This window comes from Sturnus vulgaris, chromosome 2 (assembly GCF_052056855.1).
Source record: "Sturnus vulgaris isolate bStuVul1 chromosome 2, bStuVul1.hap1, whole genome shotgun sequence".
NCBI lineage: Eukaryota > Metazoa > Chordata > Aves > Passeriformes > Sturnidae > Sturnus > Sturnus vulgaris.
The window spans coordinates 1,576,575-1,648,663 of NC_142244.1; the positions used below are offsets into that span (position 1 = coordinate 1,576,575).

At 37.9% G+C, this 72,089-nt stretch overlaps 1 long non-coding RNA gene across 1 annotated transcript; it reads left to right on the top strand.

Annotated features, from left to right (window-relative positions):
* The first annotated feature begins 7,817 nt into the window (after positions 1-7,817).
* Positions 7,818-58,577, top strand: LOC148224598 (uncharacterized). Its single transcript, XR_015799454.1, has 3 exons — positions 7,818-7,831; positions 56,713-56,817; positions 58,443-58,577. It is a non-coding gene; the product is annotated as an uncharacterized LOC148224598 (long non-coding RNA).
* The last annotated feature ends 13,512 nt before the right edge of the window (positions 58,578-72,089 follow it).

Here is a 72,089-nt window from a genome sequence, read left to right on the forward strand (position 1 = left end):
AACATCCCTGGTTCTCTGCTCAAGAAAATATTTTTGGTAGAGGTTTCTTTTTCTATTCACAAGTCAGAAATTATTTAATTTTTGATTTAAGATAATTTGAACTCATTAGGAATAATGACTCATTATTAAGCAGGTGTAAGTTTTCTTCAGCAAAGGCAAATTGAAGTACTTTATTTTCCTGAAATGGACCCCAAAGCTCTATTGGTGCCCCTCTCAGAATCCAGTTAAATTCAGATCAACTTTCTCATCATATACTGTGATGTCACCTGGGTCTGCATATCAGCCTTTCTAACTAGCACATGCCTAAAAATGTGAGTTTTCCTTTACCAGCCAAACACATGATATAGAATTTCTAATGTTTGTATTCTCTATATTCATCAAACTCATGATGAAAGTTTGATTATTTTGTGAGATTCTGTGTGCCTCAGCAGGCTTATGAGTCTTTCTTAAAATATTACCTACACTACTGTCAAGAAACATTAAGACTATTGTTTTTGGGTGTACTGTGTCCTGGCCCAGCTGACCCAGCCTGCTGTGGTTGTTGTTTGTTTGCCCTGGACAAGTCATCTCTCTGTCCTTTTTTGTCTGCCACTGGAATTTGGAAAAAATGCCTTTTTGTTAACTGTAGAGCTGTGATGAAAGTCTCACAAACTCCCACAGGCTTTCTCTTTTACTTCCACTTGTGTTCCCGACCATTGATTTTTATAGAGCTGCTGAGAATGCTGTGGCCATTTCTGGGACCCCAAACCCAACTGGGATTTTTTTCCAAGATATTTTCTGTTTCTTGTCTTTAGGGACTGTGATGTGAACATCTAACACAATCCATTTTGGGGAAGAGAGTATTGCAGAGGCCAAACTGCACTTTATTATAGCTCTGCAATTGTGTGACCCAAATATATGGTAGAAGTTGCCTTTTGCAGGCTTTTTGGAAAACTCTAATACAGATTGGAACTCTTTTCTGTCAATACTTCTGATGTGCAATAGCAGCTAGTTGTGGTGACATGTCTAAATCTTTCTTCTGTATAAATTAATGTCCATGTAACCATGTGCTGTGGTCAGATGTGGAGATAAGTTGTAGCAATAACAGTGTAAGGGAATTTCAGATACACAATTATTTCTATATCTGTAGCATCTACTTCTTTGCAGAGAGGGACAATATTACTCCAGGGAATTACTTGGGTTGCTCATTGAGCATTTTTATTCTTTTTTGTCTGTTATTTAGTTTTGCTGGTTTTTTTTCTCTGAGAATGGAGGAGTTGGGAGAAACAGGGGTGGGTGGATGTTGGTTTTTTTTTATCAGTCAACACAACAGCAAATCTACACACACTTTTTTTTTGTTCGGTTGGGGTTTTTTTGTTTGTTTTTGGGGTTTTTGGTTGTTGTTTTGTTTTTTTTGTTTGTTTGCTTTGGTATTTTTAATTTTTTTTTTTTGTTTGGGGTTTTTTTTCAGTTTATTTCATTATTTTATTTCCTGGTGGTGCCCATGTTGATAACCTTTTGCATAAGACAAAATACTTGTAAATTAATTTCACATCTTTCTAAACTTAAACTTGTCTTCTTCAGTATATTCTTCAAAAAAATTAGCTGAATCTCAAAATAATCCAATCTAGTAGGTAAAAAGCACTAATATTGTTGATGAAGTCCAAGATGGAAACTGTCAAATGGTTGAAATTTTAATTATTTTTCCCCTATTTGTGACCTTGAATACAAATGAATTCTCTTAGCAGCTTATAAAACTGGACATTTCAATCTCTGTCCTTTTCTGCAGAGGGCTTCTCACTTATGGGAAATAAGGCTTTAAAATTCTCATGTATTCTGTATAGCCTGCCTGGCAATACTTAACTTCCCTGCTGAGATGGAAGACATGGTCCTATTTGGCCAAGTATTGGTTACATTAACTTCTGTTTTTGTCTAGGGAAGTGGGAAGGTGTTTTTATGTCCTTCTGCTTTGTTCACCTACTGATTCATGGAGGTCAGATCATCTTCCTCTTTTATATGGTCATTGCTTCCTACCTGCAGCTTTTACAAATACTTTCATTTCATGAATTACATTGGAAACCTTTTGTGACCTGAAATTAACAGGCACCTCATTGGTTATTCATCTTCTATTTACCAATTTCTTTCCTTCTTTGAGCTTTATTGATATTGCAGTTTTATGGTGCAGGTTTTTTATTTGTTTTTGTTTTTTGAGTTTTTTTATCCTAAAAGTGTAGTATTGCTTTCGCTCCTGCTTTTTGTCACTGCTCACCATTTGTAGACTTATAGAAATTTTCACTCAGTGTAATTACTATTACTACAAACCTGATTTCACTTGGCTGTGCCAAAATATGTTTCTGGGGCTTCCAACACAGGGGTTTTATTTTAAATCCATCCCAAAAGAAGCTGAGTCTCTTACAAAGAACTCCGTTAAAACCTGTAAAATTGTAAGACAGGTTTCTATACTTAGAGTATTTTTCATTTAGAAACTGTCTCTCACCTCTCCTTTTACATGGAATGCAGTTCGAATTTCTGTAATACAGTTTCAATACACCTTCTTCTGCAAGTTAACTGAAAGCTACTAAAATCATCAAGATCTTCAGAGTCAACTATTGTCAGAAATAACACCACTTCTTTTTCCGTTCTGTTTTTACCCACTGCTTGAAGACAAGGAGAGAAGCAATATTTAAGCCTTTTTCACTTGCCTTCCACACTTCTGGAGAGTTTCAGTTCTACTGTTAAGCTTTTAACTGCTTTTTTTTTGTGGAGTTACCTGTAGTTACTCCATCTGAGCAGCGTTTCTGTTCAGAAATTAGTTGCAGTGAAGAGAAATATAGTAAGGCTTCTTCTGCTATCCTTGTCTGCTTTCTGACTGGCCTTAACATTGCTTAACACCTAAGCCTTCCTATTAAAAGAATGTACTCAAGTCACTTAAGCCAGGACCTAAATTTGTTATAAAATCCACCAAAGTTTTCATTAACTATCTCAAGGTGAATAATAGCAAGGCTCAGTCTAAACAATGGTATCTTGCAGATTATTCCTTAGCCATGCCATACTTCTCTTCTTTTGTTAGGCATAAACTACTCCCAAATATCATAGGACACTAATCCAAACTTCCTCCTTTCTTTGGAGAGCAATTTGTTTTCTTTTTGAAGTTTCAAAAAAACTTGGGATCCTTTTTCTGAGGAAGCTTCACTTCAGAGTGCTATTGTGATGTTATTTCTGGAGGGACTGTATATGTGGACAGAAAACCAACTTTTTCATTCAGTCCTCCAGCTTGCTTTGTCCCTACAGATTCACAGAAGTAGTCTAAAACTGGCAACCAGCAAAATCTTATCACGTTACACAGCCCAAAATAGTACAGGCAAAATGTAGAATTAAATCAAAAACATTGTAAATTTTACCTAGCTTTTCAGACTGTTCTGTAAAGTGAAAAACAGGAGAGGTGTCATTTGTCTTCAGAGAACCTATCATAACTTGGATAATAAAATTCAGAAGTAGGAAAATGGCTATTATATATGAATTATTGCAGTGAGAATTTCCCATTTTGCATATTTGATGCCATATCAAAATGTATTGCAATGTAAGCCACAGGATCAAATATAAAGAGAGTGTTTTTAATTAGAAAAGAGCTTTTATTCCACTTGTGATAATGCCTATCAAAAATATATTTTTTTAAAATCTGCACTTTATTCAATTAGAAAAGCTCAATTAATCAACAAGAGCCAAATGAGTTCTGTTCAAACTAATGAAACATAGCACCGTTTACTCTTTATATCCATTCATTTTTTTTTTTTAGAGGTCAATTTTGTGACTGTGCTGCTGTAAGGCTATTTAAGTACTGAGAGTTTTTTGGAGGGATTTTTTTTTTTTTAAATGCTTTCCAGTCCCAGCATTTAGAATGAAGCTGCAGAAGGATTAGTCCATCTTGCAATTAGTTCATGTACAGCCACCAGAGAGCCTGGTAATAACAGCTTCCGACAAGAATGGATGGTTATTGAAATAGAATTCTATCTCCTGTAGAAATAGTGGGCAATCGATAAATTATTATTCTATAAATTATTAAATCTATAGACATAAGATGACCATAAGTTCAGTTCCTTCCCATCAATTAATTAAATGAGGACATACACCCATTGTTACCATCTGTCTATTAATTTAATAATTTATTGAATAATGGATGCTGCTAATACAAGGTTGAACATGGCAATATCCATCTTCAGTGCTAGTCCAACATTAATGAGCTTGACACTACATTAGTCTCCTTCACCTTTTTGGCAAATGTCTTTATTTAATACGGTCCAGAAGAATGTGTTGTCCGGATTTGTAACCTGACAAGTCCTTAATTTCTGACAAATTTCTGTTCCTCCAAAAATTTGGCTTCACAAAAGGCACAAAAGATTTTTGAGCAGTGAGGGAGTGTGAAGCTCTAAAATGGTGCCATGAAAATAGAGAAGAGGAAAGGAACAAGACTGATGTGTTTAAATAGGTCAGATAAGTAACTCCTTGTAAAATTGCAGCCCTAATGGGAAGAACTGACTAGCTCTTGCAAGAATCACTTAGTAGATAACATACCCTTAACGTTGATAGCAAATTTCAGATTTTTTTATTAACTCTTCATGCAAGATTCAATGAGTTCGCATAAGCCCTCTTAATACCATCATGCTCTGTTCTAAGAGAGCAGACAAGAAATTATTTCCATTTTTTTCCAAACTGTTGCAGTTTGAACACAGCTCGACAGTAATACAGTTACAGCTGAATCTAACAGAAGGCATTGATGTTATTTTCAGTGCTCTGAAAACAACATTTTCTGGAGAAGCTGGTTTCAAGATAAGTGTGCTGATGTACTGATGTACATCATTAAAAGCTAATCTAAATCACACAAACACTTGCATATCCCTGTGACCTCCTCAATTTTGTTGAACAGAGATTCAACTGGCTCTTGCAGGCTATATTGATTATATATTATCACATACACCAAATGATCTTTGAAAATCACATTAACCAGATAAATGGCCTAAATACATTTAATTGACTGCACATGCTTCACTTCAATAAAATGAAGGAGTGTCAGAAAACAACTTACATTTGAATTTGTTTCTCTTCTCTGCAATGATTAATCAAAAAATTGTTTTTACCACTAGATAATCACAGTTATATGGTCCTGGCGATACCAAATAGAAGATGATGTTTAGGAAAATTAACTGAGTTCTAATTGGCTTGAACCTAAATGAATAAAATGGATAGAAAACATCAAGCATGAACTGTGTAATTAGTTCAGATATGACAGGCTGTATTTTTAGATATTTGAATTTTCTTTAGTGAATGGAGACTTTTAATGGCTGCAAAAGAAAAAGAAAGTAATTTAATCATACAGTCCTTGTTATTAAGACTTTATACTGTTACTTGTACAAGGTGTTTGCAGTATTAAAAATATGTTACATTTCTTTAGTTAGATGATCTTTGACTCCAGGTCTATGACCAATAAAATATTAAGCATGCATATTTTATCCAACTAGGCAAAATTGAATATTTTATTATAAGATTAGGCTTTCAGAATTTTGACAGATTCTTAATTATTTTGATATGAATAAATTTAAAAAAACAAATAGTCAAATGGTCATCTTACCCCCCGCCCCCCTTCCCCCCCGAAAAATAAAGAAATGCATTAAAATTGCTGAATATTTACCATGAGCAATACCTTCAGACCTTTTTTGACTTCTCTTGTACAGTGGTGCAATACTGAGTCTCGGATGATGCCTGCAGATGTGACTAATGACATATTCATAACTTTGACTGAGCAGCAGCAGTGGCAACACCTGCATAAGACTGGCCTTGCTGGCTGCTTGCAAGGCTAACTCTTATTGAATACATTTGATAGAAGATTTCCCTATAATGCAATAAAATATTGTACCCTAATTCGGACTAAACAGCTGCTGGAACCTAGGAAAAGACTTGTAAGAATTTCTGTGGGAAGAAGCTCCTGATGTGCAGCAACATGTAAGGATGCCCCTCTTTACTAAAAAAAATCCTATCCCCTCTATAAATTCAATCTAGACAACTGATATATTAAACTTGTAACATTGTATGTCACCAAAGAAGTGGACAAAACTGTTTTGTAACATCAACAGTAACTTCTATACAGACAGTATTTTTCTAGATGTGGCAACAGATGGCTCCACTTACTAAAATAATGCAATCTTATTCATATTTACATTCTCTTAGTCTTTCCTTCAAACCAAATTCACTTGCAACTCAGCCCACCTGGGAAATTAAAGCACAGCCTGAGACAGCAAGGCTGGGGATTACAAGAAAAGCATACCTGCATTCATAAGAGGTCCTTGTCAGTTCTACCCCGTGCAGAAAACTGCTGTAATACCTCTGCTGCTGGGTAGTCCTCAAAAAAGAATATTGAAGTAGTAATGAAGTGACACATATGCTTTCTGCTGTTGTTTCAAAGAAGGATGAGTTTTATCTCCCTAGCAAATTGTTCTAAATATGTAACAGAAGCGCTACCTGTAAATCAAAGATAAAATATTTCACTGAAAAGGGATTATATTTACTACAGCATATGCATTTTAGAACTCTAGAATGTATAGGATGTGCCATATGAAATATCCATTAATCACACATATATATATTCACACAGAGCCATATTTATTTATTTATTTACTTATTTATTTATTTATATGTAAAATAAAAAGTTAAGGAGAGGAAGATGCACCAGGATTGCAGGAGTAACACCCAGCTATGTGTTACCCATGAAAGGGTGAGTAGGTAGTAACATCATGATTTATTGTAATAATCGCATAGAAATTGACTTCCTCTGTCATAAAGTCCTGGGCAAGTTCTTTTTCTCTTATGTTAATCATAAGTCACCATTTTGCTTTTATGCTTGAAGAGAAACAGCTCAGAGTTCCTCAGGCAGTAACCAGAGAAAGAATGGTTTTCATCCAAAGGTCAAGTCTCAATCTTATAGGAATTTCCATTTTTATGCCATCTGGATGCAGGTAATACAGCACAGTATTTAGATTCAGATCTCTGTTAATAGCTCTGGTGACAGAAACTCCCCTAAGGGTGAGAGTCTTTAACAAGGAAATGTCAATGCCCCACTCAGAGAGAAATAATCTTCTGTGAGATCTAACAGTGATTTAAGTGACCACCATTGGGATGTCATGGTACAAGTGTGTGAAGTATCATCAATACTGCAAACACAAGTAAAATCTGTCAAGAAGAATGAGGAACGGGATAGAAAATACTGAGTTTCTCTAACACCATTGACTAAAATGCTCTTGGTTAAAAGCCAGGAAATCTCACATAGTGCTCTGAAACAGAGTCTTGGCTGCTGTTAGCCCCGTGGTTGTATTTGGTCTGGATCTTGGACTCCTATCTGTCCCTATATCACTGATGGAGAAGATCAAGCAGAAAATCTAGCTGATCTGAAAATGCTGTCCAAATGGCCAGTGATACAGCTACAAGACACTGGATTTTGGATTGAAGTTGGTCCTACGCTTATTCCATGAGACGGTATGGAAAATACCTGACATTGGCTTGGGTTGTTGCTCTGCTGTCTTATGTTTTTTAATGACATTACTGACTGTCTTTGGCTTCTGAAATGAGGATGAAGTCCTACACAAAAACACCTCTTCAACCTGCTCTCATCAGAGACTGTGTGGGGTGCCCTGAGCCCTTCTGTCAGACTTTTCTCAGAATCATGCTCCAGTTCAGTTTTAGATTTTTTTCACCTTTTTTTTTTTTCTTTTCTTTTTTTTTTTTTTTTTTTTTTTTCTTCCTTCAGGGTCTTTGAAACACCACTAAATTCAGGAGAGCTCTGGGGCACTTCTGGACACTGCAGGTATGAGACATATTTTTTTGTGGTAACAATTTTAATTTATCAGGAACTCAAATGGGCAGAAAAGATGAGATAGAGCCCACATAAAGACCACTGACTTTTATTTGGGAATCAGTCTTATTGATTAATCTTTCTGCTTCCACAGGTCATTTGCTTTTAGTAATGACACTTTTTTTTATATTTCTGTGAATTTCTGCTTATTACTAATAAGCTACTGGGTTAGCTGGATCCACCTGGATCAATCCTAGCTAGTTCTATTCACAGTGGCTCCAAATGCCTACTTTTCTTGTAAATTATTTGTACCTTCTCATAGACTGAGAACAATTTTTCGTCCTATATACCACTGTTACAACTTCTCTCAGAGGACCTTGACTCAAGGTCACCTGTCTGCCCATTTTACATTACTTATTAAACTCACATACAGCCAAAAACTTTTTTGAAAAAGAAAAAAGTTTTGTGAAAAGGTTTTTTTTTACCATATAGAGAAATCATGGAATCCTGGAACAGTAAAGCTGCAAATTGGTTTGTATGTTATTCATTTTTACTGACGCAGTGTGATAGAAGTAAGTCTAATTTTAGGATGCCTTTGCTTTTCTGTTTTGGACCTGTGGATATTTCATAGTTATGTAGGTAATTTCTTTTAAGAAATTCAGGAAATTCTTTTAAGAATTCAGGAAACCACCTAGAAATTTCTTTCAGTTGTGAAATGTGACTTCTACTTCAGATGTCATCTGTGAACTCTGTGAAGAAAACTTATATTAATGTAGCCCGAACTTCAGGCAGTGGAGCAGGATGCAGTCTGTACCTGTAGCTGCCCTCCTGTGTCTGATGCCACTGCTCTGCTCCTTAGCAGGAGGGATCCCAGCAGGTGTGACTCACTGCTCTACTGCTATATCAGGCTCCCTACAAACATGACTCATGATACAGTTCCCATTGCCAGTATTCCCTTTGGAAAAGGGAAGTTCTTCTTAATAATAATAAAAACTAGTTAATTTGGGGTTGGTGTGTCCTATGCCTAGCTCAGCTTTGCAGGAGGGATGGAGGAGTCAACTTTCTTCCTTGAATCTCCACAGCCAGATAGCATGAAAAATTCTGCTCAGTGGGAGGGAACCATAGAGGTGCTTATGAGCAAATATCCAGAGACTTAAAGGAGGAATAAGCACATCCTTTTCCCTTGTCTACCCCAGTCCAAACCAATTGGTTTTCATTTTTGGTGCCCCAGGCAGCTTCCCTGCTTCCAGCAGTCTTTTGCAGGGGCAACGTGAGAGTTTTCTGAGTGGTGGTGCCTCTGAGGGCTGCATCTGGAGTAACAACAGTTTATGCTTTCCCCTTTATTCAATGCAATGTCTAAGGGCACCATCCAGTTGAGAAACAGTAAGAAGAGTAATTTAAAAGGATAAAACAATGTGATGTTGCTGCTAACTATCATCTAAAATGATAACAGTCTGTATTATACTCTATCCAATTAATTATACTAATAATCACTAATTAATGCATATTTTAAGAGATTGGAAAAATGTGCTTTTAAAGTGCTACACCATCAACTGTCTGGCTGTATCTGTGATTTGACACTTAAAATGCTCACCAGAAAAAAAAACACCTCTTGTCTGTAGCACAGCAAATTTCCTAGGGGCCGTGCAGAAGTCAAAAGACATTACTTTCCTGCAGTGACTAGGCAAATCTTGAGATCACTTGAAACAGTATTGAGGAAAGATTGGAATTTCCCTTTCGGCCATGAAGATGCTTTGGATAATATACTCATCCTATTCACCGCTTTGCAAATTTGCTCAGAAATGTTTCCAAACAATGACTAAAGTGTCTCTGGAATAATAAGACTACCATTTTGTCTTGAAACACCAGAAATATTTGTCTAAGCTGGAGCAGACTTTTGATTTTTAAAATACATATTTATTCATAGGAAAACTTTGCAGTAGGAATATTTTCTTCCTTACACAGGAGAGCTTCCTTCCTGCTTGAGAATGTGTGCTTATTGCTGAAGTGCATTGTAAATTCTGTGCTTTTTCTGCATAGATTGAGTCTCTTCTAAGTTTGCAAAAGCCACAATTTCTCCTCATAGAGTTGCAACAGTCTTATGAGCGGTATAGAAACTATGCCAAAATATCCCTCAGAGCCTTGAGTGGGGGTGGTTGTCCTAAACCAGTCATGAGTCCATGGTGATTGTTTCTTCTCATATGCAGGAGTCAGCCAGGAACTGTGTGTTTTAATCTCAGTTATGCCATTGCAGGAGGTGTGAAATCACATTCTATCACTGCAGGATGCAGGGGTTACTGTGTGAAGGAGCTTCAGGCTGCAGTTCAGTGCTTTGCTGGCTGGCATTGAGGAGCACTCTGTTGGGCTATGGCTTAGCAATTTGTTTAGGACTTGTCCAGGTGCTGCAGAGGGCACTGGCAGCCTCTGATTTCTGTTTCTGAAGTGGTGATTGTCATGGACCACACTCAAGAGAGAGCAGCTTTGCCAAAGAAATAGCAGAAAGAGGGGCAGCAAGAGTTATTTCATTAGATGTCCAAACTACTGTCTTTGTCATCCTGTTCCCAGGCTGGGAGGGAAGTAATGCATGATGAGGAATGAATGATGCCTGGGAAAAAGCATTATGGTTGTTTCTGATCTATATAAATTATAGGTAAGCTGAAGGTTGTCATCAAAAAAGGATGCTGGAATTGACAGTTTTATTGTGGATAGGCTTAGTGGAAACTTAGTTTCAAAGAACACTTGCTCTGTACATAAAATTGAGGCTTAAACTTCTTTTAACTACCTGTTGTGTTTATTACAAGTCTAGGCTGAATTTATGTTGAGTAGGGGGTTGATTTCTATTTTCTGATTTCTAATGTCTCTGAAAAGTTAGGTGTTTATACAGTGTGGAAAGTACTCTCAATAAAAGGAAAAGATTCACAGTGAGCCAGTCTCTCCCCTCCCTCTTTTTTCTCACCTAATCAGTCAGCCAGTCGTAGTTGATTGCATCTTATCTATACTTGAAGACACTCTATTTAGTCAAGATTAAACTTGTTTTTGCAAGTTGTAAAAATCTGTCAGTGGTAAAATTAAGAACAACGTAATTTTTAGTTGGGCACTGTATTTACCAAAAGCTACAGAAAATGAATAGAACTGTTTGACGTCAAAATATATTTGTGAAAGATAAGCTCTTTTCTTTCCCAAGGGCTTTCAGCTCAAAGAACAAGGTATAGGTTAGATGGATAGGAAGTGGGAAAACCAGAGAATTTTATATATATGAATCATTAAAGAAGAAGAAGTTTTTTCAATATACAGTTGGAAAGGTAAGTAGATGCTCAGTTGGACTACGGCTATAGATAAAGTTCCAAAGGAAAAAGAATATCATGAGTCTGAATCCTATTTTATTAGTCATGGACCCTATATTTTCGCCTATGATTAAAAAATTGCATAGGGTCAAATCTATAACGTCAGTAACAAAAAATAATTCTTCCTAGAGCACTTGTAATAATTCAGTATAGGAGCCCTGAGAAACAATTTCTGGATTTCTGTCATCATCTAGATTCCTGGGGATGGGTAAACTGGGTTAATTAGGGAACCAATCTCCCTTGGGAGAACTGGAGAATCTTCTCTCCAAGCTCTGAGTCTAGTAGGGTACTGCCTTGCAAGCTCAGTCACACCTGAACTCAGGACAGGAAGTTCTGGTCTCCAGTGCTCCCACATTTTTCTTACTCACACGTATTTGCAGGTATTGGTATTTTCCTTAGGAAGTTGGGGAGCTGAAATACTGCAACACATAATCCCCTTGTAATTTTCTACTTAGCTAAATTTATCACAAGGCCAGAGGAAGATGTTTGCTTGGTTTTTTTTTTTCCATGGAAGATTTGGAAACTTTTTTGTGAGCTCCTCTTTACTCTTAGCATGATAAAATTTTGTGCACTTTTGGGAAATATTCAGGAGCACCACTGTGCCACAGTTTCTCCCCATATGGCTGGGTACCCACATAGAAAATCTTTACAGCAGCTCTGGCTTGGGGGAGAAAGGCTGTCCTGGTCAGGATGGGCCAGGCTGGCTCTTCCCTTCCTGCTGCTTTAAATCCCAGGGTAGCTGCCTGTGGTGCTGCTTTAAATCCCAGGGTAGCTGCCTGTGGTGCTGCTTTAGGCTGTCTGTGGCAGGCATCAGCACAGTGCTCTGGGTACAAGAGGAGATGGTTTTGTTCATGAGAAGTGGAGAATCAGAGAAAGGGCATAAGCACTTTCTTTTTTACTGTGTATTTAACCATGTTGGGAAGAATGGCCAAGTGGCTCTGGATTTTGTACTTTTTTGGTGTTTTAACCTATGAACATCTGAAGCAGCTTTGAATTTTGTCTGGTGCTTGAATGGCTTGGGCAGAAACTGCTGAGGCTCTGTTTATCACAGCTCAGATATGGAACAGCTGTTAAGTTTCTGGATTTTTGTAACATTGTTAATATAATTAGGTTGCATGCAATTCACTGTTCCTATCTAATTTTTCAGTGATGCTGCTTTTGACATTCTGTAGTGAACATTATCGTCCTTCTGTACAGTTGAAATTTAAACATCTTTTTCTACCACTGAATGATTTTTGTGCCTTTTCTTTTAGAGAAACATAGCTTTTTAAAAATTTCATCTTGCAAGAAAGAACATCCCCAAAACATTCCTACTGCATACACATTCAAAGAGTTCTCTGTTCAAAAGGAGAAGCCTAATTGTTAGTGAGTCACTTTCAATGTCTGATTCTGTTAAATATACTGCAAATGAGATCTGGGCAAAGATAAAAGGAATTTTAATCCTGAATTGAGGAGAGCAGCTTTACAGTAATAGCTCGACCACACAAGGGAGGAGAGCTTTTTGTGATTTGCACATGAAGTTATTGTTTTAAAATCTCCTTTGAAAAGAACAGATTTCACTGTTTTGTGTAATCCTTACTCCAGTTGGGTTTAATTCAGGATAAATATTTTGGCTTTTTCTCTGCAGGTGCAATTCGATATTGACACATGTACAGTGATTCTAGTGCTGTTATCTGGATTTTCTTTGTGTCCTTTTATCACCTGCTGATCCAGTATTTCCTCCATTTTTTTCTCCTTGTGTAAATACTCAGTGACCTCATCTCATCTCCATGCACACTGCAGGGCAGCTGGCAGCCTTACACGTGATGCTCTTCTCTCCTCCTCTCCCCGCCCCCAGACACTGGGGTCTGAATAGTTCTTAATGAAATTTACATATTCATGAATATAAATACTTAAGCACAGGAAACCAACACGCAGATTTGCATTAATATTGTAAGGTCTACAGTTCAGGGGTTTTATGTGCAAACTGTTGCCATAGCTGTGTCTGTATTAGTCCAAGACCAGTCTTACAGCAATGGCCATGTGCTTTTATGTGCAGCACAATATGACACCTTGTGTGTATGTTTTGCCGTTTCTGTTGGTCTCACACTAGTTGGGAATGTGTGTAAGTTTGATAACCTTCTCCCATCTATTGTGTGAATGAGGTATTTCACAGATATGGACAGATGAACTAACTTCCTCATGAGCAAACAGAAGTTGTGTTTCAGAGCCAAAAATGCTTCTTCTGGCTACTAACCCAGTCCTTAGCAATGTGACTAAGACAGGATTTTGCTGTATGCAATGTCTTCTTTGGAAATTTGTACAGAAGCTTTGCAGTTGTTCAAAGACATTAACAGCAGCAGTCCCCTGATTTTCAGATTTGTCCAGCTTGTATATGTGAATTGCGTGACTAGTATTGAGTGCAAACCTTGGGATTGCTGCTCTGCACACATCTCTTGATTCTGTATCAATATTTCTAAGAAGGAAATATTCGCTTGATTTTTTTTGGTCTCGTCTCTTTAGAAATCTCCTAAAGCGCCAGAACCTCCATATTCCCATTGTCCTCATTTATCAAAAACTCATTTGCTAGAAATTAAGTCTGCTATTGCTTGTCCTAACCCAGTAAACATGGAAAATAGTGTGTTACCCTTCTTCTGTGACCTTTTGTCTCATTTTCATATTTGCACACACTTGCAAAGCCACCCTACCAGCCTTTCTATAAAATAATGCCAGTCCTTCAATTGTTCCTTGGCAGTAGATTTCCAGATGCCCACTCTTTCCTATTGCTTTCCTTTGGAGTTTCTCTCTTTTCCAGTTCATGAAGGTGGCTTCCCTCTTCATCAGTATCCCCAACAATTGCTTTGTAATGGCTTCTTCACATACTTTGTGACACAACTGTCAGTCAACATATGAACTCTAGAGCATTCACCGTGGATCAAGACAACAAATTCCACTTGCTGAACATTGGTTTCTGAATTTCATTGGCACCCACTTTACCACTATGTTGTGCTTGTGGATTGTTATATCCTCCTTATGCCTCCATCCATCAACCCCCATATCTGTAGAGTTCACCTATTTTGATCATCCCTTTTTTTGATTATTATTAGTAGTAGTACTTCTCCTGTTTTTGTGTTTTTAGTGAAACTTTATATATACCTCTGTGTTAGTTTTCCCAAATTTCCAAATTTCCTTATTTTTATGATTACCCTGTCCTCTTTGATTTCTCTTAATTCAGCTTTACTACTTTACATCTGAGAATGTCTAAACATAACTTAAAAGCAAGTGAGAAGCACATCTCTAATGAGAATGCCACCAGCTGGACAGTAACATTTTCATGTGCTGCTCTCCAGGCTGTGTAACTGGCATGTTACAGTAGGAACATAAGTAGAAAATCTTCTCAGAACTAACTCTGAGGATCCTCCTTGTACCTTTCCACTGAGTCTGCTGCCATCATAAAAAAAAAGTTATGCAAACTTAGTGTTCTTCAGTTTCTATTTTGCAGAGGTTCAGGTTGTGTATACAGGGAAGAGCTTTACTTTAACTAATGTGGGTGACATTAAACTAGAGGCATAAATCTAAGCTTTTGGTACAAGAATTCAAGGAATCTGTCCTTAACTGCCTACTTTCTTTGTGTTTTAATAGTAAGAATAAAGTTAACACGAGAGTGTTGCACTGTTTTGCAATCACAGCTCCATTTTGGTGTACAGGCATAGTGTACAGCATTATAAGAGAAGAATTTCTCTCTACAGTGTTGTCAATTTTCCCCATAGTTTTGTTAATCATAAATTTTAGAAAGGGGGTATGTCATCTGAATCTCTAGAAAGACTACTCTAAAATTTTAAAATTTATCTCTACATAAAGCCTTCATGAATTTAACTTTTTCTCTGCAAGCCTTCAAATATCCTGTCTTTAGCACATGACCAGGTCATGTTCTGTAACCAGTCTATTTGTCCTTTCTCCATCCATCTGTTTTCTCTTTGATCATGTTCTTGCAAAAGAATGAATATAAAGCTGATGGGCTTTCTTTCACATAATCTGTGATTGTGATTTTATTTAATAATTTGTCTAACAGCTTTGTTTTCAATTCAGGCTTTAAAAAAATTTAGGTAAGTCAAATTGAACTCATGACTGCCATGTGAATGAGCATTGGCATCTACCTTCATTCTGCTGAGAGAAGATTGATTTTTAAGTCGGGTCATTTAGTCATTGCTTAATATAGAGAAAATCGGTTGAAATATTTATTGTCTTATATAGTAAAAAAACTACATGAAACTTCAGCCCTGGTAATAACATCAGTGGTTACTAAAGGCAGAGGGTTTTGGGTTACCATTAATACAGTTGCCATCAAGTCAACTGAAAGTCTCATGTTGCCTCCAGAAGTACTTGTATCAGACTTTTAGGTTAGAGTATACAACATATGTATATCTCCTTTACTCTCAGTAAATACATAACTTCTCTTTCTCATGCTATATCCTTGAAAGAGGTCAAATACTGAAGATTTCTCTTTAACACAAGAGTTGTAAAGGAAATTGGTAACCTGGAATACTGGGATGATATTTTTTAATATAAAAATGTGTTTTGTAAGCCTACCTTCATAATTTTGTTTACTTCTTAGACCAATACATTGCAGGACTGCTGATCTGAATACCAGCAGGTTAAAGGTATATGTGCAGAAAGTTTGCCATTATTAGTTCAGCTCAAAAGGATATGCATTATAGGTATATTTCTACTAAAGATATTTGACTGAAGATAAAATATTGTCTCAGATAAATAAAGGGAAGCATACTTGTAAAAAATGCCAAGTTTTTTAGGTTTTAATATGGTCAAAGGCTTTTTTTACTCATAGAGAAATCATAAAATAAAAACAATGTTATTGAAGGGGGAAATGTAGTGAAAATAAACTAATAGATCATTAATAATTGATTCAATTCTTCGAGTCCTAGAGGTAAAAAATTAAAAGTGTAGGGAAAAATAATGCATTTGTAAGAAAGAATATTGCATCTCAATCATGGAACTCTAAGAGTTAATATCAGATTATGCAAGTAGTTTGAACTAGCCTGTGATTGTGTGTGGCTTGTTAGATATCAGGAGAGGGAGCAGATTGTCTTGTTTTTAAAAATGTGATATAGTGTCATGTGTGAAAGTCAAGCTCCCTCTCCTCCCTCTTGGAAGCTGTGCTTGTTTCTTTTATTAGTGGAAATTTAAATAAAACTCACAATGATACTGTGATACACAGTAAAATGTGCTCTAACTTCTAGAGACCATGCCTACTGCTGATAACTAGGGAGTGTTAATGATAGAGGTTAACCGTTCCTGACCCTCTTTTTGTAGTGTTTTCCTCTCTTCTGACAAAAGCCAGGACTTTCAGACTTATTCTGACAGGAATTTGGGGGGTTTTAAGCCCTTTGGTAGCATATGCAGAATGAGCAGAAATGCCAGCTTCGTTGTGTCAGTCTCAAAAGAATTTTTTCCCTGGAGCAGCTGTCAAGGGAACTAATGAAACACTGAGCATTTGTTAACTAACAAGATTGGTGAATAGTGAGTAACTAATTTACATGGCAGGCAGCAGCTTTCTACCAAAACCTCAATTTTTTGGTCATTGTGGGTATAATAATGATTGTTATCACTGCTGTCATTGGGGGCAGACAGTTCTCTTTACCTCTTCAGCCTCTTGAAGTGGGCAGAGGGAAACATGGGAACAGTACAGCAGAGCAGTAGTTGGCATAGACATTAAAATTTTGCTGCATCTCTTGCCATTATTTTGCAACAGATAGAGGCACGGGCAGATGAAGCGTTGACAATTTATGTGGTTGGGTGGGTAACAGCTGCTTTTCTGCTGTCACAACCGAGGGCAGCAGATGTTTATATCAACAGGGGAATGTCTGAAAAACAAACCACAACTGATCCTAAGCACCTGATGGAGACTTGGTCCTGGGACCTGTGCAGTGGGGGGACAGGTGTGAGAATGTCACCTCAGGGAGGAAAAGCAGGAGCTCCCTGCTGACTGGGTGAGGGACAGCCACAGAGCAGCATCAGGGGCTGTGTGTGAGCCCTGCTCAGCCTTGTGCACTGCCTGCTGTGCACTGTGCGGCAGCTCCTCAGCAAAGCCAGCAGTCTGTGGCTCCCAAAAGCACAGGCTTTGAGTGGCACATAGAGGGGATATGGCCATGCTGGGCATTGCAGTGCCCAGTGCTGAACAAAGCAGAGCTGTGTGAGGCACTGCAAGGCTTCCCATAGCACAGGGCTCTTCCTTTGTGTCGGGAGAGGTACGTGTCTCACCGGGGAACACGGGCACTGCCAAGCTGAATTCAGCACCTTCAGCCAGGGAGCCACTTGGGCTGGACTGATGGCAAGTTATAAGTCAGGGCTGGGGTTTGAATTGTGCAGAGCCAAATGCAATCTCCATTAAGAGTGACAAAATCAAACCCCTTCTGTAAAGTAGATGCTCACATCCTTTTCTTGGCGCCTACAGCAGGGAATCTCCCTTTTTAATTTTAAAAACTGGGAACAGATGGTGCTGCCCACACCTCTTTCCAATCCCTTTTATTCCATAGCCTTTTTGTGAGCAAACTTGAAGTGGATCTGGAGGATTAAACTTGCTTCTCTTCCTCTTGATCTTGATGAAATTTAAAGCCCTCATCTTGTCTTCAGAGAGTCTGCACCCCACAAAGTGTTATCAAACTCTGGATAAAGAGTAAATCCACCTGTGACTGGTATGAAAGCTGCCACCAAGCAGAACAGAATGGTGAATGACTGCAGGATCAATGTGCAGAACTTCCTTCTTCTTAGAGTGGTTGTCTTCTACTAGTTGACTACAACAAAGGATATCCTCTTTAAAGGCAAGTAACCATATTCAGCCCCATAAATTATAAAAATGTTTTTCTTTGCATAGGTAAACCATTGCAACAAGAAGCAAAAAAAGCATTTCTACTCAACAGCAGGTATTATCAAGATTTTCATGCCAACTGGTGTTTTGTAATGTGTTTGCACAGAAGGGGAGGAATAGTTGTACCACACATCCTTCTGAAATGCTGGGTCATGGCACACAGTAGGATATAAAAATGGCTCTGTCACATCTGCCTTTCATCAGGTGCCAGTCCAAGAAATGTTCTGTGAAGCTTGGGAGATATTAGCCAAAAAAATGTCTTAATTTTTATCTTTGTCGGTACTGTGTGTGCAGCACGCCAAAAGGCAAATCGGGGTATGCCCAGAAACAGCCTTTGGCAACATACAATGTAACATAATACAATGTAACATAAATTGGATGCTTTCAAATTTTAGATGCGTTTCATGTTCAGTAATGTTTTGGTAAGACAAATTTCATAATCTGTCCATATGCAGACTATGGACACGAAGGTCTTGCACATTTATGATGTTATTTTCTAAATTTGCATGTATTTTCAATTTTAGAGAAAATCTGACTTCAACCATAGGCAATGCCAGTGATATGAAAATCACCTGTCTGAGAGGCCCTGTCCCTGTCATTGCCTCTCAATAACATCCTGAGTCAATGTCCAGCTATTGAGAGGTGCAATCCTGAGCGTCCTTAAAAGACCAAAAATAAAGTAACATTCATAAGAGTGTGGTAGTGACCAAGATGTCTTCATTACACAGTTCAATGACTTCGTGTGCACTCCATGTCTTCTGCCAACTCTATTAGCTACTTGCTCTGAGAAGTTATAAATTTAATTAAAAAAAAAAAAGGAAAAATAACATTCTGTGTTCGAACATCCTACAAATATCCATTTAAATATATTTTTACACAAATTCTATAGGTTGACAAGCTTGTATTTGAGCAAAATAGCATTTCCTAATCCTATATTTGATTTTCTCTGTTATGGACTAAATCCAATTGGCTAGAGTGGAATAAACCTTTGTAAAATATGATATTTGTCTTTGTTAATCATGCAAAACACCCACTGCTCAAAAAAATACCGAGGTGGAATAATGAGGCCTCAATATGCATCCTAGCAAATAAATTCTGTAAGGAATGGGCCCCGTGCTAATAGCCAATCTGATAATTTCCTCCTGCTAGAAAACCTCCTGCTAGAAAACTTTAGATGTGGATTGTTGCTTTTTTGGGTTTTTTCCCCCTTCCCTCAGTAGCTCTTTTGCGAGGTTTTTCAAACATATTTTCACCTTCAGGAGGTGTAGGAATGCTTTATTCTCCCACAGGTGCAGTTATTTGCCCCGTTCACCAGTGGCTCCCCAGTTTCCTTGTGAAGGTGACCCAAATTCACACCCTTGGTGTCTGTGTCTCATGCTACTGATAGAACCACAGTGCTGGGGCTGCCCTGGTGTGAATTGTGTCCTATACTTGTGCCCCTGCCAGCAAACAACCTGCTCAATCAGAATTTTGAGGAACAATTTTAATGAGTACACTTGCTAGCTAGTACACCTTATCCTTCTCTTCCCTGACTTTGCAAAGATCATCTTTGGCATCACTCTTGGCTGGTGTGACTCTTTAGCCTCGTGAGTTTCCTGATCTTATTACCCTAAGAATATCCAGAATCTTACAGGAGTCACATTTTCACAAAGGTGAAGATAACAGAGGAAAAACAGAACCCTTCTGTTCTACTTACTTGCCTATAGACCATGAATATTAATTTGCCCCATCTAATCCACCCCCAGCCTCACTCAGTGTAGGGGAGATGATGCCATGTGTGGAAGGCTTTGGTGGCTTTGTTGGGATCTAAGCTCTGGAGTACAACGGTGCAGCTCAATGTGTTCCCTGTCCTGGGTCTGGGAGCCTACTGCAGGCCAAATATTAGAAGGACTGACTCCTACCACTCATTATCATGTTTTATAAAAGGAGATTATAGTTGACAATTCTGCTTTTCCTCTTAGACAGTAAGTAAGCAAATTAACAATATTGGCTCACACCACATATAATGAATCCGTAACTTCCCCTTTGTCTCCTATTCTAATACTTTCCTTCTTTTTTAGTTGAAAATTAGTTTGATTTCAACTTTTTTTTTTTTTCCTGTCCATGTTTCTCAATCCTTTTTGTCTGGAATCCCTCTGGTCTTGAGTTATTCCTTGCTGATGAGTAAGCCACAGTCATTTCAGCAGACTCATATACCAAAAATTACATATTCTCATTGTAGTCAGTTTTATATCATAAATTTGCATTTGAGTCCGTTGGTGTTTGCCTGTTGCTAAAAAATTTGATAGTGCTTTATCAATTTATTTGCCATTTTCGAAATCCATTTGCCTTTGTTTAGTAGATGTCTTTAAATACAAAAGACATACTAAGGATCATGACAGCCTTCAGGCTTGTTTTAGGTAGAACAAAAAATTTTCAAGGTGGAAAAATGCCCACAGCACACAAACCGTCCAGTGACCTGCAGGACTTCGGCTGCAGTAAGCTTTTCTCTGAGAAACATTTTGATGCTTTGTGGAACTGGGTTATCAATTAGATTAATGAATATTTTAATCCAAAGTGATAATTCTCAGCTCCTAGTTAAACAAATACTGTCTAAGAAGCCTAGTCAAACAAACTTCCTTTCATTATTGCATGGAAGTTATTTGTTTGTATTGCAGATGATATGTAGTGACCACTGAGACAAAGATAGACAGCAGTGGGCAAGAATCAGCTCTTAGTTTGACATCTCTAACTAGTCTTTGGTCATCACTGGCACTGTGGGATTGTTCAGTAGTTAGCACAATACTTCCTCATTGGAAGAATTAAAATAGGAAAGGCTGAATGTTGAATAAAAATGCACATTTCATAAAGTTTTTCAAGATAATTACTGGTGCTAAAATTCTGAAGTTTTTTAGGATTCATGGAAGTTCTTGCAAATAGATTGCTGATGAACTGAATGTACATGAAGGACTAATTTTGACCTCCTTGAATAATGATAGTGCTAACTTGGTACTTTCTTTTTGTGTCTGTGTTAATGAGTGACTTTTTGTACTACTTGACTAGATCTAATTTGTGGCATTCTTTCATGTTCCAGGCAGCCAAGTCATATTTTCCTTCCTAAGCATGTCACTAAGATTACCTATCCCTTATAATCACCTATCAAAAGGATTTTGTGATAGCATGGGGAAAAGTGGTGTATTGAGATGTATTTCAAGGACCTGTGTGTAGCACTCTTAGCATTTTTCCTTTTAAGCTCAGTGCTAGAGGGTTTTTTTAAGATCTGAATGCTCAGCAGGGGTGCCATTTTGACTTTGAAGAGAATATCTGCCTTTTCTGATAGAATTAATGGGATCCAAATAATAAATGTTCAGCTTTCACAAACTGCTCAAACAATGCATCTCAATTGTGACAGGGAGAACTACATCTTTGTCAAAATTAACATCCCACAGTTACTGTAAGCCTAATGTAGAATCCAATTATATCAACTGGAATTCTTTCAATAATTCCTGGAAATTGTTAGGATGGGTCATGTTTTAATTGTGATTTCATCCAACACAATCCTTTGTAAAATTCACATGTTTTGGTATGTGTGCTTTAAGATTAGGGTTGGGTTTGGTTATTTTTTTTGCTGTTACATCATTCTATTTCTAATATTTAAGTTGTGCTTTCTCGGAAACAGTCTATTTTTTCTTTGCACTTCCCTCATTTTCTGGGAAAATAAACTGATTTGTGCATTTGTAACAAAAACCAAAGAATCTTAAATTTCAAGCTAGTTTTGGTATCTTACAACACTTCTATCATCCATGTTCTGGGAGCTGGACCAAGACAAAAAATATTCACATAGGCTAGTAAGTCATTGGAATGAAATTCTGACAGCTGATATGAACACATTTTATTAATTTCAGTGTGACAACTTCTTCTATGACTGGCCTAGTTTTGACTGGGGTAGGGTATTTTTCCTCACAGTAGCTAGTACAAGACCGTGTTTTGGATTTGTGTGCTGGAAACAGTATCATTAAAACTGAGATGTTGTACTGCTGAGCAGGGCTTGCACAATGTCAAGACCTTGTGTGCTCCTTACCCCACCAGTGAGTAAGCTGAGGGTGCTCAGGGAGTTCTGAGGGGACACAGATGGGACAGCTGACCACAACTGACCAGTGGGATATCCCACACTGTCTGGCATCATGCTCGGCACATAAAGTGTAGGGAAGAAGAAGGGAAGACATTTAGGGTGATGACAGTCCCTTTCCCACGTCCCTCTTACTCGTGATGGAGCCCCACTCTTCTGAGAATAGCCAAACACCTGCCTGCTCATGGGAAGTGATGAAGGGATTCTTCATTTTGCTTTGCTTTTGCACCACTTTTGCTTTACCTGTTAAAATGTCTTTATCTCAATCCACAAGTTTTCTTTCACTCTTCCAACATTTTTCCCCATCCCACTGGAGGGGCAAGTGAGCAGCTGGTGGTATTGGTTGCTGGCTGGGGTTAAGTCATGATGGTGGTAAGCAGGCAACTGATGGAAAAATCTATTCAGCCAGATGTCCCTTTAGATAGGAACTTGAAATTGTCTTAGAAGGTCTCTGCTATCTCTTTGGCCTCTGCTGATCACATCTCCATATAATTGATTTACCAGCACCTTCATAGATAAGGGGATGCCTTGGACACATTTGGGTGAAGGTATTTTTCCATGAATATTCGTTGAGTCCTGTTCCAGCTACTTCTCTCTCTACATTTTAGAATTACCAGGATAAAAAAAATCAAAAATGAAAAGAAACAATCCAGGAACAGAACTATAAAACTTACAGACTAAACCATTCCACTGTTCAGGATGGTCTTTGAGAAAGTTCACAGGCTTTGCAGCTGCCCTGTCTTCCTGCAGGGGTTTCTTCCATGAATTGGCTTACCAGCTGGTTAGTTATGAAATGTTAGATTCAATGAAGGACAGATATTATGAAGATGTAAAGTGGATGTTTTGAGTAGTGTTTTGGCAAAAGAGCAGTGCAGGGAGCAGTCCAAATATTTGCAAATACACAGATTTCCCTGAATTCATAGACAGCAATCCAGGCAGTTTTTTTCATTTGGAGATCTGTAGTCATCCCTCTTCAACACTTTCTGAGAAGCTGTGCTTCATGTCTCAGGATGGGTTGCTCATGACTATTCTGTTCTTAAGCCTATACTGTGCAAATTCCAATCTTTAGCACCTACTTCTCCAGGAAAATCTCTGTAAATATATCTAGATTTTTACTGGTTTTTGATTATATGGTATGTGGCATTGAACAATAGTTACCGTGATATCGTGGTGCAAGTGTAGGCATAGGATTTCTTTCCATGTTTTGAAAGACTTGCATTTATTACATGAATTATTTCTATCCAGGCATGTGCTCATCTCTGGATGGAATAATATTCTGACAGCAGCTGCAATCAACTTTCAGCATGAAATTTTCTATTTTTTTTTCAAGTAGTATATAGAAGTTTATTTTAAATCACACAGAATGGATGGCAAAACTTGTGAAAATACTGCTGCACTTTGTAATACTTGACTATGATGAAATTCACAGCACAGACAACAAGTTAGGAACAGCAAATAATTTGCAAACATTTGATAGGCCCATACAATGCATAAAACATGCATTTCTAAATGATTAAATGATGATTCATGTACTGTAAATAATGATTTATGGACAGTTCAAAGCAGAGAAATTTGCTGGTATTAATTGATTGCTGTAGATAATTCTCTCGGTTCAGTCACTCATGGTTTGAACAGGATTTAAATTAATAATTGGCACTATAAGAATTTGAAATCCACTGAAAATGCCCTCAGAGCATCTAGCTCCTCTTCTCTGCGAGTTCTCAGTTTATTTTGCTTTTTTCATGATTAGTTTATGTGTTTATTACTAGTATTTTCTGAATTTTCTTGATGGTATTTATGTTTATTTTTTTAGAAAATTACTGCCTTAGCCCTTAAAGGCAGCAGACCATTATTTATTTTTATGTCATATAATTTTTATGGTTAAGCTTAATCTTTATTAGTATTTATAACTTTCTGGCAAACAATTCTCAGCACACAATTAGATTGTGTTGACTGCTGCTTCTTGTGCCAGATGATGATTAGAAATTGTACTGATTTCAAAACATTTCCAGCTCAAGGAAAACGCTTCATTCATAGACTAATATACCGTTGGATCTTAACTTTTTAATGTTTCCAATAGGTGCCCCTGGGCAAACAAGAAGTATTAGAAAATAGGACAGATAAAGAAAACTATCAAAACCCAGCTGAAATAGCTACAGAAAAACAATTAAAAACATTTTCCAGTGCTCTGGAGAATCAAACATTCATTACGAAGTCACTGTGTAGTGTAACTGGGAAGCAATGCCATCACTTACACGCACAAATGATGCTTCCTAAGCCTTTGTTTATCATCTGAACATTTACATAAAAGCCAAATATTCCCCGAAGAGATTAAACTCACGCAGGTCCAAGTCTCTGGTATGACTTCAGAAAATAAAATATTCTCATTCACAAGTGTTACAAGTTGCAGAAAATGAGCCATGGCCTGGCCTAGCTAAAAGCACTAAGAAAAAATTGCAGTACTCATGTTCATTTGCAGAATGGTTTGTCTAGCCTGAAGGTGTAGTGTTTTTTTAATATAAATCAAAAATTATCAAGTATGAGGCTGAGAACCCTGGCATTTTAGTCTGGTTTCAATCCTGCTTGTCAGATTTGAAGCCTCCATGTTCCCAAGAGTGAACTTAAGACTGACAGTCCCAGAGTGTGTGAGAAAGAGGAGGAAAGGAAACGCCTGTGCTCACTATGAAAAGGGGCTAGGAGAGAGCATGAGGCTCCCAGTGGCCTCTGGATGCTAAGGCAGCCTGCAGCTGAACAGAGGAAGCACCTTTTCTAGCCAAGAATTATCAGAGAAGCTTGCAAGAAGAAGCAAAATGGAACTGTGGACCACCAGTCACGGTGGGCTTTGGTGCCAGATGGGCTAAGAGAGGTACCAGGCGTGGAGGGCAGATTAGAATTCCCTATTACCAACATGAAAGATGATGAGTGGAAAGACATCACATGAATCAAAAAGTACCTGGGTGAGATGCCAGAAGCAGAGCTGAGGAAGGTGTTAGGACTTCTGCCACTAATAGCTTGCCTTGGAGGGACAGCACGGCAGGATAAGTAGTTAGGAGATACAGCTTTTGTTAGTGGGTGAGGGATTGGCCACTTCTAGGTAAGAAAAAGCCTTGCCAACAGGTACCAGTGGACACCAGAGCATTTCAGGCTGGTGAGGTTCTGGATTAAAAGGTGCCTGAATGTGCTATGTTTGCTCCAAAGCTTTTGGACTACTGTCCATCTTGTATCTGGTCCTGGTTCTGTACACTGACAGGCTACATGGAGGGAGATTGACAGTGAATTTGTGCTGATGCCTTCAAAACCTTAAACACAGTTCATCGCATCCTGGTGGTGTTGCAGTTTTTCTCTTGCCTAATTGCATGTGTGTAAATGATACTTCCCACTTAGCTGTCCCAGCATTTCTGGCAGAGAAGTTGTGAGCTTCCTCTTGTGATCTACACGTCCCTTTTCCTCCATCTCTTAACATCATCAGAAAGTTATATTTGGAATGATTTCACACGACACAAGAGTATATGATTATGTACCTCTGTATGTGGCATTTTACTGTTGATCTTTCTCAATTTTGCTATTAGGCCATGCCATTTGGTTGTATCAATTTGTATTTTAAGATAACTATTTATAACATTTAAAAATAGCATGTGAAACTGTTACATATGTGTTCTGTAGTGCTTGGGCAGCTTAGTATATGAAGAAGAAAGTAGGCTTTTGCCTGTTTAATAAAACAGCCATAAGTAAGTTTTCCACAAAACTAAGTAGTTGGTTTTTTTCCCACATTTGCTCACAAAATCTTGTTAGTGTTATTTATGTGCTCTCCTAATGCACATTAACAGCAGGCTGGGCAGTATTGGTGGGCGGCAGCAGTTTAATATTTCACAATACTAAAAATATTCAAAAAGATGTCTTGTAACACCACCAAGGATAGAGACTGTGTAAACCTGGGAGGTCAGTGGGATTTCATGGGACCATTGTCCACCTTGGACTGTTGGTACCTTGGAAACCTGGAGCAAGTGCTATGCCCTGGAGCAGCTAAAGTCTAAAGAGAAGCAAATTAGGGAAGAGGATGGTGCTTGACTTGCAGAGTGACATGCAAAGACTTCATAGGGAGGGATGACAAGGCAAAGGAAGGAGAGGAAGGATCCAGGGAGCAGCTGAAGTAGCTGCTCACCAAGAGTGGCTCATTTATAAGAAACAGGAAGAGAAGTAGATGAACAGGAGAGCAAAGCTCTGGCTGGGGCAAAAGAGGTGGGCTGCTGAGGAGATTGCAGCAAACAGGTGATCATAGTGGCAGGTGCTCAGGGACAGTGTCAAAAGAGTCTTAGAATGGCACTGCAGCTCCAGCAGCTACATCTGCCAGCTTTGGGATCTGACTGCCTCTTCCCAAGCTCCTCACCTCTTCTTTGCCACCTGCTTACTGATGGCTGCTAATTGCCTTTGAACACCTACACATGTAAAGGGTCTCCTGAGGTAGAGAGAGATGCAAGGCCATATCCATTATTTCCCCTCCTATTTTGACATTCTTATATGACCCTGCAGGTGTTTCTACTGTTGCAGTCTCTGGCTACTGTCCTAGAGCAATCTGGGCATCCTCACAGCTCTACCTTTCCAGGAACAAAGCCTTCTTGCATAACTATGGTGTGCTCTCATTCTGTTAGGTCTCCTGCTGCCTTGGAGCTCTGCCTGATTGGAATGGGGTCCTTCAGGGACACAGTCATTCCTGTCAGAGCTTTCACCCAGCAGTGATGTGAGACCTATGTGAGAATAATCTTTCTCATTTTCTGGAATTCCAAATCTGAAACAAGTTCTTAACAAAAATGAGTACAGCAGGGCACCTAAGGAGGCTCTGATAGAAGCTAAAGCTAGAGAAAATGAAAATAGTTGTGTAGGATTATTGCAGTGCTATTGTTTTCTGGGTTCCATATAATTTGGTTTTATTGTATGTCCTGAACATTTGTAGGTTTGACTTAAGCTCGCTGTAACTCAGGCTATAGCACAAATATAGATTTAGGATGGTGAGGATGTCTGTTATTCATTCATTTCCTTGGTAAAATCTGCCCAGTCAGATATGCTCCTGTCAAATTAGAATATGAGACTTATGTTGTCCCCTGTGCTTATCTCATACAAGGATAGGCCACAAGGAAATTCATCCATTTTGTGTGCTTCTGTCATTAACATTTTTTTGGAGAGAATCCTAGTGTACCAAAGTCTGATTGTTCCCACTGCCCAATGCATTTTTATATCATAGAAGTAAACAAAATTGAATTTCTGTAGTCTTTTTGAGTGCAACCCCCTCCAACTCTGTTGCTGAGATACATGTCTTTTTTTCCTTACTTCACTAGATCTGTATTCTTTAACAAAAATCTGAACCAGTAGCTCCAGAAGACTAGTTGTATGCTGAGATAAGAACAGTTTAATTAAAAGTGTTTGATTTAACTTTTAAAAAGCCTACTTTTCTTAAAGATAAATCTGTTTAAAACGTGATAATCAACTTTTCTGATTGTTATGAAGTGTGAATCTAGAGTAATAAAATATTGAGATACCTGGTTGGTGTAACAAAAAGGAATGGGAGCAACAGCAAAATTTATAACAGCCCAGGTGCAGGGCTAGAGTCAGGTTCCTTGATTGTCTTTTCTCAGCACACTGGCTTTGTCATGTAACTTGGGGCAGCTAGATCTGAGTGATTGCAGAGCTACAACTCATTGCCTTGGTCCTGAGCACAGACCTTGTCCTGTCTCAGAGCCATGTGTTGATGGGGATGTCATATCAATGGCATGGAGGAGGTTGAACAAGCTCTACTCTGAGCTATTTCAGAATTTCAGCATCCCTCTCAAGACTGGAAAGCTCTGTAGTGTGTTTATCAATTTTCCCTCTTAGACCTTCAGGTTATCACTTGGGCTGATATATCTTGGACTCTTTCACAGAAAAGTATGTTATATCTGCCCTGAGGGTTGGAGTACACTGACATTTTGGCATCATGTCACTTGATTTGTCTCAAACATCTGACTTCCAGTGAAGTTACATAAAATGGAACTGAAGTAGAATGTTAAATCTCAAATCTGAAATTCCTTCTATTTAGGGGAAAACCCAGAATAAAATTTGTTTCAACATTTTCCCACTTTTTATTCTGTGAGTTATAACCGTGTGAGTTCCATCAGATTGTTTCCATTTGGTTTTACACAACAGAACTAAAGAAACAGTATCTTTACCAGCCACTTAAAAAAAAGAAAATTAAAAAAAAAGTTTATAATATTAGTATTAATATTGATCAATTTCTGTACTTTCAGTCATGAGCTTGCAACTATTTTCCCAGAAAGATTTGCCCCATTTGATTTTCAGCTTTTTTTTTTCTGAAAAGGAACACTCGGAACTTTCTTTTTTTTCTGACTAAGCTACCTGCAAACCACATTAAAGACAAATAGTACTAATGCTGAACTGATGTCTTTCAAAATAATGCTTTTTATTTTATTTTATTTTATTTTATTTTATTTTATTTTATTTTATTTTATTTTATTTTATTTTATTTTATTTATATGTGGTAAGCATATCAAAGCCAATTCTAGAGGATACTTAATTTATAGTATCTGTGGCATCTATTCTGGCCTGTTGACAGGCCTGTGTGAAAACCCACTGTGAAAATGTGAGAAGACAGAAAATAAAAACTGTGTCTTGCTACAGGCAGGTTAATTTTTATCATATTTGGAGTCTTGGAAATTTACAGCAACATTTTTGGGTGAGGAAAAGGGAGATATACTCACTCTTCTATAACAACAGCAACAAAAAATAATCCCAGAAGAATGTAGACAAAACAAAGCACAGGGGTAGGACAGAGACTCCAAAGTAAATAGGGAATTTTCATGAGGAATTTTTGAAAGGGCTCAACCTGGCTGCAGTAGTATGTCGACTTGCAGAGATCTAATTCTTATTTGTTCTGCCTGAGGAATATCTCATCTTATTTATCTGAAGATAAGAGAATGCAAGATAGAGAACCAAGCTGAGAAGGGAAGAAAATTAACCTGGCATCTCTGCAGCTGGTGTAAATCAGAGGTTGCAGTCATTTTATAAAACCACAGGCTCATCTCATTGACACACATATGAAATTTTAAGATTATTCTGCTGTTTCATGACTTCTAGGTGATCAGGCTAAAATGGTCAATGCTGAAGTTCTGATAGCATACATTTAATTTCTACAGATGTGAGAAAGTTTCCAGAAGTGCACTGAGAATGAGAAACCAATGGAAGAACTCTTCTAGTAAACTATTATCAATACTTAAATCCAATAGATTCTTTAAACACATTTCAGCCAAGTGGAGTCATGTAAATGAACCTGATAAAACAAGCAAAAGTGGTGAAACAGCAACAGCCTCATCTGGCTTTGAGCATGGGTTAGACTGCAGAGATGTGTTGGATCAAGCCTATGATTTCTGAATATCTTTCATTAAAAGAAGGACTTTGTTTGCCATTCAGCAATTGTGATTTAAAATTGCACAATTTGGAATGATCCAGTGGTCCCTGTCCTAAGGAAACTTGAGCATAGAAATTTCTTTAACAAACTTCCCATCTGTTTTAAGTGTTAAACACTTAAATCCTATCTATGCAATAAATTCATTTACTTCCCTTTTTTTGCAACATCTACATTCAGAAAACTCTAAGAGTAGTCAGTCACCTTTCTTCTTCTGCTCTAGGACTATAGTCAAACACAAGCAAAAAAAATGTTACTTTGAGATTGATTTCAGCAGTTTATGAATTGATTCCCTCTTGTGATGGCCCAGTGGGATAGAACAATACTGGATGACAAAAGATTCCCTGGGGGGTGTAAGGCATGAAGTGTGCATCCAGTCTCCTCCTGGGCTAAGAGACAAGGAGGAAACGTGTTTTGGTGCTAAGGCTGCCTGCCTTAGCCAGCGATGTGTGGTGTGACCCATGGAAATGAACACCTACCAAGAGTGCTGCACTATTCTGCTCAGACTGTGTGGAGTCACAGAGCCAGAGGCTGAGTAGCTATAACCACCCAAGAAGTTCAGTAATAATCCCTAAAGACCATTACAGCTGAAATGCCTTATTGATGTTGTGAAACAAAATCATAACAGTAAAATGCTGGAGTCAGAGTATGCATTTGGCTGAGTGTACGGAGTGCAGCTGCCTCTTGGCAGTTTCATTTGTACCTGAATAACTGTAGCCAATTCCTGCATCAGGAAATAAGCCAGAAATTAAAAAATCTGAATGAAGGACTTATGTGTTTAAAGATTTCTGATAACCTTGCGGGGACTTTAAAGCCTGTAAGGAAATAGACGTCTGCATAATGAAATGTATCTTTCAAGTTACATAGCAAAGTTAGTATATTTCTACTTTTTCACCCCAAAAAGACTACTTGCATCACTTCATGTGGAAGAGGTGGGTTGAGTCAATTTGTAAAACAGAAAGATGGTCAAGATCCATGCCCTGAAATAACTTGAATTCAGTAAAATGTTTTTATCGTGCTATACTACTTAGCATAATTTGTGTTCTATTCAGCCTACCATGTTTGTTAGAAATATCTATAAATATATGTTTTCTGATTTAAAGTTAGCAAGAAAAAAGTTATAGCTTATTATGGCATGCTTATTGCTTAGGAGTAGGAAGGTGATTTTCGACCTAATTTTTAATCTGGTTTAACAGTGCTTTAGTTCTGACTTTTATGGAATGATACATTGAACTGTTTGGATCATTGTTCTTCTCATATGATAAGATCCTCATCATATCAACATTTGATGGCTTGGTCTGTTAATTCCTGAGTTAAAAAATACTAGGTAAGATAGATTTGATTTTTAAAAGCTTATTTGGAGGTAGTGGAAACCACTTGCTTGGATAATAATTCTGTAAGTAACTAAGCACGCATTCATTATTGATGGCTGTGCCAAACATGTCATGTAATTAGAGCTGTAAAATGATTTCCATTTAAACCCTAATTCTGTCTTCATATGTGGCATCTCATTCCTGGAAAGTATAGTCCAAATTCAACATGTCACTAAATGGTGATGCATGGAAAGTATTGGCATGAGTGGCAACCCACAAGCAGACTAAAGTAGCAGGAAAGAGAGAGCACACAGTGGTTTCCTTGACCATTGGCACTTTGCTGGCACATCTGGGTTAGGAGACTGTTTTCCTCTTATTTTCAATTTGATAATTGGCAAGAGCTTGGCTTATGCAAAGAGTCAGAGGAGACAAAGAATGATTCCAGTATGAAGCCTGAATTTTCTGCTTTCATTCTCATTTTTTGGGGGGGAAACATCTTACTGGAGGTTGTTCCTTCTGCTTCCTTCCTTTTCTAACTTTGAGCAGTTCTGTGTCCTTGACAGTCATCACTTCTAATGGCAATAAAGTCTTTGGAATTGTTTCTGTCACCTCACAGGGGACTGTGAAATATGGAAAAGGCATTGCAAACAATTGTAGTTGTTCAGATGATGCAAGTTCTGACACACTAGGAAGCTCCAGGTAAATTGGAGAGCTCTGAAGGCACATTTTCTGATTGGAAGAAGTGATCAAGTTAGTTTTTAAATTATGGCAACAAATGAATTGTAAAAGCTCATTATTAAACTTCAGTGTTTATTTTATTTAATATTTTAAAGTGTAAAATACTGGAAGCTACATTTCCTCCCTGAAGCCCCCTCAATTCCACTAATAATGCTTTTAAAGAGTAGAAGATGTGTATCTGTAAGTGCAAAATTATTGACTAGTAATGCATTTTTTGGGAAAGTGGCTTATGTAACTAGTACAATTGTTTGGGCTGGAGCCTGAAATACTGGCTGGAATCTGAGAGTCTGTGCTGGGGATTGTCTCTCTCAAAACTCTTGAGGAAAAGAGTAATAATACCAGTATCTGTATTGCTATGCTCTCTGCACAATTTGGTCTGTGATTTTTCAAGGCTATTGAACACCTTCAACCTCCTTTGAAATAACTACTCACTTACAGAACATCTCAGAAAGTTTGTATTTGATTTTGGATTCCTTATCATTCAAAGGAGTGTTTGTGCTGTTATTTGGATGAATTCCACTGCAGTGCCTGTTACAGATATTCAGATATGTATTTATACTGAGGTTGTAGAATTCCCTCAACCTTTGATATTTAGATCTGGGGAAGTGGCTTGCATCCACATCTCAGTAAGCTTCATCTCTTTACTACATCCAGCAAACCTTGTTTGCAGAAGCATAATTGTAGATTTCAGGATTCTTTGATTTATAATCCACAGCCAGCTACATGTTCCCATACAAGTAATTTTATTTAGATATTCAGAGAAAAGCACAAACTCTAATTTACTTTTGCATATGGAACATTTCAAAGTAATAAACACTGCTCTGTACAATATCATCTTATTAATTACAATTCAGATCTCTATATACCACAGAGTTTAGAGGTCATACCATAAGGATACTGCAGAAGTTCAGAGCAAATATTCAGACTTTCCAGAGTCCAGGATTGTGGTGGAGATGAACAAACTTTTATTAATCTGTAACATTCCATATGTGTTGCTTTCAGATATAAAATTTAAATATTAAATGAACTGTGCTATTAGCTGAAGTTCAATTTGGAAATAGGTTAAGCCTTTTCGCATGTAAATTTTTTTCTTGTATATCAAGTATATTAAACTTGATGTACAGAAACTTGAAATCAAGATTTACTGGTATTTCCAGATTTCGGTAGAGGGATACAATTCCATAACATAGTCTACACATAGTTCTGAGGAAATAATGAAAGATGCTACATTTTTCCACTTCTGCTTCCAGCTGATCCTGAAAGTCTTGGCTGGTGGAACTTCTGTAGCTTCCCACAATTGAACATTTCTTACTCTAAGAAAAAATAAACACATCTTGCAAGTCACTTAAAATGCAGGGCCCCCATCTTCTTCTGCTATTTTGAATTTCCTGGATAGACAAAAAAATGTGAGGGGGAAAAATCTGGATTTAATGATCTGGCCAAGTCGCCACAGCTCCTCGTGTAAGATGTCTGTGCCCCAGCTGTGCCTGTGAGAGAAATGCAGCTGCAACACTGGGGTTTGCCAGCCACAGGGAAATTATGATTCCTGAAGTGAAACCAGGTGGAAAGCAGTCTCTTAGAAAGCTTGGAATCTGCTGCCAAAAATTACTTAGATTTCTCTGATCATCACGATTTTTAACAGCAATTAAACGAACAGCAAGGTTATAATAACACTCTTCAGCAGTGTTTATGAGAGGAAGCATGAGAAACACCAGGTTAATGAGATAACAAGCAAAACTGTGATATTGTTATTGATGACTGAATTATGACAGACATTAAAGTTAATTCATTTTTTTCTTAAAAGGGTAGTATTAGTGAAGTTTTGGGACAAAAGTTTTGGTAAGTGTCAGAAATTATCAATGCTTTGTCCTTTTTTTTTTTTTCTTTTTAAGCTTTTGTGATGCATTATGAAATCTTGTGGTATAAGTTTGTTTCCATTAGTACTTAGTGGGATAGATATGAGAACAAGGGGAATGTTTTTGGTTAGAAAACAACACTGAGAAAAAAGGGTACTATACAACTCCAGTTTATTCTGGATAACTGACAGTCTGTCGTAACATGTTGTTCTGTACTGAGTGAACATCTCAGCAAGAGTTCCACCTCCTCTCTGGAAACCTGGTAGTTAAGCCAATTAAAAGTCCACAGAATCAGCTGTAACGTGCTTCTAATGTGTACCTTTAAACTGAATTACTAGCCTTCGAGCATTCTGGAGCAGCATGTATTTTGTTAATCAGAAACTGAGTAGCTGTGGCCAATTTTGTTCCTTTTCTCAGTCATGTCATTACAAGCAGAAAAGGAAAGTCTTTCATTTGAGCAACTCATGTGAGGAGCTTTCAGATCTCATAGAATATGATTGCTAATTTCTCTGTTACTTTTTCAGTGTGTTGTAACAATGCAGCATCCAAGAGCAAGGATTGCTCAGAAATTATCAGAGAAGAAACTTACATTCTATAGATAAACAGTGGAAACTAGCCAGAGGATAGATGCCATTGTAAGTGCTGTAAAAATTTGAGTCAATGAATGTTAGTGGCTGGATTAATTCAATTTTAAGAAAAATAATTTAACACAGCTCTTTTCTGCATCTCCTGGCTTGCAGGATTAGTATTTTTCATATGCAGTAAGCCACTGTGTGCCACGGAGTAGTGAGGGAATGAAGTAGGAGAAACTGAGCTGAGATTTGTGAAATGGGCAAATATATAAATTAGCAAAGGAAAAGACTTCAGCAGCATCCTCTGAAATATTTTTTAGATAGGGAAGTGTTAGGCCAGTGGCAAATCTATTCCTGGGAGGTGTAACATACTGCCAAACTCAGGAAATGAAAAAATCCATCTAGTGCCAGTTGTTGCCTGGTCCTACTCCCTCTGTGGGTTTGTGTTCATGTATGAAAATACAGACCCTCAGGTTGGTTGTGAATAAACATTACTTCATTGCTTTCAGCATGTTTCCACCAATTTTTCCCAAGTGAAACATTGGCCTGGATTTAGTGGAGGTAGAAATATCAGTGGTTTTTTCCTCCATTCTCTTTTCCAAGAAATGTATTCTAATGCCTGAAAAGCTGATAAGTCATTCGGAAAGACAAAATATAGGTCGTGCCTCCAGAACTTATTCGCTGCAAACTCCATTGTTGCTGCTGCTGCTTCCTGCTCAGTGGAAAAATGTGTGCAAATCCCCTGTGTAGATAAAGCCCAAGTGACCTCAGATCAGTAACTTCCAGTATTGACAGTGTAGGCATATTTTCTTTACTGAGAGAGAAAGAAATCAAGGTCACCTCACAAAAAGGAGGTTTTGCTTTCCCTATATTTGCAAGGGGATTGGTTTTTTGCTTTTCCAGTGAGGGGTTTTATTTTTGGGTAATTGGTTGGTTGAGGTTTGTGTATTCATTTATTTGGTGGGATTTTGTTTGTTTGTTTTTCAGATAGTTCTTGCCAGTCTAAAGCCAATTAAAAATGAAGCAAACTGAGAATGACCTTATTCTTCAGCTGATGACAGAAATTGCCAGGCAGGGTTCTCAGTGACTCAGAAGCAGGGATGAATCTATTTGACATCCTAGAAACATTGCTTTCCTCTGGCAGAAGTTTGTATCACCCCCGTTGTTGCAAACAAAATAGGTCAGGGTCAAGAATTTGGCATTTTTCAGCAAATCTTTGTTTCTTCTGAGAATTTCCAGATAGATTCACTTTGATGTGAGGGAGTCAAAAGGACTAAATTATCATCTTGTCAAAGCTACTTCTCTTCCAAATGCCTATTTAAAATACAGTGGCACAGATGCTCTCTGCCGTAACCAGAATGTTTCAGAGCAGGATGTTGTTTAAATTTCACTTGTTCTCTCAATGTTCTTTCCCATAATAATGTCAGTCTTTTTGAAGAAACAAACAAAGGAAATAAAAGCTGAAATAAGGTGGCTCTGTCAGCATTTGCAGGGGAATCCGTTGTGTTCCATGTTCAACAAGAAATCATCTGATAAAAAGCAACTCTTGGGAATGCTTGGAGACCAATCCCCCCCTCCTCCCCTTCCATATGCTCTGTCTTCCTAGGCTCACCTCTGAAAAGTGATCAGGAGGAGAGAAAAGGACAAGCACCTGGAAAGCAAAAGAAGTTTAACCATTTCATTCTCAGACTTGAAGACTCATCAAGGCAACCTCAGAAGAGCTCTGTGCAAGAGCAGCAGACCAATTTCTATTACTGGTGGGAGCACCAGGGTCAGCTAGACAGTATTCCACAGGAAATTATGTCTTCTTCAAATAATAAAGGACGGAGGGAGGGAAAGCCCACTTTGCTTCATATTGAATACCCCCTTTCATGTTTAAGTTCATATTTTTTTGATATTTATGGATCAAGTCACAAACTACATCCAGTGCATTCCATCCTGCAGAGGCCTTTCTGTAGATATAGGAGAAAAAAGAGGGATATGCCTATTCTTCCTCTGGGCTTTCTCCATTTTTATTTTGTTATATTTTTGGTTCTGTACTGTTGGGTGATATACAGTAGACTTAAGTTTTAAAAGGAAAGAAAGATATCTCTTGGTGTATTAATTTTTTTGAACGTGGTTTTCTGTGCACTTCTGTGTTAAATAGCATGTGTCACCTTCATAACCCTGATGCTTTGTCTCCAAATTAGAGTCATATTCATTTCCCCACTACAGCAAGGATAGAAGTGTTGCCTCAAGACCTAATTTAGGGTTTGAACCCCTACCAGACATAGATGGGCCCCATCATCACCTGCCAGGTTGTGTACTAACATTGTCAGTCACAGTATGCAACTAAATGAACTCCAGCGGGACAAAACAGCACAAGGTATGGCATGCCTTTGTATTTTCTTCACACCTCTAGGTGCAGTTGTCTGGCTTTGAGAAAGAGACCTCTCCTCCTGTGGCCTCCATGTAATAATGTCATAAATCCCATTATTAGCATAAAAAGCAGTAATGATTATAATATCATAACAGTGTAGGTCACCTCAGGATGTGATGCAAAATGCTAAAGCATCAAAAGAGCTCTTAGTATGTCATGGAAGATTGCAGAGAGGTGCTTTGTGATGCTTAGAAGCCTCTACAAAGGGTGTATAACTTTTAGATTCCCCAGTCTGATTTCCGTTCTGTTAACATCATGTTTCACACAAAGCAGTGGGCATCTTTCTTTCCAGTCAGATCTCTCTTCCTGCATGACCCCATCCCTCTTTCATTTCTTAAGTGTTTAAACACATGAAGTAATGTCTTTCAAATATTAATGCAACTGGTGCTTGAATAAAATAAACCATCCAGATGGTTTTAGTGTTGTGTATGTTGTCCTTCAGAGCTTATAGTAAAGAGGATTTTGAATTCAGCTGAATGAGGGCATCCATTAACGTAAAAGCCTTGCAGCTCAAAGTCATTTGGAGCAATTAGGAGCAAGGAAGAGCAAAAGAAAAAAAAATAGAAGGAGAAGCAATAGCACTTTCCACCTAAATTCAACCATACACTTGAAATGCATTTATTTTTGAATAATGTTCAGGAGCTCCAGAAAAGGGGTAAAATAAGACAAGAAAAGCTGTTACCGATTTACCAACTGGAGACCTCATTTTGGCACATTTAGGAGCCATTGTTGCACCTGCATTTCCTTCACATTAGAAAGTCATTATGTATTATATTTTTAAAAGAAGATATTTTACTTCCAGTTCAAGGCATAGAAAATTATGAGATGCATTCATGTCTGTTTCATGTTCTTTGACAAAGAGGTTTATCCAGCACTACCACAGACAGGTTCTGTATTTGCTTTTCTACTTCATTAAAATTAACAGTGAATTTTAATGTCATTTTGGTGCAAGTGCTCATTTTCTTCAACTCTTACAACCTTATCCAATACACAGGAATTAGAAATTCCATAGAAATTGCTAAAATTTTCAATTGGCCTTTTTCTTCATTTTTATGGATGCTTTCTCCTATCAATACTATATTCTCCTGTTTTGTTTTGTTTTTTTTTGCTTTAGTTTTATTTCTGTTGATTGCAGGTGCTTTGCACCAATGTTTATTTTTGCTGTTGTAGATATTTGTAGTCAGCTGCTTCAGTAGGTTTCTGATACATTGGTTTTATTTTATCAATGTAATCAAAGACATGGAGATCAGGAATGGAATGGAAGAGGGGGTGAACAATGCTGAAGGTTCGAATGCAATGTAAATCACAGGGTATTCAAAAGGCTGGGAAGCAAGAAGGGAAAGATAAAGCAGCGTTTTCCCATCTGACTGTTAAATTAGCTTATTTGGAGAAATGTTCAGTAAAGGTCTTTCTCCCTCACAGCTCTGGTTTTTCTATTTCATGAGCCTGCAGCAAAACTGTAATCCTTCCAGATCGTCTGCGTTAGCACAGACGCCTACAGGAGGGAGGATAAAGCCCAGTAGCATTTTCAGCAGGAGCTCTGGACCAGCACAGTGTTTCAGTGAAGATGCTATTAACATCTGTTTGTCTGCTGTTCATGGTTTAAATCTCAGTGGGAGCTCATCTGCTGGGGGAAGGGTTTCAAGAAAGGTCAAGTGAGAAATATACTCTGCCCCACCCTAGGTTTCGAAGGGTTTGTTTTCACTGTGACTTTGTTGTTTTTCCTCAGGCTAAAGTACAAAGTAATCTGGACTGAAAAACACATGTCGCTCATTGTGCATAAGAGATGGGCTTTCCATGTGTGGGAAGCAGCACTGCCATTCACCTTTTCTCTCCTTCCAAATAGTAGGAATACTTGCAAAGAATCTCTCTGAACAGAAAAGTTAACCTGCACTGCTCTTCCTGCTGTAGTCCAAATATAGCAAATTATCTTTGCCTATATTAGAGATTTCTCAATACCAGTGATCAGTCATTTCTGCTGAGCTGTGGTGGGGCTTCCTCGTTAAAAGAAGGGGCTAAGAGAGAAGGAAACTGTCGTCATGAATCCCAATGATACAAACTTCAACTAGACCAGAACACTTCAAAATTGGAATCTTTTGCCTGAGGTGTAAAGATTTTTCATAGACTCCAGGGAAGGAAAGAGTGGTATTTATTTTAATGTTATTATTTCTACACATTGGAAAGTTTCTGTTTGTTCTAAGGTGGCAGAAATGGAGCTAAGCATTACTGTTAATATTTGCATTTCAGCAGGTTTGACGGTGACCTTCCTCCCCCAGTTCACCCAAATGAAATTAAAAGATGTAAGGGAAAAAGTTGTAAGTTCTCGAAAAGGACTGTCTTCAAAAGTCATGCAATAATGCTGTGGATGGATTTTAAAATAGGGCTTGTTAAATTTATGATCGCTAATAACATTTGTAGTTACAGTATGCAAGCAAAGATAAGGCCACTCTAATTTCATGCTTCAGGAGCTGAGATGATTGCCCACGGGGGGTCAGGAAGGATATTTTCCCTCCATGCATATACAGCACTGCACAACCGCTTGGGACCCATAGTCACCCCTCACATCCAAAGAACATGCCTAGCTTTGAGCACAAGCTTAAGTGATATGCTGAGCTGGGGCTGTCAAGGCTTCTCATTACCATGGGCAATATGAAGTATCCATGTAGAGTTCTTCAGTTTCAAATGCTGTAGAAATACTGAACCAAATTCCGCTAATTTTCATAGTAACTCCTTTCAGCTGACTGTGGTACCTCCAGGATTGCCAATGACCTGTTGGATTGTCTGGTACCTAATATATTCTCTAAATTTCCCCAAAAGGACTACATGTGTGAAACACAAGTAATTCAAGACACTTAAAATACTTTGAATTACTCCACTAGAATTATTTGGGTTCTCTAATCTTAGGCTTGTGATCATTTTTGAATTTCTGAGGTAATGAATCTTTGGTGATGAAATTATAGCTAACATATTTATGATCTATGTGTTCATCATTTACCTATGTGAATGGCAAGCAAGACGCAAATTAAAAAGAGCATCCTCATCTAAAAACTGTAGTGAAAAAGTAGAGAAATGGATGGGAGGAACTAGCCTTTGATTTCAAGGATGTTAAATATGTTTGTCAGGAACTGAATATAATGCTAGGTTTTTAAAGTACTTCTAAAGGTGATTTACAGTACATACTTCAATATTCTCACTCAACAGATGGAGAAAAAATAAGACAAAGCAATTAAGTGAATCAGTCAAAACCTTGGGGTATTTTGGAGAGATTTTGACATTTGACAAAAAAAGAGCATAATGTTTAATCTCTCTTAAATGGATAGTCCTGCCTGTTCACAGGGAGAGAGAAAAGAAAGTAACCCACTCATATATCTATTCATATACCTAATTATTTTATATGAATATAGATATTTTCAATCTACTATTTTTATAAAAAGAGATTTCATTGTTGACAGTTAATGTTTTGTAATAGAAATTAAATTCCTATGATTATAAGGAGAAATTTTAGCAATTTAGTCCAGTTGGATTTGGGATAGATGTAATGAAGTTTAGAAATTTGAACATCAGAGATAAAAGTGATCCTTTGTCCAAGTATCTGCTGCTTCTGTTTCTCAGGAGCCCAGACAGCTGGAGAAACACAGCATTTGGATGGAAAAAAACAGACATTTTGACATTGTATCCAGCAGAGAGATGCACCTCACAAAGGTTTTGTTTGATAGGAATCAACTTATTTTATGTTGTATTACTTGATGTTAGCTTGCTCTAATTTTTTACCTCACTCATGTGCTCCTGTTGCTACTCCCCTGGATTCCTTCAAGGACCAAGACTACAGTTTAGCACTTCCTCAATCTGTTTATTTCAGTCTCATTAAAATCCAATGTTTACTTGTTTCAAAAGCTGAAGATTTGCAGATGCAAGGCATTTGATTCAGATTGCCAAACAAGCCAGATGCCAGAGACAGAAACATCTCTTTACTCTGTCCCTGAGCAACAGCAGGAGAGGAACTTAGAAGACATTTGTGTGCCCTCAGCCTTTGATGGATTTCTGGATATATAATTTCCCTGTACCATGTGATGTAAACTAAGTGATACGGACAACACAACTAAGGCTTGCAAAAACAGTGACCTGAAAATTTTTGCTTCAGAACTGCACAAAGTAGGAATCAGAATGGTCCAAAACTATTTTGACTGTTCTTCAGAGTTCTATTTTATCAAGTAAATGCTGTGTGGTGAGCTAAGAGATTCACACAAAGCGGTGTATCAATGCAACATGGGCAAAGCAGCACATCAGCACGTGTATTTTGGAAAGGGTGAGTATAGTGGGGCTAATCCTACCTCTGCCTGCCTTTGTTAGTAAATGCCTGCCCTCCTTCAGCATCTAAATCATCAGTGAGAAGCTGGGAGATTGACAGGAGCTGGCTGAGATGGAACCCATTGATAATTTCCTATGTAAGAACCACAGGTACCATGTTTTCAATGTACTGGAGGTGACAGCCTGATATTAAACCACACAAAGAAATTAGTGAAACTAAAGCTTAGTGTCTAGTTGATTCAGGCTGGTCCAATTTTGAGCAATTTTCTCAGCAAGCAGCAGTGTCTATCCTCCATAGCAGCCATTCATTTATTCCCATTACGACAACATGGAGCTAAAGTGTAGTAATGTGACAGAAGCCAATTACTCACTGTATGCTTGGGTACAGGGGTGTTGGTGAATACATGCCATCTGTCTCAGCAGTGATTCTGTCCACTGGTAAATACCTAGGAAAGAAATTTACAAAGGGCCCAGGAGGAATCCCTATGTAATGAGACCTGTTTTAAAGTGATTTAATTGCCAATAGCCAACTGGGAGTGTAGGTTTTAAGATTTTTTTTATTATTCTTGTTATCATCTTAGAATATTTGCAGGTCTTTTTTAAATCTCTGACTTTCCTTTTTATATAGATTAATATCCAGCTTTTTTGTATTTCCTTGTAGTTAAACATTTATAAACAATTGAAGACTTTGAACAAAAGAGAAATATGCAGAATAAAAGTTGCAGTAGGCTGGGAAAAATAGGTCTGAAACCTTCAACTTAAAACATGGTGGGAGTAAATGTCCCACGTCTGTAATCATAAGTCTAATTATGCTTTTGTTAGAGACACTGAAATTGGATACTCTGCCAAAATAGCAGACTAGGCAGGGGAAAGAGTCTGTATTTTATCTTTAGAATTGGCTACATTAAAGTCCAAAGGAAGTTCAAGAAACCCGTCAAAAAGCTTTATATTTGAAACTGTCGGCAGTATTTATATATTTTGCTCTTTCACTCTATTTTTGTTCTTTTCCTCTTTATCCTTTACTAAGTTGGAACCAGTACCTCCTGATTTTATGATTTTGTCATTAGTTGTGTTTCAGAAGCCTATGTGTTGGCAGTAGTGTGCCTCAAAATGCAGTATCCCAGAGGAAGCAAGCATTTATCCTGTATTACATGGCATCATAATGCAACATAACGCAGCTTGAATTGCACACTCCAAATCTATGGCCCAGGGGTGAAGTGTGATTACCCAAATAAGCATAGAAAGAAAATAAGGACACTTTAGAAAGTAAGAATTAACTGTCATCTTGGGAGAGAACCAATTTTCCCGTCATGCACTCCTCTACAGCACAGAAGCAAGGAAAATAAAACACTGCTGACTTCAGGTGTGATGTACTGTGCTCTGGATGTCAGTGCAGCTGGGATATATGGAGTTATGCTGAGAAGGGCACAAAATCCAGACAGGGACCCCTATTTTCAAAGCTTTCTGTCTTGATGCTGAACTCTGTCACTATCAATAAGCTTGTGTGAGAGTCAGGAGGAGAGCAGGGTGTGCTGCTACATAGTTCCACCCTATTCAAGAAGTAAGTATCCATTACATCTACGCTGAATTCCTAATGTAAGGGAAAGAAGGATTGCCTAAGGTTTGGGGCAAAAAATTGTGATTCTGGAGCTGTGAGCTCAATTGTTTCCTCTGTCTCAATGCTGATGTTTGATTTTGAGCAAGTTGCTCACATCATCAATTCCCATTTGTTCAAGGCAGGTAATAGCAGATTCCTGCTTCCATTGGGGGGTGGGGGGTGGGGAAAGTGTGAAGGATTATGAGAAATGGGGGCTTTTAAAAACCAGAGAGGACTGAAATCTATTTGTGGAAGTCCTGAGAGGTGTTGACCTTGAATTTCAGTCACCTGGTGCTGATAGCCTGGCATATTCCTGGGTCTTGTTTTTCTCTCTGCCTCAGACATGCTCCCAGAAGAGGCTTGGGTCATGGTTTTGCTGCAGTAAGTCCTGCAGTGGCAGCAGAGAAGGATTAATGGCAAGTTGCTGGGGGAGGGCAAGCTCGTTTGTGTGAGCTCCTGATAGACATGCCTATTGCTGAGGAGTTCCTCAGAGCATCTCAGCAGACAACACAGTGTTTGTTTCAAGCCAGGCCTGACTTGTTTAAGCTAGCAAGAGAATATGAACTTGAGGAATATTTCTCTCTACGGTGTGGTCTGAGCGTTCCTTCAGCTGTTTTTTTGTAAAAAGTTAATCCAATGTTCCTTCAGTGCTTTTCTATCCCAAAGGACAGTATTCCTCAGAATCTCTGTGTATGCCTGCCATAAATGAAAGGCAGCTGGTTTTCAGGCAGCAGTTAGCAGACAGAGAGCCCCGAATGTCACCACCCTCAGTGAGAGGACATTTGATCTGCCATTTGCCCAAGGACATTTAGAGGAAACCCCTGATGTTTTGAAGAGTGCCTTGGGAACATTCATCACCAAGGCTCAGAGCAAAATGCTTGTTGATTGTGCACAGAAGTATATGGCAGTAAGGAAAATATGTCTTTCTCAAATTTTCCTGAGAAGTACTCAGATGAACATTCTCTCAAAATAGGCTTTCCTTCCCCTGGCTTCCTGAACTGCATGAATCACAGGTAAATCCGCCTAAAGGCTACAAAATATTAAGCCAACAGATTTTCCACAATTTTATTAGGTCTGTCTGTAAAAAATAGATGAAAAATAGCCCTGCTCGAAAGAATGTCTGTGCAGAGAATGGTCATCAAACATCAACCATTCTTTAGCTATAAGCATTTGCAAAACAGGTAGGTAACATGGAAAGGAGATTCTTGTTGGACAACCCTGAATAACTTGTTTTAAACCTCACTTGGCTTAGACTGCAGTAATAATGTGATTGATTGATTTATTTATTAGAAAAATAAGGATGTCTATTGTTTTAGATATGCCAGTAGGATTGACCATGCAATAAATAAAATGAAATTCTGTGCCAGTAGTATTAAAATCTATTCCAGCTGTCCAGCTAGCCTCTTCTTGCTGTCATTATCTAATATGCACATACTCTCTTTATTAGAGACCCTTCAGACTGCTCTTAGCTCTGAGACAAACTTTGTAAGGAGAAATATGAGTTTTTAGTGCACCCGCAGGTACTAGTAGGAGAAAAAGCAGGAAACAAAAACCTGGCTTACACAGAAGGCAGGAGAATTTCATTATTTTCCATAATTTCTATTTCAGACTTGGAGAAAGGCTGGAGTACATGGTAGCTTATTTGGTTTTGCTAATTATATCAGCTATTTGGATCACATTCAGAAACTCATCAAATCCAGGCTGTTTAGAAGCGCATATTACAGAGTTTTTGCAGAGAACTTCCTTTCAGTCATCCCCTCCTACCTAGAAAAAGGAAGGAGACTTCAGTTTTCATGTCCCTGATGGATGGGCTTGCTGGAGCAAAGTATTTCTTTAAGAGCTGTTTCCATGTTGAGATTCTACAATACAAAACTTCTGTAATTGCTGGTTGAGAAGGGACAAGGCAGTGCTCCAGAGAACACTGCTGAGAGGTGATGAAAAAGATTAAAGATTTGTATTATATCATCCCCAGTCAAAACTGGAACGTCAAGGCACTGTGGAACTGTATCAGGTACGTATGGTTTAGGTGCTTCAGCTAAGCAGATCAGAAAGTCAAAGATGAGTGCCTCAGCTCCCTGTCCTTTGTAGCTGGATGTGTCAGATGAAGGATCTGCAGATCCCTCTTAGCAGCTGCCTGGTGACGGCAGGAAAGACTCAACAGATAGGTGTCAGCCCTTCCTGGCTGAGAAGTACCCTGGTGGCTGGGAGACATGCCACTGATACAGATCAAAGTGCAGGAAACACCTCTTCTCCTAAAACAAGCAATTAAGAACAAAAAGTAGCAAATAAATTAAAGCAAATCACAATGTATACCTGGCTTTTGTGTAACTCAGTGGTAGTCAGGAAACTTAACAGGTTTAACTATCTATTAACTAAAACTTAGCTATCAGACTACAGTGGTTCAAATTCTGGTGTTCTGCTTGCCAGGAGACAACCCTAATATGAGGCGGTAAACACAGCAGGTCAAAGGAGGGACCTTGTCACTTGTTCATGGCAAAGGGCACTTCTGGCCTGTTGGAAGAAGATCACTCTTCTCAAAACCTTCCAGTAACATACTGCTTCTCCTTTGTTAGCCAAAAAGAAGGCTCAGGGGGACAGCAGCACTCCAATGTCTGCCCAGCAGCTTCAGTCACCTGGGAAAAGTTCTGTCAATGGGATTATTTCTCTGCCAGGTATAATGGGTGCAGCTGAACTGTATGCAATTTATTTGGCTGGTAAACTTCCCACTTGAAATTAATTTACATTATTGAAATGTAGACAGACCTCACATGCCATGTCCCCTTCCTTTCTTTACTGTTTGACTCCCTGATGTAGCCATGGCTCCCTTGGTGAAGATGTGAAGTAAACATCAGAAAGAAGTACCAGCACAGTTGCTAAGCACATGGTGGGCTGCTATACAGTGGGGAAAGGGTGAAGTCAGTCTTAAAAGGTGTAAAACAGGTGGGGAGGGCTGAGGAGGAATTGCTATTATCTTACACTGCCTTTATTCGATATAACCACTTTATTTGACCACTATAACTTTACTGGATTTACTCCAGGTTTACATAAATGAAGGTAATACCAGGTTTAGGTGTAACTAAGAGTGTCTGATTTTGTCCAACTCTTGCTCAAAAGGCAATGCAATGTTGAAAGCCCAGTCTTCAAATAAAGCCCATGCATACTGCCAAATCTATCAATAAATTTTAAGAAGAAAAGAGCTACTTTAATGCTTTTGAGCTGGAAATTTTGGAGATGCCTCTGCTGTTTCTTTGTCTAGCATTTTCATTATTATGCTATATAGTAAAGAGTTAGCTAGTGATAAAGAGAGATTAGAGGTTGAATCTGTGATAGCTCTAAAATCAGAAACAATTGTGATGTATAATTAAGTTTAAAAGGCCACAAAGGAAGTTTCTAATTTTAACATAAAATGTGCAGCTTCAGTTATTAAAAAAAAAAAAAAAAGCAACTTGGCAAATTTTACAAAAAGCAATTGAAGAAACCACATAAGACTCATAATTAATACATATCAATTTTCAGAAGTCATAAAGATTGATTTTTTTTTTAAAGACTAGCTAAAAGATTGCTATACTTTACATTTCTTTTCTGTGTTCCAAGAACTCTAACTTTTTAGTGCTCGTAATTTTTTTCCTAGTATTTGCTCAGTATGGGGAAGTGTAACATACTGAGCGCTACCTTTGAATAATTGTAGATTTAATCACTGATCATCTCAACACTCAAATCTATACTAACTAATACTAATGCAGATAATTCTCACAAATACATCACAGCTGCGTGCATGAGTAAAGACATGCATGATTGCTTTACTTTGAGATTAGGGTTTAGGTCTTCTTCACAAGAAAATAATACAACAATTCACATTACATGTAAAATTTTCAGTGTATGCTGATATTAAAGCTACAAATGAAGCAAAACTATGAACACCTTGTTTTGAACCCTTATTGTCAGAAGTTGAGAGGGAAAATGTTTGAAGTTTCAGTGCAGTATGAAACTCACTACTTCTATGTTAAGACATTGGTTTCAATTCTTACACTGGTCCAGAGTTTTTCAATACATCATAGGAGAGGTGAAGAGAAATAAAAAAAATTGTAGTTTTTCAAAAGTATGGATTCAGTTAGACTGCAGCAAGGTAGAAACAACTGTAGTAATATAGTGTGCATCATCAAAAATGCAGTAATCAGCACTTGCTGCACTAGACTTGCAAGACTTTTTTCCCTTAGGATACAGTGACAAATTTAACTGTAGAGGTGAATATTGACTTAGTGATTAGGGTATTTTCAGTAGTGGTGCCTGGTTTTACAACGTTTTTGCATAGTTTGTACCAGCTGTACACAGTAAATGTTCTATGTCTAGTAACAGTAAGAGCAGAATTTTCCTGGAAGAACAGAAGAGTGGCTGTGTGAGTCAGATCAAAGTTCAGTCCAGACTAGGATCCTGCCACTGTCAGTGATTAACTGGATATCTAGGAAAAAAAATTGAAAACTGGCACAAACCTGTTGAAGTAACTCCCTGGTATACATTCACAGGTAACAGCTATCTCTAGACCAGGTATCACTGTGCAGAGGCATTTACTTCAGTACTGAATAGCACTTGTAGGAATTTTGTTCCATGAATTTATCTAACTGCTGTTTTGAAATCACCTGAACTTTTTTATGAGTGCACAATATCCTGTGACAATGATGTGTACTCTCCGTGGATAAATAGTTCTATTTAGGATTTGCTTCCCTGAACTTAAGCATGGTGTGCCAAATGGTCAACAGCTCTGGATTTCCCCTGCCCTGCCACTGAAAAATCATTCAGTGTTTTTAATGTTAAAGCATAGCAATTATTTCTGAGCAAGTCCCAGTTAGCCTTCAGTTACCTGTGCAAACTTAAGAAGTTTGATGTGGCATCTCCCAGAAACGGATATATAAAGACATTATCAATGCTTTAAGGAAGAGGCAGACAGAGCACTTTCTACCATAGATAATGGTGTTCCACTTGCTTACAGGTTGTTTTGCAACTTTTCGTGCAGTAGTTTTGAAGACTCCCTTGTTTAAATTTGTCTCAATCTAGAATAACTACTGTGTTGTTTCATAGGTGTAGCAAAATCCCAACTTGCCCCCGTATAATTTTAATTTCCCGGACTCATCTATAACTGTGTTCTGTTAAGCAGTTGGCATGTTTCATCACGGTAATAGGTGATGTTAATCCTGTGTAACATGAGAAATTCAGAGCACTGAAAATAAAATATTATTATGCTATTCAGGAAAATGACGCTCAGGCAACAGTGGATTCTCAACACTGATGCAGTTGTGCAGTGAAACAGAGATTGCAGACTTGTCTTGAGACACCATCCTCTGAAGAGGACACCAATAACTCACATTTGGGTGAAGACCCTCAGTGGTGGCTTTACTAAGTCGCTGGAACTGAAGCATTGAACAGCTAGTCCCAAGGTCCATGTCAAAAGACAAGAGAGGCTGTGTCACTCCCTCTCCCCTTTCCTTCTCCTTTTTTTGCCTTCATTTTAAGAAGGAAACATGTTTTCATTCATGGTTCTCCAGCAGTGTGGTGATGCTTTATTGACAGAGCATCAAAACAATATAGTATTTTTCAGATCAAACTGGCATACCCAGTGTATAACAGGAAGAACAGTAAAAAACTGGTTCAATTAGCTCCTAGGTGACTTTATGTGACTAAGATGAACAGTGAGTGACAGATTAAAAGTTCAGTGCAGGTACTGTTCTTAGCAACATTTCAGCAATAACCCTTTTCCATGAATTACTTGTTCTGAGCAATTTCTCCACTTTATTAATTTAGACAAAAAAAACCCATTATTTTTCTGTTATTGCTGGATGTCTCATCCACCTTAAATTCCTTGGTTATGCCTATGTCTGCTGATCAATGCAGAAGAAAGACTGATCCTATTTATAGATGAATCTCTTCAGTCCAACACATGCATTATTCTAGGCTGATAGAAACCTAGTAGAAACTTCTCCCCTGTAGAGTCCCTCTTGTGTGCCATCAGTCAGCAGCTGCTCTAAGTCTGCTACTTCTTCTTTGTGCATTTTTATTATTTTTCTTTCTGCAGTAAGCAGCAAGTTCAGAAGTACTGCATTTCAGCAAGTTGCTTAAAATCTGTACCCTAAATAGTCATAGACATATATTTTAAATAAATATGTGTGTACATGTATATCAATGCACAAAAATAGGTGTACCCTCAGGGAGAGTGTTATTTTCTGCCATCTGAAAAGAAGGCATGGGTAGGGGTGTCTCTGATGCCTGGAAGTTCTGGACATGGTACATTACTCTTCTTGACCATTCCATCTTTTTTTCATATGTTTGCTTATCTGTCAGTCTTCATGTGCTGGGATTTTGCTGAAGAAGCAGACTATAATCAGTCTCAGCAAAATGCAAACATTTGCACATTTAAATTTCTGTCCCTAATGGTTGAAATCCACCCATGTTGTTAAAAGACTCTGGAGGGCAATGGAGTCACCTATGGTCACAGATATTTGGTGCCAGCAGAGTAATGCAGTGTCTCAGTAACATGTTCTCCACTCCTGTCTCCTGTGGGTTTACAATTCAGCAATACTAATTGTTCAATTAACAATATAAATGAGCTGACGGCCTCTATTAGAACAGTTGGCAGAGTTCACATATTCATTATGTGTTTTAATCTCCTAATTAACCAAAGATTTTATTTTATTAAGGTATGGAAGTATTGCTTACTGACCATTTGCACCACTAATTACTACATGCAGAGAATAAATTTATTCCTCTTATAAATGTAAAAATTATATGTCTTTTCCCTCACATTTTTTTGTCTACAACCCCCTAAGATCACTATACAGAAAAGGAAGAAGCCTTCATTACTTTATTACAGATATGATGGCTGACCTGAAGTGAGAAATACCAGAAGAAAAAGTAGAAAAAAAAATAGCAAAAGGGAGATGCTGACTTTTATTATTCCTACAGATGCAGGTTGCTTTGTCCTTCAGCAGCTATCATATATTGTTTGCCATGAGACTTGCAGTTAATCAAATAAAGTTTCCTCTGTATTTGGTATGCCAGTGACTCTGGGAAAAGCCTGTCTCTGGACAGAAGGACTTCTGTTTGGCAAGCTACCTGCCACAGACGCATACCAGTGCACATCTGGAAAGGGATGCATAGTAAGAAAGAGGGGAATGGTAAAGAAAGGATACACTTTGAGGACAAAAAGAAATCACTTGAATCCTTTTACCCTTGTTTCTGTTTACTACCTAGAATGGAATGTGAGAGGAAAGTTAAAAGATACATAGAAATTGCCTATAAGCAAGTTTCCTGAGTCTATTCTCTAAGGCCCTGTCATGTTACTGGAAACAGAGAGAATAATCTACAACCTCGGAAAAACATGGTTACAGTGTTGAAGTTTTTTGTTGTTGTTTTTCTTAAATTTGCAGTAATAACCATGACAGCAGCAGTGTGGTCAGGGCATAATGAGAAGGGATATTTCTTCCTCTGTGCTATAAAATATTAATGTTTTTGAGCTCTGTGCTAATAAATATAAATTAATAATACTATAGAAATCAACTGTCAGTCTAGCTTGTGTTCTGGCAAGATAAAGGCACTTCAAATACCATTTTTGTCCCATATGAGCATACTTGGGTGGTATCTTTATATTTAAATATTCAGGAGAGTCTGGGCTTTTTGAGTGCTGTAAAAATATGTATTTTGCAAGTTTAAATTCCTGGGCAATGGATTTTAAAAGCTACCTTGGGACTTCTGAATGCCGTTCCTCAAGGGCAGTAGGGGAAGTCATGAGAATGAAAAATTGCCTAGATTCTGATGGAAATGAGAGTGCTTATTCCGCTTAGGACTTTGCATAATATTTGGTTAAAGTGGCCTTGCAAAGGTTAATCTTCCTCCAACATAAAGAAGAAGGTTGTCCTCCAACCCTTTCACCTAGTATCTATTTACAAGAGTAGTGACTTTCCACCTACAGCAACAAGTACAGGTAGAGCTTTTACTCAGTGGAAATAGTTTACTGTAATGTTTCTGCAGTGCAAGCACTACATACTGCCATTTTTATTCTCCTGCTGTTCCTTCCACCCTACCATTATCAGCTTCCTAGAAGAATGCAGCCTTTCCTTTTGGATTTGGCCCTTAGTGCACTTACCCCTGCTTCTGTCATTTTAATGTTAAATGTTTGCATTGTCCTCCACAAAAGGGCTCTACCTTCAGATTTGGAAATCCCAGCTAATTAGGAATGCAGCTATATATTATGGGGAATATTTTGCATGGGCAAATGTGATCCCAGTGCTTTGGAAACTATGGGCACTTTGAGCTAAAATTGAAGCTGCTGGGTCTGAAATGAGACTTAATATGTTGGAAAATTTCTCCTCTGGGCCATGCTGTAGAAGCTGTAATCCTTAAACTGGAACTCTCCCATTTTGCAAGATGAAACTCAAATTGCTGCCTGGCCTAGGATGAAAAGTTGCCTTTTTGTGGTGAATTTTTAGGCTGATTTAGAAGCCATCAATTTGAAGAATATTTGGAGAAAGCTAAGAACAATCTTCTCACGGGAATCATGGAACAGAAAATAGCATCTGTACACTGTTGCGTTCCCATTGAAATTATTGGATTAATGGTGCTGGATTTTCTTTTATTGTATAAATTCATAGAATTATGGAACCCTTTAGGTTGAAAAAGGCCTTTAAGATCATTAAGTCCAGCTGTAAACATACCACTGCCAAGCCCACTATTACACCCTGTCCCCTTGTGCAATACCTACACAGCTTTTAGAGACCTACTGCAAGGGTGACACAGCTGCTTCCCCAGGCAGCCTGTTCCAGTGCCTGACAGCTCTTTTCGTGAAGAAATGTTTGTTAATAGCAAATCTAAACATACTCTGGCACAACTTGAGGCTGTTTCTTCTTATCCTGTCACTTGTTACCTGGGAGAAGAGACCAACCCTCACCAGGTTACCACTTCCTTTCAGGGATTTGTAGAGAGACGCCTCCCTGAGACATTTTTCTCCTCCAGGCTAAACACTCCCAGCTCCCTCAACTTCTCCTCATAAGTCCTGTGCTCCAGAACCTTCACTAGCTCCACTGCCCTTCTCTGGACAGGCTCCAGCACTACCATTTCTTTCTTGTAGAAAGGAGCCCAAAAAGAAAGAACAGTCTTTGAAGGTGCTATGGAAGCCTGGAGCCACAGATATGTATTTTTGTTATTTTAATTAAAATTAAATTTTGTGGGTACTGCAGGGCCTGTATTAATGGCAAGGGAAGTGATGAAACTGGACGAGGCTGCCTCTTAGCAACAAAGCGACAGGTACAGGCCAACGAGAGTTAGAGACAGATTTCCAAAGTCTGTTTTCCTATGATCTCAACATCAAGGAAAATACTCTTTCATTAAATATGTATTTTGATTTCTCTAGGGTGATAAATTGATATTACCTCAGCCTAGCTTAATCTTAATCATCTATGATTTCCTTCAACCCCCAGAAAAGGTCACATCAGTCGTCACTAGATAAATGTGTTTCATATGCTGTGAAGGAAGCCCTGTAATGCACAGTGCCTCCTAGCAGGGTGTTTCCTCTGGGAGGTGGGCTCCAAGCACCATGTTCAGAGCAGGGTAGCTCAGTATGGATGGAAAAGGAAGTAGCATGATGCAGAGAGAGCAGTATGTCAGGACAGCCTATTGCATGGGTGATATTTGTCAGAGATGGGTTCCTTTGCTCTGCAAATAAGAAAGAGGTTCTCATATGAGTGACATTGAGAGATCTTTTATGCAGAACTGGCTGTATTTATGTTTGTCAAAAGACATGGGCCCAGGGCTGGATTCCTGTGACTCAGATTGATGGTTCATCTTACCTTGCAGCCCTGCTCTGGGGGAAGAAGAAAACCAAACCGTGTGAGAAGGAAGCCAAGGGAGGATGACATCTCAGTGAAGTCATATCTTTGTATGGAAGATTACTTTCTCTTTAAATAGAAGTGACAGGTGTTGTTTATTACAAGCATTTCTACAGTTCAGTACTAGCCCAGCTTCCTTGCACTGCCCACTGTGTGTATTCAACTACATACAAAAAGTCAAGCTGGCAGCATGGAATGTTGCAAGAGTGATTAAGACAAGTGATAAAAACTAAAAGCTACTTTGGTGAAGATCACCACTCAGGAAACATTTGGTACTTTTTGCAATTCACCTCTTGGTCAGATGGTTGGAAAGTTCTTGCTACAGCTTCTGTAATGTGTATGCACAGGTATTGTCTTTGTACTTTCCAAAATTCCTTACTGGATTAGTAAAAATTTGCAAGGTGGAAAGCAGTACAATCACTCTATGTGTTCAGATATCCAATTGAGCATAATTTAGATACAGTTCATAGCAAGTAATCTATAGTTATTTTTGCTGGTAATTAATATTCTTACAGCAAATGAACACTTCTTTTTTACTCCAAGTGGATAAATATGTGAAAAAATAAAAATCAAAATATTTTCACTGAACACTGGAAGTGGTGCCCAGAGAAGTTGTGGAGCCTCCCTCCTTGGAGATGTTCAAAACCCCTGAGCAACCATCTGTGACTGATGCTGTATGAGCAGGGGTATGTGGGCAGGGTGATCTCCAAAGACCTCATCCAACCTCTGCTATTCTGAGGTTGTGTAATCATGTGAACATAACAGCTCTTAGTACAAGGGAATGCAGGCTTTTGCATTGCAAATTAATTGCTGATATTTGCAGGCTCAAATGCTAAAGGCTAGAATTTTGAGCTCTAGCTTAGTTTAAATTTGGAATATTGACTCCAAGTCAAAAGAATATACAAATATAAGGAACTGTAGACTTCACATAGGAGAAGGACTTGCAAATATTTGAGAAGGGAGCTGAATCACTTCACACTCACATCAGTGAAAAACTGAAGTAACTGAGAGGGTGGAATCTGTTCTTCAGTGTCTTATGATGAGCAAGTAAATTATTTATCACTTTTTTAGATGGAAAAAATCAATACCAAGAATGTCAGGGGAAAAACAAAGTGCATTCTCAGACTCTATGCAGGGATACTAGATCTTCTATTTCCACATTTCACTCTGCAATTACATGTACATGGACATGACAGAGTTAAGAGGTTTGCCGTGTGTGCTACACTTAGAAGAACAGATTGGTGCAACATATCTATTTTCTCAGCAGATAAACATGATTTCTTTTCTGGCAGACAGTTTTGCAATTGTATTTGGGCAGTCAGCTTTGCATATGGATGCCAGAACACCTGTCACTCAAGAATATATTTATAGAAACTCTAAACTAATTAATTCCTTTAAACCTCCCAGCGGTTTTTGATGACATATTATGATAGTCTGTCCAGCGGGGATTACATCACTGTTTTTCTGGATCTAATTTGCTTATCTGCTTCCTTTTTTCCTTTTGCCTTTACTTGCCACCTGCCTCTAAAGTAAAGATAACAAAACACTGTTCCTGAAGAGTAGTGTGTCAAACCCCTCTCTTCTTTGAGACTGCAGAGCCTTGCTCTGCCTGCTGGCAGTTCCCTGGCTCAACCTGGAGATCCCAGCTCTGGGATCCAAGTGAGACCTGAGCACAGAAGACTTTTTATGAAAGAGTTTCAGAAGGCTCAGTGCTGACAGCTTGCTTGCCCCCAGCTTGAGGAAGCTCCTTTGTGGTTTTATGCACATCAGGGTCTTTGGCACCCCCTCTCTCTGTATGGGTATCCACAAGAGAACTCAAACTGCTCCTCCTCCCTCAACAAGGAGGGAAAATGTGTCTCAGCTCTGTTGCTCATCTGCATGCAACCTGTAGGAACTCAGTACTTTTGAAACCACTGCTACCCTGTCACATTTGGCAGAAATTGGCCACCTTCAAGCAGTCACAGAGGCAAATCAACAAGCAAGAACATGATTGCATAAAATCATTTCATGGGAATTACATGTACCAGACTAAATCTGAGGAAAATTTGAACATTCTCCCATAGATGAGAAAGTATTGTCCTCATCCTCTGTGATTTCTTCAGTTATCCAATAGCTCTATGGTTCCATGCCTACATTGTTCCTCCATTTCCTGGTCCAGTGTTCAAAACATATTTTATTCCTAGAAGGAGAACACCATAACTCTGCCTACAATTGTGTTCTGAAATGAAAGGGCTTTCAAACTTTCTTTTTGAAGCTGTTTTATATTGCTGGATATAACCACAATTTTAGTGGGCTAACAGGAGAATCACACATCATCAACTCCTCAGCCTAGTGATGATAAACTTTCCTTAGGAATGGGAATATCTTGGACCTACTCCCATTCTTGTCTGTATGACTACAGAAGAGGATCTGCAAGTAAAGGGAGAAGGAAAAAGTGGGAAAGGTAAGCTGTTGAGTGTTATATGTGCTTGAAGTTATGTCACAAATTCAGCTGTGCTCTTTTCTACCTATTTAAATTTATATTTCCAGTCTTTGACACATACATACAACCAGACACTAACTGCATCCATAGGTAAAAGTTCATTCTGGATGAGAGCTTACATCTGGCATAGGTGAAGCATCAGTTCAGCTCTTTCAGAACCTGGATTCACTGTCTTCCTTTGCTTCAGATTTTCTGTGTATTTTGCAATGCTGTTACTCAGGAGAGGTTTCCAGTTTCCTACATCAACTGTAAAGAGGGAAAGTAAGCAGACAAAACCAGCCACGCAATGGATACCTTGAAATGAGTGGCTGTAAAGGCCTTCATCATGTTCTCTGTTACTTCTGTTTCCTGGCTTTAAAATGGGGATAATGATTCACTGATGAATACTCACAGGCTGAGAGTTGCTCATATAGTCCAACTACACTAGGTTTCTGCCTTGTCTACACATCATGTTTGGGCACTGTATAAGCAGTTTATATGAGTTTTATAGAATAGTCTCTTTTCTGAGGTATTTGGTTACTTGTGAAACACAATGAAAAAATTAGGAAGATTTGCTAACTGAGCAGGTATCAATAACATTAAACCATTTATTCACATAACAATGTTAAAATATCTGAGACTTTATTCAGACATTGTATATGACTCTGGTTTAATGACATAATTATTTATCTAGTGAATTATTTCATCAGATATATATTCAAATTGTAGGATTTAACAAGCCTTAGTTAATGTGGTCCTATTAGATGCAGTATCTAATGAGAGTGTACCAGTTTCATCTCATTTTCAGAAAACAGCAAAGGCAGTTCATCATCTTAATAACAAAACTGATGTTGGTAACCATACATTTGGCACCAAAATGTGACTTCTGGGTGAGGAAAAAAATAATATTTAACTAGATAACTAATACTGATTATAGAATTTTCAGATGGCAAGATCTATTAGTGAGTAAATTAGGATTAAGATACTTGGCCTTATTTCTCAGTTCTATCTCAGATTTTCTGCATGAATTTGAACAAGTGAGCTGAAGATTTTGTGTGCTACCTAAACATTTCCTTACACCCCAATGTAGTGATGTTGCTTGTATAATTCTTGACCACAGAAAGCACCTTCAAAGCCAGAAAGAGAAATCAGCAGAATGCTGATTTTTGCCCTCATGCTGAACTGGCTTAATTCACTAGACTATGAGAAACTGTTTACCCAGCCACAGAAACCCCATCAATCTAAACCCAGTAAACTTTTAAAGGAGAAGGATTTCTTTACTTCATGCATCCTTTATTCCTCAGGAGTTTCTGTGTGCAGTGATACTCATCTGAGCAGTAGCACACATCTGAAGCTCTCATTCCCAGCTGGCATTCATCTTCATGGTATCTGTGTTTGTATGTCTTGACTACCCAGAAAATTAAATTAAAAACTTATTGTGATTGATTCACTTTTTGGTGTCACTCCTTACTGTTTGGAATAGTGCACATACATCTGTTCTGCAACATTAACAAGATGGTGTTTTCTCTTATTTTTTCTAGTCCTCAATGTCTGACCGTTCTATATAAGCCCTGATTCAGCTGAGATACAAAATTTTCTCCCTGGGTTAGGTACCCAGCAAGTATTTTTCCACAGACTATGACATACTCCATTACCTTTGTTTCTCTCTTATTCAGTAGATTAATTTTTCTTCCTTTGAATGTTAACTGAGAGATAAATTATCATTTTAAATGCATTTATCCTGTTTACTGACGTTTTAAATAATTTTGTTGGTTTTATATTTGCCATCGTCCATATCATAAGGTAAGGCTCACTTGTGCTGATGATTGCTGAAGTATCTATTACAGAATAGATGCATACACAAAATAATATTGTTTCCAAAATGTTTTGTCATGTCTTGTATCTCTGGAGCAGTACTGTGGCTATTTCTCAAAATAAATTGACCATTATGGATTTCATGTTATCAAAGCCATGGTTGCAATTCTAGGCTGTTTGGACTCCGAATCATCTCAGATCCTTCAGATTCTCTGGAATGAGTTAGCAGAACAGCTTTTACTGGAAAAAATCCAGCTGGCTGAAGAAAAGCCATAAGGTGAGTTCAGTCTCGTTTTGTATTAGCCAGGTTTAAACAATTTATATCAGGTTTCTAGGTGTAAATCAATGTGCCTCCTGCTGAGTTTCATAAATTGACTGAAAACTTTGAATTTGTGTTTTGGCCACCCAGGCCAGAGGGTGAGAAGGAAGGTTTTGTGTAGGATACTAATTTGACAGCTGTATCCTCACATTTAAACATGTTTAAATGCATTTTCACCTGAATTGACTATAGACCATGGACACTAGAATGCTTTGAGCTGGAAGAGACTTTAAAGATCATCTAATTCTAAACCCCCCACTCACCCGCTGTGAGCAGGGACAAACACCACAGGGGCACTTGACACCTCCACAGTAAAGAATTCCTTCCTAACATCCTACCTAAACCTACCCTCTTGTCCTGTCACTCCATGTCCTTGGACTATGTCCCTCTCAGCCCTTCTGCATGGCCCTCAATGTCTCCCTGGAGCCTTCTCTTCTCCTGGCTGAGGAACCCCAGCTCTCTCAGCCTGCCTTCACAGCAGAGGTGCTCCAGCCCTCTGATCAGCTTTGTGCTCTCCTGCAGACTCAACCCAACAGGTCCATGCCCTTCTTGTCTTGGGGGCTGTACAGCTCAATGCAGATCCTTCTCTGTCCCCTGTCCTCCCAGACATTAAGTTTTTAAGGGGGTTTTGATTTTTTTTTTTTTGTGCCAGAGAATTTAATGGAATTTATTGATCCTGATGTTTACATGTAGATATGCATGAATATAACACAACTTAGGCCTTTTTTGCTTTATTACAGAAGCCTTTTCTGTTAACTGTATAGGACAAATTTTCTTGTGCAAGACAATGTCTTGACTGAGTAGGTGAATCTGACTGGGTAGCTGGAGCATTGCTCTGAATAACCCAGTTAAATCAACTTCTGGCTGCATGCTCTGTCTACACCATACAACAGAGGTAGAACAGAACTGGGGAGGACACATTGAAATTTTTACTGGCTAAGCCAGCACACTTAGAATGTTAAAAGTAAGTAGAATTTTGAATTGTAATCTTTAGCCAAATGGCTATACTTTAAATTTTTACAAAAGAAAAAGTATCAGTTCTGCAATTTCACAAAATAACCTTAGTTTTTACTACTGCTTAAACTAAGCATTGGGTTTTGGGAATTTTTTAAACTTAAAAAAGGATGTAATGGTCTGGCTTCTTCATTCCAGCTATACATTGTGCATAGTAGTTCTTAATACTAATGTGCTTCTTTCAGACATGGTTTTATATTTGTGTTATTTGTTGTAGAGTATGACAAGTAAGGATGCTGACTAAAATCTAAAATGCTAGAGAGAAAATTAAAGCCATCTAAGTATTCATTAAGTGCCCTTTCAACTTGATGAGTTGCCAAGTGAAGCTAGCTGGCAAAACCATGACTAAACAAATTGTGTCAGAATTGTCTCACTTTCCGAAGCTAAAATTTATCACCAATAAGATTTTGTTGCAGCAAAGAGTATTTTCTTGCCAGTTTCTCTCTCTCCTCAGCAATCTGCCAGAAAAAAAAAAACCTAATTGATGTTTCATTTGTGATCTCAGAGCTGTTGAAAAACCGATAGGTTATTTCACTCATAGAAAGTCAGGGCTCTGTTTCTTTTTGCAGATGGGACTTGCTTCTGGAGGCAAACGGATTTCGAAATATGAAAATTCTCTGAGAGAGAATACTTCCTTTTCCACATAGCTATATTGCCAAGGTAACCTGGCCACAAAGAGTAGTTCAAAGAGATTGGATGGTGCTGTTTATTTGAAATAAAAACACAATCAATGAGGATATCTAAGCATGAAGTGTTGATAATGTATTGCTTTATGGAAAAACAATTTTTATTTTGATACATTGAGAAATGAGTGTAAAATAAAAACCCTCAGGGTTGACTTAATGAAATCTCTTAATGCCTGTGAGATCATTAGACTCAATTAAGGGTTTGACTGGCAGTTACACTTAGCCCTTAAGAGATGAAAAGATCATGTTAACACACTGGACTACAAATACAGGTGAAGTTACCTCATATTGCTTCATGATCAATAGCTCAGCTACTGCAGAGCTTTCAGACAACAGGAAATTATTCAAAGACTCATTTTACTTCAAAAAGCATGCTTCAGCAACTGGCAGAAAAATACTGATGGAAAATCTGTGACTTGGGGAAAAGACATGGAACTGTGCAAAGCTTCCTGCAGGGAGTAGGTCCCAAGGGAATCATGTTGCTCATCTGGTTTGTTCACTCTAGGCAGATCAGCACACGTGTGTCTCACAGTGCTTGGTGTGAAAACTGCAGTAATGTTTTTTTCAAATTAAAAAATGTCAAAACTTGGAAGAGAAATTATTGTATTTTCTGTCCTTATCATGAAGAGACATCCAGATTTTGGGCTAAAATGTCATATTTGGTGAGAAACTTTATATAATTTTATTTGTTAGGGAAGCTGGCTGTCCCACCAACCAAAAAAATATCTGAAATGTTCCTCTCTATGCAAAGGGTTGTTCCCTGACATGAGAATTTTTGACAAAGTTTGTCTTAGGCTGTTAGCATTTGGCCAGTGAGAGGTCTCCTTGTCTGGTAACAAATGAGTCCTTGTCAAACGCAAGCAGGCTAATAATTCCAGTTCTTTGAAGTCTGTTTTAGAGAAGCCACTATGAAATCCAGAAAAAAAACCCAGAAATACAGCTGTCAGTGCCTTGAATGAAAATTACATTAATGAACTTTGACTATACTTCAAGGAACCAGTCATTGACACTGCAGGACTTACTTTGAAGTTAAATGTTTGTGCCAAAAGAATAAGACTTTTTTTGTAACTGAATCTTTTGTTATCTGTCTCAGAAACTGCATAGCCAAGTTGAAGATCTTTAAATAACCATTGAATGCTTCTGTTTTACCTGCAAAGTAATGTTCAACTTTTGATTGTCAGAAGCATTTAGATAATGAACGTCCATTGATTCCCCCATAAAGACATATGGGGGGAGAGAGATTCTCAGTTCTGAATTTCAATTCCTTCCATTTAAATCACAGCAATAAAAAGAGCACTCACAATTTGCACACTGGACATGGCTTAGTTTATACATTTTGTACTGCTTTTATTTTGACTTAATGCAAATGCTGTTAAGGGCAAAATCTTGGTGGGATACAAGCTGCCTAAATGGTTGCAGAGAACCTCTTAGGAGGGATGGGGGGAGAGAAAGGAGGTGTGAGGCAGGCAGGTGAGCAGGCAAGATCCCAGCTGGCTCTGCTCCCCAAAAGATCAAGATCAAAACTCCTTTCATCCGAGTGGAAGCTTTCTGTTAAGCTCCAGGGGCACTGTAGCTGGCCTTGTGCTCAAAATTGTGACCAAATTATGGACCCGGTGCATTCAGTCTGCTAACAGCAATATGCTCTCATCAAAGAATAGCCACAAGAATGAATAAAGCACTCAAAACATGCGTTTTGGTCAGACTTGAGTGGGCACAATCTGTTTACCCTAACAATGACAGGGCTACGGGGGGACTCAATCACAGCTTGTAACTAACTACATGGGGAACAGCAATGTCGTGATAAAGAGCCCATCAGCTTTGCACATGGATGCATAAGGAGAGCTGATGTCTGGAAATGGGGTCTGTTTAGACTAGAAATCAGGTGCAATAGCGGTGAGGTTATTTAACCTTAGGAAGAACTTAGCAAAAAGTGCGGTGAATTTTTCATCCCTGCAATTCGTTTTTACCCCAGATCTAACATAATTCAGGACATCTCTATTAACTGGGTTATACAGGACATCAGGCTAATGAATTGGAATGTTCCTTCTGCCAATACTGTGTATGAATCTATGCTGGTGGAAGCACAGAGAATTCTGCCTCTGTAAAAATCAAGAAACATATTCAAGTACCTGAACATGGATTTTGGCTAGAGGCAGTTGGGAATTTTTCACTGAAATGATATTCTGCTGTGAAGTGCAATTTCCAAGGCAGGAAAAAGAGTAGGATAGCATTTTTTAGATGTCATACTTTTCTGATGGAGAATTAAAATTAAAATTGCTATTTTATTTTATGTTAGTTGACCTGAATATGAGTATTGATTTTGTTTTGACAGTGATCTAAACTATTTTCCTTCAGATCAATATTAAATAAATATAATATAAAATAGCATTTTGCCATAGATAAATTTTACCTTTCTAGAACTTGCATTCTTTTATAAGCTGAGTTTTTGGTCAAACACATATTCAGTAACGCATTTTTTGGAATCATATGACTCACCTTAGCTAATGTATGCTATTGATGGTTTTATTTTGGTCCTAAGGCCTGTCTGTCAGCCTGCTATGGAAGCAGAAGGCAAAACTTCTAAGAGAATAAGAAAATGAAATTTCATGCTGGAATAAAGTTGAGTAACCAAACCACTTATTTCTAAGAAATTCAGATGTTTTAACTGAATGTGTCAAAATGGGACCTCTTGACATTTCTGAGTGCATTTCATTTCTTGGAGTTTGTTCAGTGTTCTTATTCTGCATCAGAATGAGTTCAAGCTTTGCAGAGGTTTGACTTCTCATTTTGCCCAGTTTCTGTTTTCAGATTCATTTTTGAAACTTCGTCATAGAAGACTGGAGCTCATAGTAATACTATGGTTATAATTTTTCTTTATTAAAAAACAACTTTTCTAGATGGAAGGGATACTGACTCTATATTAAGACATATAAAAGCTGAAAAAATGGATGAACTTTGAAGGCTGAGCCATAAGCAAATCACACAAAATTCTTAAATATCTTGTTTCATCTGCCCTACAGTATTTTCCCTGGAAGAGAACACTCAGCTTTCAGTATTAATTATTTCTACTCCAATTGAAAATTCAAACCATTTCATTTAAAATGCCTTCATTTCATTTTCCTTGAAAATATTGTAGACACCTGCAGGCTTGATAGTCTCCCTAGAAATTAAGGCAGAGTTTATTGGGTTTTTAGGGAACACAAAATACTAAGTGTTATTACGTGCTTCACAAAGCACTTCTGGAATAGAGACTGGTGTTAAAAATGTGACGTTTAGAGACTCTGATGATGGATAATAGAAAGATGAAGAGAGAGAGAAGAAAAAATTGTAGGATAACTGTTGTGGCAAACAAGCCTCAAACAGCCCGTGGGACTCGGGAGAGAACTTGAAGAGTAAAAGTGAGATTGCTCGTGGGTTGAGATAAAGGTAGTTTAATAGGGATAGCAAAAGACATGCACACAAGCCACAAGAAACAAGGAATGAACTCCCTGCTTCCCATCTCCAGGACAGGGCACCATCACATGCAATGGTTACTTGGGAAGACAAACACCATCACTGCAAACATTCCCCCCTTCTCCTTCTGCACCCCACGTTTTATGCACAGCATGATGTCACATGGTCTGGAATATCCCTGTGGTCAGCTGGGGTCACCTGTCCTGGCTGTGTCCCCTCCCAGATTCCCAATCACCCCCAGCCCTCTCAGCAGTGTGGCAGCACCAAAGCAGAAAAGCCCTTGGCTCTGTTCGAGCCCTGCTCAGCAATAACAAAAACCTCTCTGTGTGCAGAGATGTTATCAGCCCTGTGTGCACACAAACACAAAACACAGCCCTGCAGCAGCCACCGGGAAGAAAATTAACCCTGCCCCAGCCAGAGCCAGCACACTTTGTGATTATATTATTCCAAAGAGTAGTGATGATGGTGGAAGAGATGACATAAGGAAAAGTCTTATCAGAATTAGTTAAGAAGAATAAAATGTGAGTTTTGGAACAAAGTAGCATATTTAATATCTGTTTCCTGGAGGAAAATATTACTTTATAAAATTTTATTTATCTCTCATTTTTTCTTCTTTTTCAAATTTTCTGATAATTTCAACTAAACTTAAAATGGACAAGAATTTAAAAATACCATTTTCAGTTGCAACACAAATCATATGACATTTCTGTTTACTCTGTTGTTCTTAGAAGTGGATTTGGTAAGAACAGTCTAATCTGAAGAAAATTCTAAGATTTCTTTTTTTCTTTTAACCTGATGAGTGTCACAGATTTTTGAATATTTTGTGAAGGAAAGCATTCTGATTTTTTTATTATCATTATTTTAAATTACTTTCCTTATCATGAATAAGTTAAATGTAAAATTAATGTTAAAGTCGCAGTCAATCTTTATTTAATTTTTTTTTCAGTTTTAGGAAAGATCATTGGTAGGGTGCATTTTGGAATATTTTGAATTAGTTATTGTTCTTGTTCAAAAGGTGATCTTTTATATTCCCAAAGATCTAGTCTAAAAAACATGTTTTTGAGGTTCCAACAGAAAATAATGCACAGAATGCAAATGTGGAACAATTTAGTGAGGAGCAAAAGCATATCAATCAGCTTACTTGACAAGTTAAAATTTGCAATATATCTGGTCATATCCTTAGTCTTATTTTTCCTAAGATACTTTGAACTATTATATAGTTGGTAAGTAACTCAGGTCATTACTTTTCATTCATTTAGGGTTATTTCTTTTTTGTGATTGAGCTATTGAAGTAAAGAATAATAATTATGAATTCCGTTTTTCTTCTGCTTGTGAATCATTCATGAATTAGTCCTGATTTCTGTGAATGCCAGTTTTATTTGTCAGTAGTCCCTGAATGTTTTCAATGAATAGCTTACCCCTTAAGAGTGTTTTTGAGGACTGCTTTCCTTGAGATTATTCATTATTGATGCTTAACTATGAGAAATATGACATAGTTTAAGCATCTCATCTGAAAAACCAGCATATTTTCATTATGGAAAAAGCAAACACAACCTTTCCACCTAAGGAAAACAAACAAACAAACAAACAAACAAACAAACAAAAAACCAAACAAAAACCCCCAACAAATTAAAAAAAAAAAAACCAAAACAAAACAAAACAAACAAACAAAAAAAAAACAACAACAAAAAAAAACCACCACCAAAACCAAAAAGTAGAATCTGGTAAAATGCTTCAGTCCAATAGACTTATTTGCAGAATGGTGAACAGAGTGTGCATCTGGTCTCAGAACATTTTCTGTGAGAAATTGGTAACTTTGTCACAGACAAAATATCATCTTATCGATCAAATAAATTGTTATAAATCATCTATCATGGTAAATTGTATTTAATGGCACCATGGAAAATATGTAAATATATTTTAATAATTGTATTTGTGCAAACTCTTTTGTATGATCAGGTGTTGATTTAAGACTCCACTGAGGTCCTCTTTGGTGTTTACATTTGCGTGCTCCTGTTGATCTGTGCCTAATTATTAATTCAAATGTGCATTATTCAAATGATGGCCTATTGCTTTCATTTCTGCTTTACTTTCTTCCTTTATAGTCAATAGCACCATGACAGTTTTGCCAATGAAGGAGTTAGGCATGTTTAATTCTCCTGCGTCAGAATGCCACTTGGCTGTCCTCATCCTATCCCTCCAAATGCAAAACAAAAGCAGCATCTGTTTAGATCCAAACTTTAATTTCTAAAACACAGAAAATAATGTGACTTCAGCAGCAATCTGCTCAGCAGAGGAGAGGTTGGGATTATTTCCTGCTACCTGGTTTCAAATGTTAAATCTATTAAAAAACCCCAACAAATACCATTTAAAAGTTAATAAATAGTTAATAAATACTTTTAGTGTTAAAACCTGTTGCATATAGTGTCCACTTCAGGATATTGCACAACCTCCTGAGATGTGACCCAGTGATTTTTAAAAATTCTGAGTGCTCTAGCAGATGCAGACTGCATTCTATTATCTACCCAGCTCTGCCAAGATACATACACAGAGGGAGCTTGTATCCAAGAACAAATCTTTGACTGTTGACACTAGAAAACAACTCTCCAAAAAATTAAAAAAAACCTAGGCACTTTCTAGACATGCAAAGCATTTGCTAGATATCAGATGTTTTGAAAGTGTTTTGAAGGATGTTCTTTTTGTGATTTATTATTTATTGGAGAATTGTATTGGAAACACCTATTGTGGGAAATAAATAACTTTCAAGTTATATGAAAGTATTTTTTTGGTAAGGATTGAATCACAGTGGGTATGGATTTTTCAAAAGTCCTGATCATTTACAGTTCCACCAGAAATCAATGAAAACTGCAGCTGCTCAGCACCTCTGTAAAATCAGACCCTTTAGGAATCAGAATAGTAATGCCAATTATGCTATCAAGGACAAAATTACTAGACCTGTAAATCCTTTTGTTTCACTGTAATTCTCTGAAAAGTGATTTGAAAAAAAACCCCGATGTCTTGGGGATTTCCATTTTTCTGCAGCTCAGTGACTTTGTAGTTAACTTGCTCTTTTCAAGGGAAGATCCTATTGCTGCTATACCAGACACCTGAAAATGAATCTGTCCTTGTACCTTTTTGTCTCAGAAGTACGGTCAATAGAGTTTTGGGGGATCAGATTATATCTCCTAGTTGCACCCATAATCACTGGCCTGTTACAAGGGAGAATAAATAAAGAACTGTAGTTAATGGCACAATAAACATGACAGTTTCATGCTTTGTTAAAAAAAATGAACACTATACTAAAGATGTAAGCAAGGGTCATATTTGTAAAGTCTGCCATCCTCTCCAGAACTGGTGAGGCAATAGCTAAACTATTCAGTCTAATCCTGGGTGTTGTGGAGAGATTTGAATCAGGAGAAGATGATCTAGGGAAAAGTGAAGAAAAACATTAGTTGGAACATATTGAAGGAAATGGGTTGTTTAATTGTTGCACATTGGAGCAGCAGCTGGGAGGACCATGCAGGTGGAGCCAATCCTACCTGGAGAGATGGAGTTTACCACATCAACTTTTTGGGTCCTTTCCAGTCCTGTGTTGACTGATTTCATGTTACTATAGAAAAGCCTTCCATGGATAAATGTTGGAAAGGAGATTCAACAGAGGCAGGAGGAGCAAAATCTGTTCCTTATCTGAACCTGACTCCTCATCCACTCTTGCTACCCTGAGCTTGCTGTTCCTGAGCAAGAACTTTTTCTCCCTCTGCTTCATTTTCTCACGAGAAGTTTTTAAAAGTCCTGACTATATCCTTGATCTCTTTACGATTTGTTTCCATTTAAAAAAATAAATAAGTAGAAAGAACCCCTAAATTTGGACAAGAGAACTAGTTTCTGTACTGCTCTGAAGTGTTAAGAGCAGCTCTGTTCAGATGGTTCTGTTTCAAACCAGTTCTGACAGAGCTGTGCAGTGTTTAGTCACTTGCAGACTGTGAAAGAAAACAATTGTGTGTGAAAACAGACTTTCTGGCAACAGTGGAAGATGCTTAGTAAAACAAAAGAAAAGTGGGCTTCCTATCCCAAAAGATTTCAGACTAGTTCCTATTCTGAACAGCGATGTAATACTGAAGTTCTCAAAAACGTTTCTAAATCACTAACTTCGGCAGAGGAAAGGACTTAGTCAGCAGAATCTTGTCTTAATTTCCTAGGAACTCAGAACACAGTATCCTTTTCACATCAAGCCTCTAAGTGTTTCAGTATTTCAAGGCAGTGCTTTTGAACTAGAATATCCCCACAGTACAAATAATAATAAAGGAACAGCTTTTAGGAGCAAGGATCCTTGTAGAAACTGAATCCTTTGCTTGCAAAGAGTTTCAGTTTTGATGAACCAACAAAAAGTTTATTGAACTCTCTGACTTTGTACCTAGTCCTGGAAACTTGTTTCAATAAAATAGTAGACTCTAACACAAGCTGATGTACAGGCGCCCTCTTGACAATGCATGGATTAGTCACCTCATTCATTTCAGTGGATGTCTTGCCAGCAGGACGTTGATTTCCAGATTTTTGTTGCAAATTACAGCTCTCCAATGTCAGCTTTAACTCTGCCTCTGTCCTTTTGTATTATCTCTCTTCTTTTTAATTAGGTGGTGCAATTTATTCCTCTTAAATCAGTGTGATGTGGTAAAAGGTCCATACTCAGTGCCAAAATGTTGTTAGCAGAATTGCATTTGATTCCCAATAAATTGTGTTGTCCTTTCCTTGTCACGGTCCAGCCCATGATAGTTCAGACAACATCTTTGCTGACTTCGTGCTTTGTTATGACAGCTTGTTTGTCCCTTTCAGAGACAGATATCAACCTTTTTCTCATCCCTAGTTATTCCATGGCATTTTTGAATTTAGATGGCAGCTGTGTTAAACACACACAGAACCTCTTTGTGCCATTATCAGAGAGACCTCTCCCTCTCTGTGATCATACTTATTAAATCAGGTTAATCACATTTGTCTCTGGGCTTGGCCTAAAATTCTTTGCATTTTTGGTCTATCTCAGGGAGCATGCAAATGTTACAGGAAATCTCATTCCCAACTAGCATTAATACAGAACATTGTTTTACTGCCCTGTTTACAGGCCACTCATATTTCTTATTGAATCAACTGATAGAAGAAAGGGAACAAAAGGTACATGCACATTCTTTCACCACAAAGAATGCATTAAGCAAAATATCCCAGCAACAGATGGCTTAGAAATAGCGTGGGGATGTGATTCTGCACATGATCTATCTGTTTTGAGGAGGGCTGTCCTGAAGAACTTGGAATTATTTATATGTTCTGCCCAAACTTGGAATTAAGATAGAGCCCAATAGCAGCTGGCACTCAACATGAAAAAAAAGAAAAATTATTAATTTTTTTTTCAGAATTTCCCATCCCGTTGTATGACAGGTTGTGTTATATTGTGTTGAATATAAAGGCAGTATCATTTAATACACAATGACTTGGGAGCAGGGAGGAAATGGAGGACCATGCTGTGAGTCCTAAACAAAACCATTTTTGTTACTCAGAATTGAAATAAATACCTTGAAGTTACTAGAATTAATTCACTGAGTTAAAATACATGTGAAAACTTGTTGGATTTGGACTTCTCAGATTGCTATCTTGGAAATGCACATAAAATGATTTACATGTAACCACTGCATTTCTGCCAGTTTGATTAGAAGACTGGATGTAATACCTCTAATTACAAAGGGAGATTGCTAAGAGAAAATCTTGCTGAGTTCCATTGTGATAGATATTGGGATAGAGAAACAAATGCAACTGTAGCCCATATAAATGTCAAAATAAATGAATAAACCCTTTCCAGTTGAAGTTATAATGCTGTTAAACAAATGAGTTTAAATCCTGAAAGCGACTAACACATAAAAATTCCACAGTTCCAATCAAAGTATGGAAACGGGACTGAAACTGTTGGAACAGTCTGAAAATGCTTTTAGTGAATATTGAAACTGCCTCTTATTCTAGACCTGTATGTGAATTGTTCTAAAATGGACCATCTGGTACAATAATATGCCTCGTTTCATTGTTCTGCACCTTTAATTCCTGTAATTGTTAGAACAAGACTGATCTAGACTGATGAAGCAAAGGACAATCCATTATCTCTACCCCTGGAGCCTGGCAGGGACACTGCACAGGCCTCTCTGAAATAACTCCCAATCATTAGCCTTTATCAGCTCCAGGAGAGACTTCCCAGAAAGCAAATCATTGTGGATTGAATCATCGATGCCTTCATTTAGCAGAAGAAAACCAGCTGTGCATAGATCACAATGAGAAGATTCCTGGTTAATGATCTGTATTGAAGAAGATTGCATCCATGCTTTTTTAAACCTCTTCCCACAACTTGTGGCCAGGTGTTTATAGGAGGCATATTGCTCTAAGATGTCTTCATTTTTTTTTTCTAGCCCAATAATCTGTTATCATGCAATGGAATGTGCTGGATTCCAATGTTACAAATACTTGGGGATAGGGCCAAATGAACCAGTTTTATATGGATGTAACTCTTATCTAGAAAAGCACTTCCAGATTTAGTTCATAAGCGAGGGAGGATTGAGAAGGCAGAAAAATTTGCTTTTCAACAATTCCCGAGTTAATATAACTAGAATTGTGAAATGTTAAAGTCTGAAGACAGGTGAAATATGAAACATCCTCTCCTATTTCATACTTCTGTATTATTTACTCAAACCTAGGGGGTCTTAATGTGATAAAACTCATGATAATTTTTCATTAGAATTCCACCATGGGCTGGCTTCAAATTATGACCAAATACTGAGATTTTCAGGCATGTCAGATTTTAAGTCAGTTGTTAAAAAAAACCAAAAAACTGGCTGGAAAGGTTCGGTTACCCAGGTAATCCAATAAGGTGCTCGAGCATGTGCCTAACTGGAAATATGCAAGTTGTGATGCTGATGGTGGTGGGAGTGGGCTTGCCTTCTATTAATCCTCCACCAATTTTTGCAGACTTCATCCATGATCTGGGCTGCTCTGGCAACTTGGGTTTTCAAAACTGGGTGAGACAACCCTTCAGATATTATCAGTTCAAATAAGGTGCACATAGCTTTGGCGAGTAGCCCTTCGGGACTGATGTATTTAGGAACAGAAAACCAAATCATTTTGAAATTCTTGTATAAAAAAATCTGTGGGCATCTGAGATTTTAGGAGGCAAGCAAGTGCTTTGAGAGCACCTTTTGAACTTGAGTTATAACGTAAGCACCTCCTGAGTTGTATTTCTGGAAATGGCTCTTATCAAGCGTGTAACTGAATCAGACCCTATTTAACTGAAAAACTAAGAAGTATGAAAGCATTAAGGGTTAATGTTACAGCAACTTCACTTAATGATCCAAGACAATTATGCTTAGTTACAAACCATTATAAAGAAGATGCAAAACAGCCGTTATATGCAGTCACATATAATAGTGTTATTTAACATGTGACCCAGCAGCATATATTATCTAGTGCAGATGTTTTCAATTGAAATAAGCCCGTAAAACTTGCCATCTTCTGGCACAACTGGTAGAATGTTATTTCTGCAAGAAAAATAAATCCTGCGCAGACGTTTCATCTGTCACAACCATGATCCATAAAACTGGAAAAGTTTTCTCTGAAAACCTGCCTAACTGAAAAGGAATGAGAACAAAGTGCATTTTTCACCTTTATCTTTTATTTCTAAATGTCTCTGACATCTCAACATATACATGTGTAGGATTTCTTTATATAGCAAGAGATCAAATACTGCCAATTTTGTTGTAACTCTTTTTAAATAAAGCTTCCTCTGAAAAATTATGTGACTATAAATACTGGAGCTTAGTTCCCCACCTATATGAATCAACTTGATGTGTAATTAGTGTGATGTTATATAAAAGGCAAATTATTAATTAAATAACTATTAAGTTTTTCATTTGCTTCATAACTTTCTCTCTGGCTGCTTTTTCCATAGTCTAACCTATTATGGAGTGGATCACTCGTGAAAGTGGATGGATTTCTGAGGTGGTAGTGTTCTGCATCAAAAATGCCATGAGATCTTAAATAAAGGTAGGGTTTAAGTGTTGAGAGTAATTTTTAATTATAGGTAGGAATAATACTATATACTTGAAATGACTGATTATATTTTAGTAGGCAATTGTCTTACTATAAAATAGCAATAGGGAGCTATTTAAATACATTGCTAGTTAAATATCAGGAATCTTTTGCTTCTATTTATTTTGTTTTGTCCCATTGAAATGGTAAGCAGCTGTGTTACAATACTGCCAGCTCTTTTTCAGTAATAAGGATGTTTCAATGTGCTAACTGGTAAATTCCTGAATTTGTGATGACTTAAATTAGGATGTCTGAGAGCACAGGGGAAAATCATCTTAAAAAAATATTGGAGGAGAGATTCTAATGACTAAACAGATACCTGTATGTGTGCAAGGAAAGGCAGGGAATGTTTGTATACCACAATGCAATGTAATGCACATGCTCTCTTGCTGACACTGGTGGCCCCAGCATGAATTGCCACACTACAATGGTATATGAAAATGTCAGTGCTCAGCTGAGTGCCTCCCACCTTGCTCTTCGTTTAGAGTATTGTTTGGATGGCTGTCACTAAGGGAAGTGCACAGTAGACTGCAACAGGAATTCTCAAACCTCAAGTTGCACTGTAGCTTGGCTACCTTGGGAATTTATCAATTAGGTTTTGGCCCAGACTGGAATAAAACAGATTATTAATGTTCTGGTGGCAGCATCCTGGCCTTTTGGAACAATTGAGACAATTTTTAGTTTAAATTCTTGGATGAGTTTTGGAAGTGTGAAACATGTGGAGGCTTGTAGGAGAAAGATACTTGAATGGTTATTTTTATATTAGGTATAACACATCTCCTCTATCTAAGCTTGTGCTGTAGCTCTCTGCCTCAGGTCAGGAATAGGTACTGAAGTAAGCAGCGTTAGAAGCCCTTATGCACAGCAATGTTACATAAATATGAGTAAGAACTGCAGGTCAGGTCGAAAATTCCCATGGATCTGTATCTGCCATTGCTCTCACCTCCATATGTGTGACAAGAATTTAGATGTACCATGTCCTTGGGTTGCAGAGAAAAAGATGAGTGAGTGTGAACCAAGGCAAATCTAGGGGCATTACAAAAACAAAAGTCTTCTCTGCTTGTTTACTTGAGGCTGAGAGATAAATCCAAAGATTCTTAATTCTGGAATTTTCCTATTTGATGTTGCCATTTTGCTGGGCAATGGGTTGTCAAAGTTATCTATATTTATTCTCTATATCTATATTCATTTACCTGTATTCAAAGTTCCCTGATTGAAAGAAAAAGCATATATTACAACGAAAAAGCAGGTATTAGGACACCTTTTTTGGGATAAGATTTGAGTAGGGTGAATGCTCACCTTTCCTCCATTAAACAAAAAAGGGGAGGTGGGTACACATTTGGTGAAAGGACTGCAAAACATAAGCAAGACTGAAGCCTCTATTCCTAGTACTAGTGATCTTCATATATGTTGGTTTTGAAGGACACATTTTAGAGTGTAGTTCCTTTTCTTTGCAGTGGGAATAATGTAGTACCTAACAGACATGTTTGGATAATTGCTGAGATGTCACATTGATGTGTCACCTCAGAGAAATCATTACAAATAATTTAAAAAGCCTGAAGATACATTATTCCTACCTGAGAAATAGCAATTGCTTTTAAAATATTAGGGCTTATCAGTTTAATGCCTTGTAAAAATTTCTCTGTTACAGGCATAATCAGAAGATATTTTTCATAAGGTATTTGCAATAATATCCATTGAAGAGCAAAGCTGCTCTTCTAGGGGAGGCATGAGTAGCCAAGATTGTCACACAGATTTCTTCTTTCTTCTCACCACCCTCTTTGGGATGCAACATTTTGCCAAGGGTAAATCAAGAGCATTTGATCATTTGCAGTTTCCCATATCAAATACACTACCGTGACACAGGAGCTGTTGACATTTAGTACAGAGATTTAACAATAATTTCGCTTCCCCTGGAGTTAACTCGAACAGATAACAAATTGCTTAATGAAATGTTGTCAGGAT